Source organism: Gossypium arboreum, chromosome 8 (genome assembly GCF_025698485.1).
Source record: "Gossypium arboreum isolate Shixiya-1 chromosome 8, ASM2569848v2, whole genome shotgun sequence".
Classification (NCBI taxonomy): domain Eukaryota; kingdom Viridiplantae; phylum Streptophyta; class Magnoliopsida; order Malvales; family Malvaceae; genus Gossypium; species Gossypium arboreum.
In genome coordinates this window covers 39,934,882-40,006,970 of record NC_069077.1, presented here as the reverse complement: position 1 = coordinate 40,006,970, position 72,089 = coordinate 39,934,882, and the positions used below count along the sequence as shown (strand labels likewise).

Here is a 72,089-nt window from a genome sequence, read left to right as displayed (position 1 = left end):
TATCTATAAATTATATTATATTATATATTTTATTTTATATATTTCTTTACATATTTTTATAAAATTGTATTACTATTTACTAAATTTGTAAATACCAAATAAATTTTAAAAATTATTAATAAATAATAGTATTTATTATCCTTATTTATAATAGTATTCATATTCCATTTATATATATTACACATTTTCTTTATTTATATATTTTATATATGTACATTATTTATTTTATAAAATTCTTATGAAAATTACTCATATCCTATTTATTTTATAATATACGTATACCATATTATATTTCATTATAATTATTTATGATTTTTATTACATACTATATTATATTATTTAATATTCCTTATAATATCTATCTTTCTTATATTTTTATATATTATTTATTTTGTTTTTATACTATTTATTTTACTATATTTTATATGCAAATTACTTATTATATTTTTATTATTTTATATTATATTTCCTTATATTTTATTCATATTATATTATTATATATAACTTATTTTAAACATTTTTTAATTTATATTTTAGGTATTTTTATCAATAATTGCTCACTTTATTTTATACTTTAATATATATATTGAACCTTTCTTTATATTATGTCAATACATTAGATGTTGGTCTCATAATTTTATTAAATGTTGAGTGCTTGACATATTATTATTTTTATTGTATTTTATATATATATGTGTCAAATTGTATATCATGCATCATTTTATTATCAATATGTTTAAATGTACGAAGAATTACATGTTTATGTGTTTTACCTATTCTTCTTAAATATATATCGTGTTTTATGTATATTTTACTTATTTAAAATTTGCCATGTTTCTTATATGTATATGTTAGTTAATGTATGATATTTATGCTATTGTGCTTTTATTTACCTATTACTATAACATGTTATCCCGTATGTTATGTTAATATACTCCTTCATGCATCGATCTAAAAAACGAGACTTTAAAGTTTTCAAAAATAAAGGCAATACTTGGTCTTTGGAAATTTCGAGAAAAGTAGTGCCCTAGCTTATTGGGTTGCAACTTTTCTCGTTGAGTTCGAATAGTCAAGCACCCTTCTAAGTTTTTTAAGGTTTTCTAAGTGCAAGCAACTGTCTCGGAACTTCAAGGCGTTGTGTCCTAACTTACTGGATATGGCGTTTCGTTGTTTCGAGATAGGGATTTCCAACAAAGCTAACTTAGTGTCAGATATCTTAAAAATATTATGTCCTAACTTATTGGATGTAATATTTTGATTTATTTGATACAAGTGAACCCTAATTTTCAAAATCAAAAATATTAAAAGAGGATTGCATCTTAAAATTTTTAAATTTCCGATATTAAAGACACTTGATAATCAATTAGGTACCAATTTTGGGCGTTACGAGGGTGCTAACCCTTCCTTGTACGTAACCGACTCCCGAATCCGTTTTCTCGATTTTCATAGACCAAAATTAATGTTTTAAAACAAAACATTTTATAAGGTGATCCAATCACACCTAAAAAGATTGGTGGTGACTCCCGTTTTCGTTTTTTTAAAGTCGATTCCCATTTTCCAAAACTCGATTAAAAATGTTTTTGACGGCTTGGCGACTCCACTGGGGACTAATAAGAGAGTCAAGCCGTATAATTGATTACCTTTTGTCTTAATGTCAAAAATTTGAAAAATTTAAAAATTCGATCCTTTTTGCATTACATGTGTCTGCATTATTGCATATGTTATATATTTTGATACGCATTGCATTTGCATGACCGTTGTGGTCACACCCTTAAGTGGGAGTGAGAGACTACGCCTTCGTGAGGTTTTCGCCTCCGTGCAGGATAGTGGATCACTTTCGGGATACATCCGTACCTATGGTTTCGTGAGATTTTCATCTCCATGTAGCCATAGGGAAATGTATTCCCCTAAACTGAACTCGTTTCAAATGAGCCTATAATGGGTGAAAATCGAGGAATCTGCTGGTTCGGGTACCTTAAACTTTAGAACTAACCTCATATAGAAAAACCGTAAGAGCCCAACTTAGTTAGAGCTATACTTTAGATATTACCCTTACAAATTATCGTTGAGATTTATTGATATCATGTGATACTGACTATTTCTTTTCTTTTGTTTGCATGTCATTTTGCATTTACAAAGGTATCGATTCACGGTCAGTTTCTAAGTTAGGAAGTTTTATTATGGAGAACGGACTTCTTGATAGAGTGGAGGGCAACGCCGATGTTCATAGATGGTCAGAGCAAACTTAGCTAGAAAAGGGAGACAGTATAACTATGGGATATGTGTCAGAGCTATCAGATTATACTCGTATTAGTGCCACACAGAATAATCTCCAAGAGCTTAAGGAAATTTGGGATTAGTGGGGCAATGAGACCAAGCAGTTATTCTACGATAATTACGGAGATTTACCTTACTTGCTTGATATTCAGTTAGATGAGCACTTGTTCCGAGCCCTTGCTCAGTTTTGGAACTTGGCGTACAGTTGTTTCACTTTTGGGGAAGTAGATTTGGTACCTAACGTGGAGGAGTACACTGCCTTACTTCGTTGCCCTAGGTTTCAGAGTGGTAGGATCTATTCTCGAGCTGCTTGTGTCCCTACCTTTTGGAAGAAATTAATGACCATTACGGGAAGGAGCGAGCAGTGGATCACGGCCAGAATTAAAGAAAAGGGTGAGTGCAAGTGCATTTTGTGGGACGCTTTGAAATATCTGATTTTGACACACCCCGATGAGACGAAGAAGGTAGACGTTTTTGCCTTAAGTTTGTATGGACTAATGGTTTTCCCTAGGGCTTTGGGATATGTGGACGAGGCAACCACGGATCTTTTTCATCGACTCAGTAAAAAGGTCATTTCCGTCCCTACAATTTTGGCAGAGACATTCTGGTCCTTAGGTGCATGTAGGAGGGCTGGTGCAGGCAGGTTTATAGGGTGTGCTCAGTTACTTTTGGCTTGGTTCTACAGTCACTTCTGATTGTTTGATGGGATTGTTTGTTGGGTTTTCTTTGAGAACTACTCCCCGTTGAAAGATATAGTAGCCTCATCTAGAAAAGTGGATGTGCCGGAAGAGAATTGGATAGCTTTACTTCGGAATCTTCAGTCGAAGGATGTTGAGTGGAGAGTTCCATGGATGGTTTCTGGTGAGATACTTTATCGATGCGGCAGCTTTGATTGGGTTCCCCTGTTGGGAATTTGGGGTGCTATTGGTTATGCCCCTTTGCTCGTGCTAAGGCAGCGTGGATTGAGACAGTTTGTAACATCGACTCATGGGTTGGCTCAAAGTGAGTTTGTATACAGAGGAGCCGATTACAAGAGGAAGGTTAGCAAGGTTTCTAGTGCTTGGAACAAGACTTGTTGGTTAAAGAGAGTGGTCATTAATCCTGCTACGACACTGGAATATGTTGAGTGGAGGAGTAGAAGGATTAACAATAATGCCCCTATGACAAAAATGGAGGAAGTTCGACCAATGGAGGAATATTTGCAGATGATACCCTCGGAGCTTGATATCATAAAGCAAGAATTTAAGAGAAAGAATTTTGAACTCGAAAAGAAGATAGAAAAGCTTGAGGAGGAGAAGATGTACCTAAGTCTAGATGTTGACCTTTAAAAGAAGGAAGTTGAAAAAGTTAGGAAGGAAAAAAAGAAGGTTGAGGAAGACCAAGATGATTGAAAAGATGAGTATAAAAAGATAAAAGTATTTTTAAAGCGGGTGGGGTTAGGAAGGTCTTTGGAACAGTGGCAGAAAGAAGTTCATGAGGAAAAAGTTAGAGCCGAGTATTGGGAGAGGAAGTTCCAAGAGATGCGGTCACAGAATTTGGCATTAGAGAAAGAGAATAAAGGGTTGAAGACTAAGGTAACTGAACCTTGGAAGATCCCTTCGTTGGCATCGAAACCATGATCCTACGGTCGAGTTAAAGGAGCTAAAAAGTAAGGTTGAAGATTTGGAAATGGCATTGCATGATGGTGAACTTCGGATTGAGCAGCTTGAGGCGCAAGAAGATTGTATAAAAGGAGAGCTCCATCAAGTTAAAGGTCAAGTCAGAGATAGGGATTACATTATTGGGGAGGCTATAGCCCAGATCCGAGAGATTGCTGAATATGTTCGAGACTTAGCAGTACGAGCTGACGCGTTGAGTATAATGTATGAGTCAGCGTCTAATAAAGGTCGAGAGTTAGCCCTTTTATTAGATAAAGTTAGAACTTTGGGCATTAGGGCAAAGGCGTATATGTAATCCATTTATATGTAAAGATATTCTTTTTCTAAATAAAGTTTGCTAAATGAGATTGAATCGAGATCGATGCCTTTTTGCATTCATGCATTTGCATTACATCACATCATATGCATTCAAAGTTATAGAAAGACCCTAATTAGTTAAAGTTTACTTCCAGAGAGGTAGAAAAAAATCTGGAAATCACACATCCTTACGGCACTCACACTAAAACTAAGAGTATGGATCAAAAGTTTGAACAATTGCAAAAGGATATGCAAGACCAATTGCAAGAGCAGTTGGCCAAAATGCAGAATGACATGAGGGAGCAAATGCTAGAGGTTCAGAGGAATATGATGGCTGAAATGGCTCAGCTGCTAAGAGCCACTGATAAAGGGAAAGCCCCCGTGGCTATCACTGGTGAGGATCCTCCTCCGGGTTTTACTCCGCCTCATATGCCACTGCAAATCGAGGCACCTCCTAGAAGGCCATCTGTCACTGTAAGGCCTCAACATGGGTTGGTTGATGCTGGAATCCCCGTGAATTTCCCATCTGGGTTGGGAAATAATTTGGGTGATAGCCCGATCAACCCTATCACTCCTGATCTGGATATGACAGAGAGGGAAAGAATGGCAACTGAATCCTCAAAACAGTTAGAGGATCGTTGCAAGTGGTTGGAGGAAAATTTTAGGGTTTTGGAAGGCGCTGGCAATCATCATATTGATGCCAAAGACTTAAGTTTGGTCCCAGACTTGGTGCTTCCTCACAAATTTAAGATGCCAGAGTTTGAAAAGTACAACGGGACTACTTGCCCAGAGGCACACATAACAATGTTTTGTAGCAGAATGACTGGGTATGTGAATAATGATCAACTATTGATCCATTGTTTTCAGGATAGCTTAGTAGGAGCAGGGACTAGGTGGTACAATCAGTTGAGCCGTGCAAGAATCGGTTCATGGAGAGATCTTGCATAAGCCTTCATGCAACAGTATAGCCATGTGACTGATATGACGCCAGACAGGATCATACTTCAAAACATGGAGAAAAAGCCTAATGAAAGTTTTAGGCAATACACAAAACGATGGAGGGAGGTGGCAATGCAAGTACAACCACCACTGTTAGAAAAAGATACCACCATGTTATTTATCAACACTTTGAAGGCGCCGTTCATCACTCACATGATTGGAAGCACCACGAAAAGTTTCGCGAATATAGTTATGGCAGGAGAGATGATTGAGAACGCCATAAGGGGCGGTAAAATTGAGGGGGAAATGGATAAAAGATTGGCCCCAAGGAGAAAGGACAACGAGGTGAATAACATGAATAGTTTCAACTCGAGGGCAATCACAGTTGGTCAACCCAAAGCAGCCACAGTCGAGCAACAAAGTACTCAAAGATAGGAATCGGACACAAGACAGAATTCAGAAAGGATGCAATTCACGCCAATTCCTGTGACGTATCGTGAGCTTTATCAAAGCTTATACGATGCACATCCTATTGCTCTATTTCACTTAAAACTGCTATAGCCACCGTACCTCAAATGGTATGATGCAAATGCTAAATGCAAATATCATGCGGAAATACTGGGGCATTCGATTGAAAATTGCACCGGATTCAAGAAGGCCATGGAGTGGCTTATCAAGATGGGGGTTGTGAAATTCGACAATACCCCTAATGCTGAAAATCCGTTACCAGATCATGGCAGTCAAGGAGTGAATGCCATTGATGAAACTAGGGAAGAAAGCATCAAGGAAGATATTGCTAAAGTGAATACACCCATGAAAGTAATATGGGAGGAGATGGTGAAGAGAGGTATGTTGACCTCCGGAAAAGGTAGAGAAAAAATGGGGAACTATTCTGAATTCCATGGAGAGGTGGGTCATATGATCCAAAATTGTGAAGAGTTCAAGGCCATGGTGCAAGGCTTTATAGTTAACAAAGAGCTACAGATTTTTGAGGGGAGTTCTTGCAAAAGGAAAATATGTGTGCTGGAAAATGAACGACAAGGAACCATCCGACCAAGAATTATTATTTCCTTGCCGAGGAATAATGAACTGGGGGCATAAATCGGGCCCAAGGTCGTCATCCATAAACCCAATCTTTTCCCTTACAAGGATGCCAAGAGGGTGCCATGGAGCTATGACTGCAGTGTAACAGAACCTGAGGGGGAGAGTATAGCCAGTGTGTCTAGGGGCGTACAAAATGAAGGTTCCCATACATGAAGTGGGAAGCGTTATGATGAAGGGGGCATTAAAGTGGAGTCCACGAGAACAAATGATGCTGATGTTAAGAAGAGGAAAGAGGTTGAAGTGCCTGTCAAGGAGTCAGTAAAGGAAGAAGAGGCTAAGGAGTTTCTAAAGTTCCTTAAGCATAGTGAGTATAGTGTGGTCGAGCAATTGCGTAGGCAGCCAGTGCCTATATCAGTATTAGCCCTACTTCTGAGTTCTGAGGTGCATCGGGATTCATTGTTGAAGGTACTTAACAAAACATATGTCACCCACGACATATCCATTAACAAGTCGGACCGGTTGGTGAATAACATCAGTGCTGACAATTTCATCTACTTCAATGATGATGAAATTCCACCCGGGGGCATAGGGTCAACCAAGGCCTTGCACATCACTACTCGGTGCAAGGGATACACGCTTCCAAGTGTACTCATTGATAACGGGTCTGCTTTAAACGTCCTTCCATTGTCCACATTGAACAGATTACCCATTGACAGTTCGCATATGAAAACATGTCACAATGTGGTAAGAGCCTTCGATGGAACTGAAAGGAAAGTGATGGGACGAATTGACATCCTTTTGGAAATTGGGCCAAATACATATGAAGTTGATTTCTTGGTGATGGATATCAACCCCTCCTATAATTTTTTATTGGGGAGACCATGGATACACTTAGCAGAAGTGGTGCCCTCCTCATTGCACGTAAAATTGAAGTTAGTGACAGATGGATGGTTAATAACCATCAATGTGGAGGAAGACATTATAGCAGCAGTCACTAGCAAGGCCCCTTATGTTGATGTGAATGAAGAGGCTATTGAGTGTTCTTTCCACTCTCTAGAAATCATCAATGCAACCTTCATTTTGGAAGGAAGTGAGGTGTTGGTACCCAAAATGTCTAGAGCCACAAGGATGGCCCTGCAAATGATGATGGGGAAGGGAGCATTGCCAGGAAAGGGACTAGGAAGACGTTGCAAGGAGGGGTTCAAATCCCAAAACTGATTGAGAAGAAAGATCGCTTTGGTTTGGGCTTCAAGCCAGACCATAAACACTGGAGGCAAGAGATTGAGAAGCGCCAAGTGAGAAGAAAAGTGCATTTGAACGGAGGAGAAGTGGAGTGGGAACCGATGACATTCCCATCTATATCCAAATCCTTTAAGTCAGGAGGGTTACTGGTAGAAGAAAGTCATCAGATTAATGATGTACACAATGAGGGATTGAAGCAAGGAAGCCTCGAGGGCATTCGCCCTTACGAACCGGGGAGCTCTCTGAACAATTGGACTGCGAAGGACATTCCTGTAGTTTTTAGGAATTTTTTAGAGTAATTCTCGAAACATGTCTATTGCTCTAGGGCTTAGGAGTAGTAAGATTACATTTGTGAAAAAGGCTTATGATCATCTATTATTATTTTAATAAAACATAACTTTATTATCAAATTAGACGAATATGGTTTCTTTTTATCAATCAATATTTCGTTAAACTTTTGCAATTCTCATTCTTTCATTCATAGCATATAAACAATCATTCTTAGATTCATTCATTCTTTGTATATTCTTTCATACCCCTACAGGTCCCTAGATATCAATGATATGAGCACTAATACTGCAACTCCTGATTTCTCTTGCGAGCAAGACATGTGTTTAGAGGAATCTCAGGATTTTGAAGATGTTCAAGATTGTGATGTGTCTCCTGATCTGTTAAGAATGGTAAAACAAGAGGAAAAACAAATTATGCCGCATGAGAAAGAGGTAATAGAAAATGTAGCCCTAGAGAAAGGGAAGGAGTTGAAAATTGGAACACTGATAATCGAGGACACAAGACATAGTCTGGTTGAATTATTTTGGGAGGTTAAGGATATCTTCGCATGGTCATATCAGGATATGCCCGGATTGAGTACCGACATTGTAGTACATTGTCTTCTGATAAGACAAGATTGCAAACCAGTCCAACAGAAGTTACGGAGAATGCGGCCTGACATTTTTCTAAAAATAAAAGATAAGGTTAAGAAGCAGTTCGATGCAGGATACTTACAAGAGGTCAAGTACTCCGAATGGGTAGCTAATATTGTGCCAGTCCCTGATAAGGACGAGAAGGTACGAATGTGTGTTGATTGCAGAAATCTAAATAAAGCTAGCCCAAAAGACAACTTTCCTTTGCCGCACATCGACACTTTGGTAGACAACACGGCGGGACATTCATTGTTTTCCTTTATGGATGGTTTCTAGGGGTACAATCAGATAAAGATGCATCCAGAGGACATGGATAAAACCACATTCATAAACCTTGTGGGGCACCTTTTGCTACAAAGTAATGCCGTTTGGATTGAAGAACGCAGGGGCAACCTACCAGCGGGCCATGGTGAATTTGTTCCACGACATGATGCATAAGGACATTGAGGTGTATGTTGATGACATGATTGCCAAGTCACGTATAGAAAAAGAGCACATTGAGGTTTTGAGAAGATTGTTTTTGAGATTGAGAAAGTTTCAGTTGAAGCTCAATCCGGCAAAGTGCACCTTCGGAGCTAGATCAGGAAAGCTATTGGGTTTCGTAGTAAGTGAAAAGGGAATAGAAGTTGATTCAGACAAAGTCAGAGCAATACAAGAATTGCCTCCACCACAAACTCAAAAAGAAGTTCAAGGATTCCTAGGAAGGTTGAATTACATTGCTCGGTTCATTTCACAACTAACCGAGAAATGTGATCCTATCTTTCGCCTCCTCAGAAAGCACAATCAAGGTACTTGGGATGAGGAGTGCCAGAATGCTTTTGAAAAGGTCAAGCAGTATTTGTTGAATGCTCCAGTATTATCTCCACCTAGCCTAGATAAACCGTTAATACTGTACTTGTCAGTGTTCAGTAATTCTATGGGATGTGTGCTTGGTCAGCATGACAAATCAGGGAAAAAAGAGAAAGCAATTTATTATCTCAGTAAGAAATTCACTGACTGTGAAATGAGATATCCACCAATTGAAAAGTTGTGCTGTGTGCTGATTTGGACAACTCGGAGATTAAGACAGTACATGCTATACCATACCACTTGGCGCATCTTAAAGCTTGATCCATTGAAATACATGATGGAGTCAACGACTCTAAATGGGAGAATGGCGAGATGGCAAATTTTGCTTTTAGAGTTTGATATAGTCTACATAAGTCAGAAGGTTATAAAAAGAAGTGCGGTAGCAGACTTCTTGGCCAGTAGGGCTCTAGAGGATTATGAGCCATTGAACTTTGATTTTCCAATTGAGGAGTTAATGTGTATAGCAATGACTGAAGATTCTCCTTGGAAGCTAAATTTTGATGGGGCTTCTAATGCAGTCGGTAATGGAATTGGGGCAGTCTTGGTATCCCCGAATGACGATCATTACCCATTTACGTGCAAGTTGGACTTTAATTGCACGAATAATATGGCTGAGTATGAAACATGCATCATGGGACTTCAAGCAGCTATAGAGTGAGGTATAAAAACCCTAGAAGTATATGGAGATTCTGCGTTGGTAATTTATCAACTTAGAGGTGAATAGGAGACAAGGGACCCTAAATTGATCAATTATCAAAAGATAGTTTTGGGGTTACTTGACTAGTTCGATGACATCACCTTCAATTATCTCCCACGAGACGAAAATCAGATGGCAAATGCTTTGGCAACCTTGGCCTCAATGATTAAGGCAAATAAAGAGGAAGAGATGAGACTAATTCAAATGAGTGTCTACGAGGCTCCAGCTCATTGTTGTAACATTGAGAAGGAAGAAAAGGATGATATGTCACAACCCGAATTAGGGCCTAATCGGAATAGTGGTTTCGTGACCACAAATCCGAGATAGAAATAATTGTTTTATAATTATTTTGGGGTTTATGATATGATTGCATGATTGTGTGAAAATTTCGTGATGAAACTCTATGCCTAAAGTGCTTAAATTGAAAGTAGGGACTAAATCGAATAAGTTGCAAAATTTGCATCCCGAAAGTTTTTAGTATGAAATTGTTTTGGAATATTAATTAGGAGGTATTAAATAGAAATTTGACCAATTTTAAGTTCATGGACAAAATTAGGACATGGAAGGAATTTTTGAAAGTTTAGTAAGGAGGGGCATTTTGGTCATTTGGATATTAAATGAAATAAAATGGGAAAAATAACACAAAATTGATCATCATCCTCCTTAGTTGCTGCCGAATTCTCCCTCTCTCCATAGCTAGGGTTTCTTCAATTTTCAAGCTCCATAGTAAGTGATTTCAAGCCCCGTTTTTAATGTTCTTTACGTTTTTGGAATCCCTAAGCTCGATTAAGCTTATGCTAGTAATAATTTAACCTAGGGTTCATATTGGGAAAAATACCCATAGGTGAAATTTGTGTATTTTGATGTTTTATGATAGAATATGAGGTTTTAAATTATGTTAAATAACTTGTGCTACTCGGTTTTAAGTGAAAACGAGTAAAACAGCATAATCGGTAAAAATACCTATTGTTCATAACTATATGATAGAGTGAGAATTTGATGTTGTTGTAGAAGAGAAAAATGTTCAGCATATCATAAAATATAAGAATAAGGACTGAAATTAAATTCCGAGCCTAGGGAAAAATTGTAATTTTGTAAAGTTAGGGGCAAAATGTAATTTTTCCATGATGTGATTTTTGGATTGAAATAAATAGTATGAGTATTAAATGAGCTAAATGTGTTATTATAGATCAAGAAAGACGCGAATTGATCTCGAACGGGGAAGGAAAAAGTTTTGGACTAAATTGCAAAATTCCACATTTTGCACCAAGGTAAGTTTGTATGTAAATATTACAATAATTTCATGTACATTCTTATAGTTCAGCCTATTATATAAATATACTAGCTGATGTTAAAATATAAATCGACTATTGGTAGAATGGAAATAAATATAGAGAGAGATCCGGTTGAACATTCGGAGAGATCGAATGAATTAGAGGGCGTAGCTAGGTCACATGTATGATGCTGAGTGCACATCATGTGTACAAGAAAGCTACGAGACACCTCAGTAGTAGCTAGGTCACATGTGTGATACGAGATGTATCCCATGTAGACAAGAGAGCTACGTGAAAGATAAATGTAGCTAGGTCGCATGCGTGATTCCAAGTGAAGGACACCATGTAGACAAGAGAGCTACGTGAAAGATAAATGTAGCTAGGTCGCATGCGTGATTCCAAGTGAAGGACACCATGTAGACAAGAGAGCTACGAGACAAATCGGTTAGGTCGCATGAGTGGTACTAAGTGTTCACCATGTGTACAAGAGAGCCGAACTAAACGAAGTATGATGGTGAAATGTGTCTTGAAACCATTAAATATCGAGGATTGATCCGAATTGTTCAACGGGATGGTTTTGTGGTGATATTGTGGTTTGGACCTACACTTATGGTGAATGAAATGTGGTGAAAATGATTTGTGGTATATACATATATAAGATAAAATGAGGTTAGCATAAAGAATGTGTGAAAGAGTGAAATTAGCATTAAAACGGTTTTTAGATGGTAGCAGTGACGTGATTTTGAAAAATCACCAAAAATAGGAGGAATATAATTAGAATTTGAATGAGATGTGAAATTAAAGTTCAATGAGTCTACTTTCATGTAAAAGAAACAGAGCAAGCAAAGGAATTCTATATTTTGAGATATTTACAATTGTATGTGACTTGCTCAGGATGAATACGTGATCCCCTGTTCCAACTTTGAAAAATCATTAAAAATTGTACAAAGCAAATTAAGAAATATAGTTTACATGCCTAAATTCCTTATTGAGACTAGTTTTAAATGAAACATACTTCAGGGTTGTTTGAATTGTGTACTGAGAGAAATTCAATTCGTAGTGAACAGAGGTCAGATCAGTCGAGCTGTGTAATAGGGGAAACTTTAACTAATAAACTGTACTAATCGGCTGAACCAAAAATTATAGAAAAAAATTAGCAAAAAGCTTTATGAGTCTAGATTCAGGAAAATTTTACGGATTTGAATTTCGAGTTTTGTAACTCGAGTTATGATTTATTTAGTGAATATGACGCAACAGAGACAGCTTAATCAAAGTGGAATAAATAGTGAAGTTAAAGTAGATATACTTGAATTGTTGTGTAAACATGTTAGATTCTTTAATTAGTATTTACATACTTACTTACTAAGCTATAAGCTTACTTTGTTTCTCTCTTTTGTCTTATAGTGTCCTCCGCTTGCTCGGGAGTTAAGGATCGTGAAGATCTACCGCACTATCATACTTTAGGGTATTTGAACTAAACGTTTTGAATTATGGCATGTATAGTAGGCTTAATTATTTTGTTACATGTCATATTTGTCTAGGTTTAAAATATTAGTTACAAGATACTCGACCAGCTACTTTGTACAAGCCATTAAAGTTGGCTAATATTGTTCAAGACATATGTTATACGATGCACTATCAAATTGGATGACATATTTATATCTGGTTATGTTTAATGGTATGTGTTATGTTCGTAATACCTTGTATCTGCTCCTACGACAGTAGCAGGTAAGGGTGTTACATTTAGTGGTATCAAAGCTATGGTTTAGTCGGTTCTCGGACTAATAAAGTGTGTGTAAAAGTCTAGCTATACATGCCATAAAAATATTGTGATAGTGTGGTGACTCTCGATTATTCTAAAGCGTGTTTTGTTTTAATATAGTAATGGATCCTGAAGGAACTGCTGGTGATGATGTTGCTAGTAATGCGCCTGGCTCCGCACAAGGGACCGTGCTGTGGAAAGTAGACTGAGACATTGAGACAAGGAGATGAGGCTCGGATGCCTTTCTCCAAATGATGAACAATTGGTATACTGAATTTATTTGAGCAAATCCAAATGCTCAACCTCCTCCACCCCTCCTATACCTCGGACGATTCTCAGAGTGCTCAAGGTATAGATTTGGTAAGAATGAACAAGCCTCCGGTTGATAAGATTCAAAACAAGGGCGAAGAGTTTAGAGCAAAGGTCGATGATGATCCCGAGAAAGCGGAATTCGGCTTGAAAATTCTACCGTGTATTTGATGAGCTCTCATGTACACCCGAGGAATGCTTAAAGTGTGTCAGATCACTTTTGAGAGATTGACTTACCACCGGTGGAAGACTTTGGTTGCAGTGGTGCCAAAAGAAAAGTTACTTGGGATTTCTTCCAAGAAGAATTTAGAAAGAAATACATAAGTCAGCGATTTATTGATCAAAAACGGAAGGAGTTCCTTGAATTGAAGCAGGGGAAAATGTCTGTAGCAGAGTATGAACGCGAACTTGTAAGACTCAGCAAGTATGCCCAGGAATGTGTGTCCACCGAGGCTATTATGTGTAGAAGATTTGAAGATGGGCTGAATGAGGATATTAAAGTGCTTGTAGGAATTTTAGAGTTGAAAGAATTTGTAGTATTGGTTGATCGAGCTCTTAAAGCCGAAGAATTGAACAAAGAAAGAAGAAAAGTTGCTATTGAGGCTCGAGATGTCAGAAAAAGACAGATAAGCAAGCCATTTCAATCTCAACCAAAGAGGTCCAAAGAGACAAACCCTCGAATGACAGTTTCAATTGGGGATTCACAGAGATCGTGGTAGAGCATATTCGGGTCTAAAGCTCAAGCTACTTGGTGGCAAGTGTGGGTAATGTGCGACCTAGAAAGCCCGAGTGTCGAATGTGGCGAGCAACATTATGGTGAGTGTTGGGGACCGAGCGAGCTTGTTTCAAAGTGTTCTCGCGAGCATTTTATTAGAGATTGTCCGGAGAAAGTTAAAGAAGAAAGATTTCAGAGTGCTAGATGAATACCACCGCTAGTAGAGGTAGACCACCGAGAAATATTGGAGGTGGGACTAGTAGTAAACTGTGATGAAAGATTTAACGGCAAGATCGAAGCTAGAGCACTGCTAGAGCTTATGCTATACGTGTTCGAGAAGATGCATCATCTCCGATGTCATTAATGGTACATTTTCTCTATGATACTATTATTATTGCATTGATTGATCCCGGTCCACTCATTCCTATATTTGCATGAATTTAGTATCCAATAAAAAGTTGCTGTTGAATTTCTTGAGTTTACGATTAAAGTGTCGAACCCTTAGGCCAATATGTGCTAGTTGACAAGGTTTGCAAGAATTGCCCATTAATGATTCAAGGTCACTTTTCCGCCAACTTGATGTGTTACCATTTGGTGAGTTTGACGTTATCTTGGGAATGGACCGTTAACATTGTATGATGCTAAGGTAGATTGTAAACAAAAGACACTAGAGTTGAAATGTGAAAATGGAGAAATTCGTGGGTTGAAACAGATGAATCAAATAAATTGCCTATGGTGATTTCGCACATGTCTACGAAATACATGAGAAAAGGGTGTGAAGCTTATCCGCTTATGTAATGAATATTGAGTTGCCTCAACTGAAATTTGAATCAATCATCGATAGTCTGTGAGTTTCTAGATGTATTTCGGAGGAATTGCCAGGTTGCCTCGAACAGAGATAGATTTTGCCATTGATTTGTTGCCTGCATCGCACCGATCTCGATTGCTCCATATAGAATGGCTCAATGAATTAAAAGAATTGAAGGCTCGATTCAGTGGAGTTAATGACAAGGGATTTGTGAGACCGAAGTTTCTCTCCCTGGGTGCTCTGTATTATTCGTAAAGAAGAAGGATGGTTCAATGAGACTTTGCATTGATTACCGTCGACTTAATAAGGTGACTATAAAGAACAAGTACCCATTACCGAGGATTGATGATTTATTCGATCGCTTAAAGGGGCCACAAGTGTTTTCAAAGATTGATTTGAGGTCCGGTTACTACCAAATTGAGAGTTAAGGAGTCGATGTGCCGAAAACCGCCTTTAGGATAAGGTATGGACATTATGAGTTTCTTGTGATGCCTTTCGCTTAACAAATGCTCCAACTATATTTATGGACTTAATGAATCGGATCTTCCGCCATATTTGGATAAGTTTGTAGTAGTGTTTATAGATGACATTTTAATTTATTCTCGAGATGAGTCTGAACATGCCGAACACTTGAGAACTATATTGCAGATCTTGAGAGAAAAGAAACTGCTTGCCAAGTTTAGTAAAAGTGAGTTCGGCTTCGTGAAGTCGGATTTTTGGGGCATATAGTCTCGGTGATGGTATTCGGTGGATCCAAGCAAGATTTCGCGATCGTTGATTGGAAACCGCCAAGAATGTATCCGAGGTTATAAGCTTTTAGGCTTAGCCGTATTATAGACGTTTTGTTGAAGGATTTTCGATGATTGCCTCTCCTATGACTAAGTTATTGCAAAAGAATGTTAAGTTTGAATGGACTGATAAATGTCAACAAAGTTTTGAAAAGTTGAAAGCACGATTGACTGAAGCACCAATTTTAGTACAGCCCGAGTCAGGAAAGGAGTTCGTAATTTATAGTGATGCATCGTTGACAGGCCTTGGATGTGTGTTGATGCAAGAGGGTAAAGTGGTAGCTTATGCTTCGAGATAGTTAAAACCGCATGAGAAGAACTATCCTACACATGATTTGGAACTGGCCACTGTTGTTTTTGCCTTGAAAATTTGGCGACATTATTTGTACGGTGAAAATGTCGAATTCTTACCGATCACAAAAGTTTGAAGTACTTGATGAATCAAAAGGATCTGAATCATGACAATAAGATGGCTTCAATTATTAAAGGATTATGATCTAGTGATTGATTATCATCCGGAAAAGCAAATGTAGTTCTTGACGCCTTGAGCGAAAATTTCTTTTTACTTTGAGAGCCATGAACACGGGTTAGCATTGTCGATGATGGGTCAATCTTAGCGAGATGAGAGCTAAACCATTATTTCTCCGTTGATTTGTGATGCTCAAAAGAATGATAGTGAGTTGCGATCAAGAGAACTCAATGCGAATCGATTCGACTCGATTTTCGAGTTGGACCGGATGACTGCTTGATGTTTCGAGACAGGATATGTGTGCGAAAAACGATAAATTGATTCGTAAAATATTACATGAGGCGCACAATGGTCATTTATCGTTCATCCGGTAGCACAAAATGTATAATGATTTAAAGAAGTTGTATTGGTGGCGGTATGAAAAGGACATTTCTGAATTTGTAACCAAGTGTTTGATCTGTCAACAAGTAAAAGTTGAACATCAAGTGCCTTCGGATTACTTCAACGGTAATGGTGCCCGAGTGGAAATGGGACAAGATTACCATGGATTTTGTAACCGGTTTGCCTTTAACTCCTAAAAGAAGGATGTTGTTTGGGTAGTGGTTGATAGATTAACAAAGTCAGCCCACTTTATACCAAGACGTCTCGATTACTCACTTGATAAATTAGCGAATTATATATTGCTGAAATTGTGAAGTTGCACGAGTACTTATATCTATAATATCAGATAGAGATCCAAGATTTACCTCGAGATTTTGGAAAAAGTTACAAGAAGCTTTGGGTACAAAATTGAACTTTAGTACCGCATTTCATCCACAAACAGATGGTCAAACGGAAAGAGTAATCCGGTACTCAAGATATGCTTAGATGTGTGTTTTAGAATTTGGAGGTAGTTGGGAGAAATATCTATCTTTGATTGAGTTTGCCTACAATAATGCTTATCAATCAAATATACAAATGGCACCGTCTGAAGCCTTGTATGGTCGTAAGTGTCGGACTCCTTTATATTGGACCGAGCTTAGTGAGAAGCAGATTCACGGAGTTGATCTAGTTAAAGAAACCGAAGAGAAAATAAAAGTAATTCGGGATTGCTTGAAAGTCGCTTCAGATCGACAAAAGTCATATGCGATTTAAAAGAAAAGAGATTGAATTTCGGTGGGTGATAAAGTGTTCTTGAAGGTGTCACCATGGAAAAAGATTCGAGATTTAGTCGAAAAGGCAAGTTGAGTCCGCGTTTTATTGGGCCGCACGAGATTCCGAGAGAATTGGACCGATGGCATATCGGTTGGCCTTACCGGCAGAGTTAGAAAGAATTCATAACGTGTTTCATGTGTCAATGTTGCGACGTTATCGTTCTGATCCTTCACATGTAATTTCCTCAACAGAAATTGAGATTCGATCGGATATGACCTATGAGGAGGAACCAATAAAGATTTTGGCTCGAGAAGTTAAATAGTTAAGAAATAAAAGTATAGCCTTAGTGAAAGTATTGTGGCACAGACATGGGATAGAAGAGGCTACGTGGGAACCTGAGGAAGCTATGAGGAAACAGTACCCAAACCTCTTTACGGTAAGATTTTCGGGACGAAAATCTCAAAAGGGGGGAGAATTGTGACAACCCGAATTAGGGCCTAATCGGAATAGTGGTTTTGTGACCACAAATCCGAGATAGAAATAATTGTTTTATAATTATTTTGGGGTTTATGATATGATTGCATGATTGTGTGAAAATTTCGTGATGAAACTCTATGCCTAAAGTGCTTAAATTGAAAGTAGGGACTAAATCGAATAAGTTGCAAAATTTGCATCCCGTAAGTTTTAGTATGAAATTGTTTTGGAATATTAATTAGGAGGTCTTAAATAGCAATTTGACCAATTTTAAGTTCATGGACAAAATTAGGACATGGAAGGAATTTTGAAAGTTTAGTAAGGAGGGCATTTTGGTCATTTGGATATTAAATGAAATAAAATGGGAAAAATAACACAAAATTGATCATCATCCTCCTTAGTTGCTGCCGAATTCTCCTCTCTCCATAGCTAGGGTTTCTTCAATTTTCAAGCTCCATAGTAAGTGATTTCAAGCCCGCTTTTAATGTTCTTTACGTTTTGGAATCTCGAAGCTCGATTAAGCTTATGCTAGTAATAATTTAACCTAGGGTTCATATTGGGAAAAATACCCATAGGTGAAATTTGTGTATTTTGATGTTTTATGATAGAATATGAGGTTTTAAATTATGTTAAATAACTTGTGCTACTCGGTTTTAAGTGAAAACGAGTAAAAGCAAGCATAATCAGTAAAAATACCTATTGTTCATAACTATATGATAGAGTGAGAATTTGATGTTGTTGTAGAAGAGAAAATGTTCAGCATATCATAAAATATAAGAATAAGGGCTGAAATTAAATTCCGAGCCTAGGGAAAAATTGTAATTTTGTAAAGTTAGGGGCAAAATGTAATTTTTCCATGATGTGATTTTTGGATTGAAATAAATAGTATGAGTATTAAATGAGCTAAATGTGTTATTATAGATCAAGAAAGACGCGAATTGATCTCGAACAGGGAAGGAAAAAGTTTTGGACTAAATTGCAAAATTCCCACATTTTGCACCAAGGTAAGTTTGTATGTAAATATTACAATAATTTCATGTACATTCTTATATTTCAGCCTATTATATAAATATACTAGCTGATGTTAAAATATAAATCGACTATTGGAAGAATGGAAATAAATATAGAGAGAGATCCGGTTGAACATTCGGAGAGATCGAATGAATTAGAGGAGCGTAGCTAGGTCACATGTATGATGCTGAGTGCACATCATGTGTACAAGAAAGCTACGAGACACCCTGTAGTAGCTAGGTCACATGTGTGATACGAGATGTATCCCATGTAGACAAGAGAGCTACGTGAAAGATAAATGTAGCTAGGTCGCATGCGTGATTCCAAGTGAAGGACACCATGTAGACAAGAGAGCTACGTGAAAGATAAATGTAGCTAGGTCGCATGCGTGATTCCAAGTGAAGGACACCATGTAGACAAGAGAGCTACGAGACAAATCGGTTAGGTCGCATGAGTGGTACTAAGTGTTCACCATGTGTACAAGAGAGCCGAACTAAACGAAGTATGATGGTGAAATGTGTAGTGAAACCATTAAATATCGAGGATTGATCCGAATTGTTCAACGGGATGGTTTTGTGGTGATATTGTGGTTTGGACCTACACTTATGGTGAATGAAATGTGGTGAAAATGATTTGTGGTATATACATATATAAGATAAAATGAGGTTAGCATAAAGAATGTGTGAAAGAGTGAAATTAGCATTAAAACTGTTTCTAGATGGTAGCAGTGACGTGATTTTGAAAAATCACCAAAAATAGGAGGAATATGATTAGAAGTTGAATGAGATGTGAAATTAAAGTTTAATGAGTCTACTTTCATGTAAAATAAACAGAGCAAGCAAAGGAATTCTATATTTTGAGATATTTACAATTGTATGTGACTTGCTCAGGATGAATACGTGATCCCCTGTTCCAACTTTGAAAAATCATTAAAAATTGTACAAAGCAAATTAAGAAATATAGTTTACATGCATAAATTCCTTATTGAGACTAGTTTTAAATGAAACATACTTCAGGGTTGTTTGAATTGTGTACTGAGATAAATTCAATTCGTAGTGAACAGAGGTCAGATCAGTCGAGCTGTGTAACAGGGGAAACTTTAACTAATAAACTGTACTAATCGGCTGAACCAAAATTATAGAAAAAATTAGCAAAAATCTTTATGAGTCTAGATTCAGGAAATTTTACGGATTTGAATTTTGAGTTTTGTAACTCGAGTTATGATTTATTTAGTGAATATGACACAACAGAGACAGCTTAATCAAAGTGGAATGAATAGTGAAGTTAAAGTAGATATACTTGAATTGTTGTGTAAACATGTTAGATTCTTTAATTAGTATTTACATACTTACTTACTAAGCTATAAGCTTACTTTGTTTCTCTCTTTTGTCTTATAGTGTCCTCCGCTTGCTCGGGAGTTAAGGATCGTGAAGATCTACCGCACTATCATACTTTAGGGTATTTGAACTAAACGTTTTGAATTATGGCATGTATAGTAGGCTTAATTATTTTGTTACGTGTCATATTTGTCTAGGTTTAAAATATTAGTTACAGTACTCGACCAGCTACTTTGTACAAGCCATTAAAGTTGTCTAATATTGTTCAAGACATATGTTATACGATGCACTATCAAATTGGATGACATATTTATATCTCGGTTATGTTTAATGGTATGTGTTATGTTCTGGTAATACCTTGTATCCTGTTCCGGCGATGGTAACGGGTAAGGGGTGTTACATGATAACCCTTGGTATCTGAATATATTGTAATATGTGAAAGATCGTAAATACCCTGAACAGGCCAATGAAAATGAACTTTGAGAAGGTTAGCTTGCGACTATGTCTTGGACGGGGATATCCTGTACAAGAGAAGGAAAGACCAAGTACTTTTGAGATACGTCGATGCTGTGGAAGCTAAGCTAATTTTAGAAGAAGTTCATGAAGGTGTATGTGGGACGCATGCAAATGGGTTCACGATGGCAAGGAAAATCATGAGGTTTGACTATTATTGGGCCACTATGGAAGGGGATTGTATCAACTATACCAAGAAATGCCATAAGTGTCAGATTTATGGGGACAAAATTCATATACCACCTTCACCTTTGCATGTCATGACTTCTCCATGGCCCTTCTCCATGTGGGGCATAGATGTCATTGGACCAATATCACCGAAAGCTTTGAATGGACATCGGTTTATCTTCGTGGTAATTGACTACTTTACAAAATGGGTAGAGGCCACTTCTTATGCGAATGTTACTAAGTCAACAGTGAGTCAATTCTTGAAGACGGAGATCATTTATCGGTATGGAATGCCTGAGAAGGTCATATCCGACAATGCATTAAACTTGAACAACAAAATGATAGTAGAGGTTTACGACTAGTTCAAGATCAAGCATCACAATTCTTCTCCCTATCGTCCAAAAATGAATGGGGCGGTGGAGGCCGCCAAGAAGAACATTAAGAAAATAGTGGGGAAGATGACTGAGACCTATAGAGATGGGCATGAGAAGTTACCGTTTGCACTCTTGGCCTATCGAACATCTGTCAGAACCTCTACTAGGGCAACCCCATTCTCGTTAGTTTATGGGATGGAAGCAGTGTTACCTATTGAAGTAGAAATACCTTCTCTTCGAATTTTGACGGAGATAAGGTTAGATGAAGCTGAATGGGTTCAATCCCGATATGACCAGTTGAACTTGATTGAGGAAAAGAGTCTAAGAGCCATTCGACATGGTCAGATGTATCAAAAGCGAATGATGCGAGCTTATGACAAGAAAGTTCGACCAAGAGAGTTCCGCGAGGGAGACCTTGTACTGAAAAAGATCCTTCCTATTCAAAAGGACTTTAAAGGGAAATAGATGCCGAATTGGGAGGGGCCATATGTCGTGAAGAAAGCTTTCTGTGGCGGTGCATTGATCTTAATGGAAATGGATGGGAAAAGTTTACCCAACCCAGTGAACTCAGACTCAGTTAAAAAATACTTTGTCTAAAGGAGAAGAGAATCCAAGGTGAAAACCCGCAAAGGCCGCCTTGTGACCAAAAGGGTTTTGAGTTGAAAACCCAAAAGGGCACTCAAATTTTGAAGCATCCGGCAATCTTGCTCAACAAAGAACGAAGAACGTTGCATACTGGGGCATCGACAAAGTACTTTGAATCTTCTAAACACATGCCTTCATGAAGTTGATGTATAAGCGCTCAAGCGACAATATCTAGGGCATCTAATTTTTGGCCTATTTGCTATCTTTAGATTTTTTTCTCTCTCTTCTCAAAGATAGGCTTTCAGATTAATTTCCTTTGTAACTTTTTCGATAATTCATTCAAATCCAATTATTCTTAGAGATTTATTTATCTTCCATTATTCTTTAAGTATGTTGCATTGAAATAATGATAGATGAACTAAATATGTTCACAAACGAAGTTTTACGCATTACTCTAGAATTTCTAGATAATACAAGAAACTAAAACAGGACAATTATTCAAGAAATTCACATAAGTAAGGGATGAAGGAACTCGAGGAATTTCTTTCTTCCAGTCCAAAAGGAAAATGGACAAAACCAACAATTCAATTCTAAGGAAAGATTTGAGGAAGGTTACAGGCCTACAGACTGAGCAAGAATAATACTTTGAGAAAAGAAAAGACAAATGAAGGAATGAGTGGTAACGTTTAGGGTAGGGGTCATGTTCACAACATTTTGCATCATAACATGCTTAATTAGGAACATTCGACTCACTTTGATCATAGCATCCTAATCATCAGGCATAATCATGTTACAGGTTATTAAAGACGACGCGCCTAAATCCTCTAAGCAGTAGGGTAATAGGCTGTAGCATAGCAGATCTGGCTGAAGCGAGATCCAAGATGGTTTGGCATCCTTGTGTTTACAAGGAACAAATCGAAGACATAGCTGATTTGGCTTTCACGTGTTTACCATGAAGCAAATCTAAGATAATTTGGCATCTCTGTATTGTCAGAGAACAAATCAAAGTTTGGCGTCTCCATATTTGACGGAGAGCAGACACATAGCAGATCTGGCCTTCAGATGTTTATACTGAAGCAGATCCAAGATGATTTGGCATCCTTGTGTTTACAAGGAACAAATCGAAAACATAGCTGATTTGGCTTTCACGTGCTTACGATGAAGCAAATCTAAGATGATGTGGCATCTCTGTATTGTCAGAGAACAAATCGAAGTTTGGCATCTCCATATTCGATGGAGGGCAGACACATAGCAGATCTAACCTTCAGATGATTAGACTGAAGCAGATCCAAGATGGTTTGGTATCCTTGTGCTTACAAGGAGAAAATCAAAGACATAGCTGATTTGGTTTTCGTGTGCTTACGCTGAAGCAAATCTAAGATGATTTGGCATCTCTGTATTGTCAGAGAACAAATCGAAGAAGCAGATTTGGCGTCTCTGTGTTCGGTGGAGAGCAAATCGAAGATATCAACATGACAGTCATAAGTTTACAGGAAGCAGATTGAAGACCATGATTTGATAAGAACGGTCAAATTTGGTCTTTCTAAATCTTTGCTCGATTCCCGTCACACAGCAATGAGCAAAGAGGGGCAGCTGTAGTAGCCCAAATTTGACCGGGCTGAAAACAGAATAAAAGAATTAAATAAATAAGTATTTATTTATTTAAAATGTCCATTAAAAAGTCCTTTGACAAAGTCCAAACCGAAAGCTCATATACATAGCCCAAACTGAGTATTGTTTATGGCCCATTTACAAGAAATACTGGTAGCCCACATGCAAAACTGTTAACCCAATACCCAAAATCCCCAGCAAACCCATTACACCCTCAGCCTAAACCTACCCTTGACCCAACTCGATAAAGCCCAAGGGGCCCAAATGATTAACTGGATTAGGAAACCCTAGAGTTTCCAGGAACCTTAGGCGCCGCAATGAAATTCTGGAAGCTGCGGGCACTCTAAGCGACGCGACCTTTCATCTCGTGCAAATTCAATAGCCCAATCGTCACCACCATGTGCATCGTGATCAGACGTCGCGCCACCATCGACGAGCAAGTCACGCCAGAATTCGGCGTTTGCTCCATCAGTGCGCAGACATCAGTGATCGAGCGAGATTCTCGTGGATTACCTGCGAACAAAATAGGAAACAATGACAGAAAACCAAGGCAAACATGGAAAGAAATCGTTGATTTGTTTCCTAAACCATAACAGTCTAAGGCTATAAAGCCTTTCTTCAAATCTGTAAAAAGGAACTTACGATACACACATAAAAATACCACAAAGATATTGTACATCAAATATTTTGCAATAATATATCAGAGATATTTCACAAGAAACGAATGTGATTTTTATCTCATATTTCGTTTCTTTTCTCTTTTCTTAGACGAATATACAAACTGTTTTTAAAAAAAAATAGTAACATTCAAAAGAAAAGGAGTTAACTGTGGAAGGACAAAGGTTTTTAAACCCTCAGACCACCGCGTACGATGGTGCATGAGGCGCATGTGCAGGCACTACATTGTAGTCGGAGACCGAAGGCCGGACTACCCCTTCTCTCCTTTTTAGAGAATTTTCAAGTTTTTTTTTAAAAGTGGGGTACTAAGGTTTTAACATTTATAGTCCTACGAAAACGGTGTCATTTTGGCTTAGCTTGATAAGCACTAAAACGACATCATTTCAACAGAGAGGATCCGCGTGTTGACCCGATTACCCGGGGAGGATCCGCGTGTTTTTGTGAATTGGGTAAATTGCCCAATTGATCCTTCCTCCTTTTTAATATTTACAATTTCATTTTATGTTTATTCAAATTGGCCTTAACTTCTTACAGTTAATTCAATTTAGTCCCAATGGCCAGTAGAATTTATTCTGGGAAACGACGTCGTTTTTTAGGATTAGGGCTAATTGCCCAGTGAGTCCTCTGAATTTAACACGCATTCGGAACCAGGACCGAAATTTTTACTATTTTGCAGATTAACCTTAGATTTTCTAATTAAATTCAATTTTAATCCTTTATATTTTAATTTACTTTAAATACTTTATATATTTTTATAAATATTAGTTATATATTATTGTTATTATCCAATACATTATTTAATCATATATTTTATCTATAAATTATATTATATTATATATTTTATTTTATATATTTCTTTATATATTTTTATAAAATTGTATTACTATTTACTAAATTTGTAAATACCAAATAAATTTTAAAAATTATTAATAAATAATAGTATATATTATCCTTATTTATAATAGTATCCATATTCCATTTATATATATTACACCTTTTCTTTATTTATATATTTTATATATGTACATTATTTATTTTATAAAATTCTTATGAAAATTACTCATATCCTATTTATTTTATAATATACGTATACCATATTATATTTCATTATAATTATTTATGATTTTTTATTACATACGATATTATATTATTTAATATTCCTTATAATATCTATCTTTCTTATATTTTTATATATTATTTATTTTGTTTTTTTATACTATTTATTTTACTATATTTTATATGCAAATTACTTATTATATTTTTATTATTTTATATTATATTTCCTTATATTTTATTCATATTATATTATTATATATAACTTATTTTAAACATTTTTTAAATTTATATTTTAGGTATTTTTATCAATAATTGCTCACTTTATTTTATATTTTAATATATATATTGAACCTTTCTTTATATTATGTCAATACATTAGATGTTGGTCTCATAATTTTATTAAATGTTGAGTCCTTGACATATTATTATTTTTATTGTATTTTTTATATATATGTGTCAAATTGTATATCATGCATCATTTTTATTATCAATATGTTTAAATGTACGATGAATTACATGTTAATGTATTTTTACCTATTCTTCTTAAATATATATCGTGTTTTATGTATATTTTACTTATTTAAAATTTGCCATGTTTCTTATATGTATATGTTAGTTAATGTATGATATTTATGCTATTGTGCTTTTATTTACCCATTACTATAACATGTTATCCCGTATGTTATGTTAATATGCTCCTTCATGCATCGATCTAAAAAACGAGACTTTAAAGTTTTCAAAAATAAAGGCAATACTTGGTCTTTGGAAATTTCGAGAAAAGTAATGCCCTAGCTTATTGGGTTGCAACTTTTCTCGTTGAGTTCGAATAGTCAAGCACCCTTCTAAGTTTTTTAAGGTTTTCTAAGTGCAAGCAACTGTCTCGGAACTTCAAGGCGTTGTGTCCTAACTTACTAGATATGGCGTTTCGTTGTTTCGAGATAGGGATTTCCAACAAGGCTAACTTAGTGTCAGATATCTTAAAAATATTATGTCCTAACTTATAGGATGTAATATTTTGATTTATTTGATACAAGTGAACCCTAATTTTCAAAATCAAAAATATTAAAAAAGGATTGCATCTTAAAATTTTTAAATTTCCGACATTAAAGACACTTGATAATCAATTAGGTACCAATTTTGGGCGTTACGAGGGTGCTAACCCTTCCTCGTACGTAACTAACTCCCGAATCCATTTTCTCGATTTTCGTAGACCAAAATTAATGTTTTAAAACAAAACATTTTATAAGGTGATCCAATCACACCTAAAAAGATTGGTGGCGACTCCCGTTTTCATTTTTTTAAAGTGGATTCCCATTTTCCAAAACCCGATTAAAAATGGTCTCGACAACAGAAAAATAAAAAGTAGTCTTAAATTAAAATTAAAGTAAAAACATAAAATAATAAATAAAGGTTTTTAAACATCTTCATCGCTAGATGGTTCGCGAGGTGGGGGTGGCGATGAGATGTGGAGGTGCTGACAAATCTATTGTAGAGTAGCATCAATGTGATCGAAGTGCTGAAAACATTGCTGCTCGAATGGAGTTAGGCGCTCAGAGATGTCAGCGTATGAAGTAGCCGCATAAACTGGACAAGAGGGTGGTGGTGGCTGAGATGGTGGGTCCTCGTGACGTGGAGGGACATCATCAGTAATGTCCTCGGTGGCCTCCTCCTTGGTGGATTGGGTGAGATGGTACTGAGGAGGGAAGGTGCCACGTCGTTTCTCGATCATCCTTATACTTAGCATGCTCGAGATGCCCTGTGGGGACATTTGGCCCATGAGAGTGAGGGAGGATGATTGGGCTGCTGTGTTGAGGAGCTCGAAGTGCCGAGCCAACCGCGTCACATATGGCCCAATGGAGATGGCCCCCTTCCTATGCCGCTCCGTCTGATGTTGAATGGCGAGGACAATGAAATAAGCAAGGTCGATGACGTGCCCGTGCGACATACACCATAGAAAGTAAGCATCGTTGTAACACACCAAACCCAGCCCAGACATTATGGCCAAGTCTGGCGTGTCACATTGAATTGTTTTTCGAAAACCATGTTTTCACTGAAAAACCCTTCTTGATGTTTAGAAACTTTTACCGTTTAAACTTGTAAACCTTTGTAGTGGTAGAAACAGGTTATTTTAAAAATAGTTAAGTATCGAAAAAAAAATCAAACCTTCTTTGTCATGGCTTAAAGTGAATGGATACTACGCACCAGGTAAGATTCAAGTAAGGAGGAGGTGAGTCAATTAGACTGCTTAAGTATCTAGCTCTTCCATGATCCAATCCTAGACATGCACACATCCATTCCCACACTTTAAGCTTATTACTTGTCCACGAACAACAAATTAAGTTGAAGTCTATTTAAAATATTTATTTCCTTTGAAAACATTTACTTTGCGGAAGCTTTGCTCGGTTATCGTGATATTTTGAAAATAAGTAACTTTTATAAAAACGCGCCCTAGAGCTATCCAATTTTAAGGAATCAATTTAAGTGATGTGAATGTCAAGTTGAAAACGATTTAAGTAATTTAAAAACCCAAAATAAAAATAATAGAGCGGCCTTATTACAACTTTAACCAACATAGAAATAATAAAAAATAAATGCTAGATTTAAAAGGAAGCTAATTGAAACTTATTTAAAAAAAAAACCAGAAATTTAATCTTCGTGGCCACTCTGAATCCCACCCAGCTCCAAGTCCACCAACTAGGGCTCACCTGCAAGGATGGAAGAGAAAGGGGGTGAGTTTGGAAAACTCAGAGTGTATGGAAAACCCATCCAAAGCCCAAGTCAGCTCAAGCCCATTGGGCATAAACCCTGTTCAGATAACGGTGGTCTTGGGTTGAAGCCCTTTTCGAATCTGATAAAGCGGGCCTTAGCCCCTTTTAGATAACAAGATGGCCCATAGGCCCATTCCGCAAACGTAAGACATATTCGTGTATGCAAGCCCAAACCAGCCTATAACCAACCACTACACTCCACCCGCACCACCCTACACTCCATGTGGGAATAGCTCAACCCACTCATTTTACACTCCACAGCTTGCGGCATTCTTTGCTCAGTATCGAGAAGTTGAGGCAAAGCCTCCAAGACGTGGACAAGCCACTTCAAGATTTCCTCCATCAATAACCCAGTCCCATGCATCAGATGATAATAACATGGCATACAGTAAATAGTAACAGCCAAACATGCATTCAGGTCAACCTTAACCCTAGGGGTACATTAGTAATTTTGCTCCTAGGGGTAAATTTGTAAATTTTCCACCTATAAAGGTATTTCAGTAATTTTATCAGTTTTAAGGGTTCTCATGAATGTTACGATCCTTACTAGCCCCTTTGTCATCCCAATAATTTATTTATCTCAATTTCACAATTTTAACCATTAGGCCCTAAAACCCCTAATGGGCCCTACAGTGTCCACTAGCAATTTAAGCCCATTTAATTCAAGTTTTATGACTAGTTTACCAGTTTAAGCAGTTTTGATTCCACAGTCTAATAGAACATACTTATTGCCTATTTTATTATTATTTTACCCGTATGGGCTCGCAAGCCTATTGGGCCCAATTTTAGCCTATTGAGGCCCAATTACCGAAGTGCACGACATTTCACATACGACTAACTTACCACTTTTCGATTTCAGATCTAATGATTTCTAAACATCTTGTGAGCACTCGCACACTCACAAGCCCACGGAATGCCGAATTTTTGGCATTTCGGCTTTTTCCGATTTGAACTATGAGAGGGTGTTCGATACACACCTGATTTAGAACGGTACGTTGGTGAGATCCTCACACGAACTGCCTTTTGCTGAAATATGGGTTAGATCTGATTAGCCAACCAAATTAGTCTTCAAGCCCTTTGCTATACGTCCCCTTGTCCACGCTAACGCTTACACAGCCAAACAGAAAGAGGCACAAAACCTTTAGTCCAAAACGCTAGCCACCTATGAGGGTTTCGGCTTTTCTTAACTCCCGAAATAAAGAAATAGTTCTGAAAACTTACCACCAATTCCTTCAGCCAACGATTCCACTTTAGTTCTTATTCGATTCTGATGTAGATCTAACCTTCAAACCCTTGCAGAAGTTGGCCCTTTTCTGATCTAAAGGTTCGGCTATGCCTTTAAACAATGGGGTTTTCGGCTTTTTGAAACAGTGAAGAAGATGAGATATGAGAGTTTTGTAGTGGCTTTGTCGATAGAACTATAGGGTTTAGAAGAAGAAAGAATCAGCCACAAGATGGAGAAGAATCAGAGGGTTTGGCTAGGAGAAATCAACACAGAAGAAATATAGGGTTTTGGGATTTTGGCTTTTGTGTATAAAGCTTAGGAACAAATGATTAGAAAGTGGAGATGAGTAAAATAGTAGAAGGATTTGGCTATGGGGGAAAAGAAGAAGAGAAAGTAGATGAAGAGAAAATAAAAGAAAATAAAAGAAGGGAAAGAAGAAAAAGAAAGGAAGTAGATGAAGAGAGGAGAAAAGAAAAGAAAATAGAAGAAGAAAAAACTGAATCCTAAAGGCCAAAATATACGACACTTATTAGCTATGGCCGAGTGAGTGTATTTCAGCATAGGAATTCTTTCTAAATTCCAATTCCCCGAATTGCTTCTTGATATTTGGCCACATTCAATGTTTGAATTCCATTCAAACTCTTGACCGATCAGCTCACCGTTTGTACTGCCTCAGCATGCTGCCAAGGGTCCTGATCAAACCCCAACTCCTTCCCCATGCATGCAGTAAAAATCCCAACCTTGCGTGCGCGAGATGAAGCTCGAACCCCAGACCCCCGTCTGCCTTGTGCCCTTGCGCCTTCGCCTGAGCTATTGACCACTACACCACATTTTCTCCTTTACTAATATATGGTTACAATTAATTATAAACCTTACCTGCTGAAGCTTTGGTCCGCTTTAAAATAAAAGGGGAATTTCGCCTTCCACACAACTCGAACCTGTGCCTTTGTGGAACTCTTAGCGCCCTACTGCCACTGCGCCACAAGCGTCCTTGTAGCATAACTCAGTCACAACTATTCTTCAACCTTACTTTACTGCGACCTGGCTTCTAAAATAAAAACAAGCCTTTGTGTGCACCAACCCTCGAACCTAGGCACTATACCACACTCTCAGAACCTCTGCCACTAGACCGAACTTCCCTTTGTGTTACCTTTTAACCCCAACTATATATAAGGCTTCCCTGTGTCGTTCCCTGATATAAAGAAAATAAAACACTTTTGCACATGCCGGGAGTCGAACCCCAGCTCTCCTTCCCACTACCTAGCATGCTAACCACTGGGCCAGGTACGCTTCTTCATGCCTAGTCTTGCCCAATTTATTTTATAAGCCTTATGCCCAGATTCCCTCTATGAGGCAAAAATTAAAACAATTTTTTCCTAGAGTTTAAACACCAAAACAACAATATTTTTATAAATATATCTAATAATAAAATTTCAAATATCAATAATACAAGATAAGTAATAATAATAATTTTCATAAAATTTTCAAACATACATACAAGAATATTTTTCTAATAATAATAATTTTATCTCATAATACTAATTAACTTTTCATAAAAATTTAAAATATCGTAATAATAAATACAAGAAAATTTTCTAATAGTAATTTAATTCAAAATTTTTCTTAAACGATAATATTTAAAACTTCTTAATTATTCAGGTTTTCTTCTATCCGAATCCCAAACTCAAAGCCCACTCTTCTAGGCCCCAAATTCAGGGTGTTACAGTAGTGAGTGTTGACGACGCCAGTGCTCTCTCTCCTTCCTATTAACGTGTGAGCCAAAATGGCGTGTAAGTACCTCAGAGATGGAGGGAGAGCCGATGCCTTGGAACGGCTAGGATTGTAGGAGGTAGCGCAGGGGGTGAGGGCGTCCCAGCACTTCAAGGGAGAGTATTAGATGTGGCGGTGGAGAGTGTCAAGGTCGTTCTCATCCCTAAACTCCTCTGTATATAGACCCAAAGCGGTTCCGAACTCTGGGACGTTCAATTGGCGGACTAGATCGCTGAGGCGAAATTGGATTGTTCTCTGGTCATCAAAACGGGCCATCACGGTCTGAAGATGAAACGTTGAGCAGAGTTCCATAGTGAGTTCGAGATATGTCGGCTTGACAATCTCAAAGAAAAGCCCCAAGGGTCGGTGGTGAGGAGGGCCCGAATTGCATTCGCGAGTTGGGCTTGTTCTAGAGCGGCCCAGTCTATACAGCAGCCCACTTCCAAGGGTCGGGCCTGTAGAATCTGGAAAAGTTATTATTGGGGCCTGATGGGGAACTGCAGGAAAGGGTGACAAATTTCTGCGGTAGGACTCGAGAAAGATGACGCTCCCTTCCTTTTCTTCGAAGTAGGGACGACGGGTTTCTTTCCTCGTGAAGATGACATGGTGTACCTGTAATGGAAATTAAAGTGGAATGTGAATACTTTCCATGGGGCTTAGATATTAACCTATACTACAATAGCTAAAGTAAATGTGCCAAATAACCCTATAAGAATAAGTAAAGAATGAATTTGTGTGGGGTTAATAGTATGAAACCCCATAGAAACAATTACCATGAATGAATGTAGCCTAATATACTGACTAGAAAATATAAAAATTACCAAAACAAAGCTTAAAAATATACATTTATCTACTTAACTATGAATGTGCAAGTAAAATAGTCAAATGGAGCATAGAAATCATGAAATGAGTAAGAACTTCAACATGAAAAGGATGATAACTACTCTAGATACGAAGTTTGAGTGATAGAAAGATGAAAAGAACATGAAAAGTGAAGATTACTATGATAAATAGCATTAGAAATCAGTAAAATGAAAGAGAAAAGAGTAAACAAATGCTAGAAAGAAGAGAATGAGCATAAAAAATGGGGTTAGAAGTGGTGCACGGGCATGTTAGGGAGGTCGTGTTGACTTGCAGCGGCTAGGGTTAGGGATTTTGGGTGAGGGAGATGATGAATAGTGAAGGGTATTTATAGATTTGGGGACACACGGCTAGAGAACACGCCCGTGTTCCCTAATTTTTTCCTGTGTGATTCGCGAATTTTGAATTTGGGCGTGTTTGACAATTTCCCTATGCCCGTGTACCTTGGGCATGTTAGTGCGCACGGACATGTCGCACGGCCTTGTCTGTCTTTGTTTGCTTCTCCCATGCCCGTGTATGAAGGGTCACGACCGTTTTGTTTTGGCAGGTTCGGCCATGGTTTCTTGGCACGGGCGTGGCATATGCCCGTGTTAATTTGACAGGTTTGGCCACAGTTTCAAGGCACGAGTGTGTCGCACGCCCGTGTTGTTTTGGCAGGTTTGCCCATGGCCATGTCGCACAGTCGTAGAGATTTATCGTAGCTCATGCTGGGGAAAATCTTTGCCCTATTTCTACACGGTCCTAAGCACGCCCGTGTTCTTGGCTGTGTGTACTTTCGAAAGCCTGCATTCCATGAGTCGGTTAGTATGTTAGATGTTAAAACTAAAATTTAAAGAAATTAATATTGTTAGTGCTCGGGTTGCCTCCCAAGAAGCGCTAATTTATAGTCTAAGCTCGACTTACCTTTCCATTGAATGGTCATGGTGGTTCGAGGAGTTTATACTCCTCATTCCTACTGTGAATCTCATCAAAATAAGGTTTTAAATAGGTATTGTTTACCTTAAAAGTGTCGAATTTGGGATGACTTACGTCGACTGTACCAAATGGGAAAATGCTAAGTACCGTAAGAGGAATTTCTTCATTCGGTTTGGCAGTGTCAATGTAAGGATCTGCGGCATCTAATGAAACTTTAGCTCCAACCATAAGTTGATTTGGTAAGGTATTGAGCTCGTTCTGGCGTAGTTTTGGTTTATCGTGTGTTCTCAGTTTATGTGTCCACCATTCATCTAGCTCCTCGATTTGTAGCCTTCATTCTTCATGAATAGGTCCTCTATTATTGCTTAAAAATGACTCATGTACTTCCTTCAAACTCATTTCTTGCAAAGTAGGTTGCACCATATTGTCAGTTTTAGTAAAATGGTTTAGACAATCACCTTCAATTTTCGATGTGTTGCCGAAATTGCGAGCTTGAAAGGTGATTGTTTTGTCTCCCACACGAAGTGTGAGCACACCTGTGCCAACATCAATAATCGTTCTAGCAGTTGCTAAAAAGGGCCTTCCTAAAATCAAAGGGGTGTTTCTATCCTCCTCTATGTCTAGAACAACGAAGTCAACGGGAAATATAAATTTATTGATTTTAACTAGCACATCTTCAATAATACCCCTAGGAAACCTTATAGTTTTATCTGCTAATTGAATGCTTATCCTAGTCTGTTTGGGTTTCCCAAAACCTAATTGTTTAAACATCTTGTAAAGCATGACGTTAATACTAGCCCCTAAACCAGCTAATACATTATTAACACCTAAACTACCAATTAAACAGGGAATTGTAAAACTCCCTGGATCTTTCAATTTGTTGGGTAGATTATTCTGTAGAATAGCTGAGCAAACTGCGTTTAGCTTCACATGTGAAGCCTCATCCAACTTTCGTTTATTTGCTAAAAGCTCTAAAAATTTCATTACGTTTGGCATCTGCGATAGAGCTTCGATAAACGGTAAGTTAATATGTAATTTTTTAAGAGTTTAAGGAATATACCAAATTGTTCATCTGAGCAGTCTTTCCTTGTCGCATTAGCTTATGGCACACAAGGTTTGTATTTTGTACTTACCCGGTTCTACTCATTGTGGTCTACCTCACCTTTACCTTTGCTTATCTCAGTTTCTTGCCTTGGTTTTGGTTCAAGTGTGACTAACCATTCCTCATCTTGACTAGTAATCGCGTTGAGTTGCTCCCTTGGGTTAGATTCTGTATTGCTTGGCAAGCTGCCTTGTGGTCGTTCAGAAATTAACTTGGCAAGCTATCCAATCTGAGTTTCGAGCCCTTGGATTGATGCTTGTTGATTTTTAAGTGCTGTCTTGGTATTCTGAAAACAAGTTTCTGACACCGATATAAACTTTGAGAGCATCTCTTCAAGGTTCAGCTTCTTTTCTTGTTGGTAGGGTGGTTGTTGAAAATCCAGAGGATGTTGTGGCCATTGATTTCCTTGACCGCCCCACGAGAAATTGGGATGGTTCCTCCAACCTGCATTATAAGTGTTACTATATGGGTTATTTCGGGGTCTAGAGTTATTGTTACCCATATATTGGACTTGTTCCTCCTCGATGCTAGGGTTGAAGGGTTGATATTCTGTACATGCTCCTGCTCCATTCGAATTGCACCTCATCACTGGATGTACCTGAGTAGAACCACACAAATCGTCAATCTTTTTATTTAAGAGTTCTACTTGGTTAGATAGTATAGTAACAGCGTCGAGGTTGAAGACACCGGCTGCTTTCGTCGGCTTTGTTCTTATAACTTGCCACTGATAGTTTTTTAGTGACATCTCTTCAATAAATTCGTAAGCCACCTCAGGTGTCTTATTATTGATAGTTCCTCCAGTGGCTGCATCAATCATCTGCCGAGTTGAAGGATTCAGGCCATTATGGAATGTTTGAACCTATAGCCAAAGCGGTAACCCATGGTGAGGACACCTTCTCAAAAGGTCCTTGTATCTCTCCCACGCATCGTAGAGTGTTTCTAAATCCATCTGCACAAAAGAAGAGATATCATTACGTAATTTGGCTATTTTAGCCGGTGGAAAATATTTTAATAAACTTTTTTTGATCATTTGTTCCCAAGTAGTGATTGACCCTCGTGGTAACGAGTTCAACCACTGTTTAGCCTTATTCCTTAACAAAAAGGGAAACAATCGAAGACGTATGGCATCATTAGAAACGCCATTAATTTTAAATGTATCACAAAATTCTAGGAAATTTGCCAAGTGAGCGTTGGGATCCTCGTCCTGTAAACCATCAAACTGAATAAAATGTTGTATCATTTGAATTGTGTTAAATTTCAGTTCAAAATTATTTGCAGCAATAGCAGGACTAATTATACTTGACTCAGTTCCTGTTAAATTAGGTTTAGCATAATCATACATAGTGCACGGAGCAGGATTCTGATTAGCAGCAACCGCAGGAGGTAGCGGATTTTTTTGGTTTTCAACCATCTTCTTGGTTGTAGTTTGAATATCGTCCTCTTCCTTGTTCTCTATGTATCTTAAGCTTCGCCTTATTTCTCTTTGGTTTCTGCGAACTATACGATCAATCTCACTGTCAAAAAGTAATGGTCCTGATGGGTTTCTTCTAGTCATAAACTATAAAAAACCTGGCAGAACAAAAAGTAAATGAAGAATTAGAAAAGAAATAAAAATTTAAATTGCAATAAAAGTAAAATGGCTAAAGTAATAAAAATCGAGTGTTCCTAATATCTTAGTTCCCCAGCAACGGCACCAAAAACTTGGTACGTGATATTCGTGACAGGTTTTAAATATTTATAATGAATCATTCTTGAAACTAACTATTATCACGATGAAGGCAAGTGTACCTATCAAACAGTAGTATAGCTTTAGCAAGACCGGATTATCGAACCCAAAGAACTAAAAGTACTAGTAATGACTGTCTTTTTATTATCTAGCCTAAGAATAATGGGGCTTGTTTTTTAACTAACTAATTAACTAAACTAAGAATTCATAGAAAATAGAATTGAGAATTACTTTTGGAAAAACGATTGAATTAAGACTATACCTAAGGAAAAATCCACCTAGACTTCATTTGTCTAAATCGGACGATTTATTCATTTGACTTGATCCGTAGAAATCCCTAAGTTATACTATTATCCCTCTCGAGACTAACAACGTCTAACCCTAGGTTGAATAATTGAAATCTCTTTCTAATTAAATCCCTAGGGTTGTATTAACTCGATCTATGGATCCCCTTATTAGGTTTCACCCTAATCCGAAAAAATCTTGTCACCCTATCTCTAAGCGCGCAACCAACTCCGCTTAATTATGACAAATGTACTCTTAGACAGGGTCTATTCCTCCTTTGAATAAGAGCTTAACTTGAATCAATATCCTGGAATATCAAAACAAGAATTAAGAACACATAATTAAGAACAAGTCAAATATTTATCATACAATTTAGATAATAATAACAAGATCTGTCTTAGGTTTCATTCCCTTTAGGTATTGAGGGGTTTTAGTTCATAACTAAAAAGGTAAACATTACAGAAGAATAATGAATGCAAAACATAAAGAAAAACCCAAAACTCCTGAAGGGAAATTAATGGGAGATCTTCAGTCTTGATGATGAATCCGGCTTCTGAGATGGATCAATCGGCTTTCCTTGAGCAGTTCCCTGCTTCCCTCTGTGTGTGTCCTTTTTCCTCCTCCTCTAGGGTGTGTTTATAGGCTTTAGAATGCCTAAGAACCCTAAAAATTGACCTTTTCCAAATTGGACTCAATTTAGGCTCGATAGGGACACGCCCGTGTGCGATTGCTTAAGGCCGTGGTCAAGCCTGTTAAATAGGAACGGGTGTGTGGTCCACCCGTGTGAGTCGTACCTCGATTCTGCCAAATTGACACGGCCGTGTGCTCTATCCATGTGAGGAGGTCCAGACCATGTTGATTTCGTACGTTGGCCCATTTTCTCTATTTTTGGCCCGTTTCTCGTTCCTTTCACTCTCCTATGCTCACCTAAGTATAAAACATGAAATTAAGGCATTAGAAGCATCAAATTCACCAATTTTAAGGAAAAATCATCCATAAAATATGCTAAGCATGGGATAAAAATATGTATGAATCACGGTTTATCAAATCTAGATGGAATACCCATTATCCATCAATTCTTACGAATGATCATTTCACATATAAGCATTCTCGGGAACCTCACATCCTTTGGCGAGATTACCAGTCCAGGCTAAATCGCCTATATCATGAACTCATAAGGTGATGTCAGGATTACCAGTCCAGGCTAAATCCCTTATAGACATACACCCTTACTGAGCTCGGATCTGAATTACCAGTCTAGACTAAATTCAGACCCTAATCGGATTACCCGTCCGGGCTGAATCCATAATGCACACATATTCTTCTGGAGGCTCGACCATTTAAGGAACACCCATCCGGGCTAGATCCTTTTCATAATTGAGATCAATGGATTACCCGTCCGGGCTAAATCCTTACTGCAACACATGTAGGATCTCAAATCAAATGTAATTACGGGTTACCATCGAATTCCCTTTGTCAACCTCAACCGAGACATTTTTCACATGTTACCATCAAATATGCATTTCTATGATTTTTCATGCCAATAAGAAATGCAATCATCATGCATTCAAAAACCATACAATTATGTATATTAGGGGTTTACTTTAAGTTATCCGAATTACCTGGTATTCGGTGCGGAGTTGTGTTTCAGTTATTCTGAAACCTTGCGTTTTTCTCGATCGACCTCCAGAAATTGTTTTTCGGGGTCCATAACAATAAAAATAGATCATTAACACTCCAAATTACACATTTCAAGTCCAAATTCCACCCCCGGTCCAAATGACCATTTTGCCCCTAACCTTTCACATTTTTACGATTTAGTCCCTAGGCTCGTATAATGAAACACATGCAATTTCTATCTTACCCAAGACTAGCCGAACACTTTTCCTTTTCATGGTAGCCCTCATTTTCTATTATTTTCACACTTCTACCACACATTTTACAACTTTTGCAAAATGGTCCCTACAAGGGTTTTTCATGAAAATCACCTAGGAAAAGATGTTTAACACATATTCAACTTTCATATTCCTCCATAATCCATCAAAATACAGGCAATTCTTGCACGGGTAACTTTTTAAACATGAACCCTAGCATGAAATATGGGTAGAAATGAAGAGAACAAGCTACCGGGATTCTAAAAATACAATGAATATTAAAAACGGGGCTTGGGAGCACTTGCTATTGAGCTTGAAATGTTTGGAAACCCTAGCTATGGTGACAAGAGAATTTCGGCAGCATGGAGAAGAAGAATGGCTGATTTTGGCTTGAGTTTTCCCATTTTATTTCATTAAAAAGCCAAATGACCAAAATGCCCTCATGCCCTTTCTTTAAAATTTCATCCATGCAAGCCTATTTTTGTCCAAAAATTTAGAAATTGGGAAAATTACTCTCCAAGACCTCCTAATTCATAACCCAAAGCAATTTCATACAAATTGCTTCTAGAATTCAAGTTTTGCAATTTTTTCAATTTAGTCTCAAATTTTCCAATTGGGCACTTACTCAAAGAATTCCTTCATGAAACTTTAACACATGCATATTTTCATATTGTAAGCCTCGTAATAATCATAAAATAAATATTTTGATGTTAGATTTGTGATCCCAAAACCACTATTCTAGCTAGGCCCTATTTTGGGATGTTACATTTCTCCCCTTGAGGGACTTTTGTCGTTGAAAGTCTTACCAGTAAATAGATTCGAATATTGGCTTCTCATGGTTTCTTCTGGTTCCCATGTAGCCTCTTCTACACCATGTCGATGCCATAAAAGTTTTACTAAGGCTACATCTTTATTATTCAACTGTTTAACCTCACGAGCCAATATCTTAACTAGTTCCTCTCCATAGGTCATGTCCAGTCAAATTTCAATCTCAGTCGGCGAAATCACGTGAGAGGTGTTTGATCGGTATCGCCTTAACATAGATGCATAGAACACATCGTAAATCCTTTCCAGTTCAGGTGGCAATGCCAAGTGATAGGCTAACGGTCTATTTTTTTCAATGATCTCGTACGGTCCGATAAATTGCAAACTCAGTTTGCCTTTCCGGCAAAATCTCAATACCTTTTTCCATGGAGACACTTTCAAGAATACTCTATCTCCAACTTGAAACTGAATTTCCTTTCTTTTCAGATTAGCATATGAATTTTGCCTATCCGATGCTGCTTTTAAACAGTCTCGTGTCACTTTAACTTTATCTTCAGTTTCTTTAATCAAATCAACTTTTCCTTGAGTTCTGTCCAGTATAATGGATTTTGGAACTTCTTGCCATATAAGGCCTCATAAGGCGCCATCTTCAAACTTGTTTGAAAACTGTTGTTGTAGGCAAATTCTACCAACGACAAGTATTTTTCCCAGCTACCCTGAAATTCGAGGATACAACATTGCAACATATCCTCAAGAATCTGAATGATCAGTCTGAGGGTGAAAAGCAGTGCTAAAGATCAACTTCGTACCCAATGCTTCTTATAACTTCTTCCAGAATCTTGAAGTGAACCTCAGGTCTCTGTCTAAAATAATCGATAGTGGTACTCCATGTAAACTTACTATCTTAGAAATGTACAAGTCAGCCAATCTATCGAGGGAATAATCTATCCTTACTGGAATGAAATGAGCCGACTTTGTCAATTTGTCCACTATAACCCATATGGCATCTTTCTTTTTTGTAGTCAAAGGTAATCCTGTCACGAAGTCCATGGTAGCTCATCCCACTTCCATTCAGGGACCATTACTGGCTGTAACAGACCTGAAGGCAGTTGATGTTCAGCTTTAACTTGCTGACATACCAGGCATTTCGATACAAATTCAGAAATATCTCCTTTCATGCCATCCCACCAGTACATCTTTAAATCATTGTACATCTTGGTACTTCCCGGGTGAATAGACATACGACTGTTATGTGCTTCTTGCAAAATATTTTGAATAAGCTCATTGTCCTTGGGTACACAAACCCTATCTCTGAACATCAAACATCCATCAGAACCAATCCAAAAATCTAATTCAATACCTGACTCACATTAAGTTCTTTTAGCTTGCAAGTCATCATCATTAGTTTGAGCATCATAGATTTCCTGAAGGAATGTCAGCCTAGCCTCTAGCTCAGCCAAGATTAAACCATCATCAAGCAATGCAAAACGAGCATCCATGGTCCTTAATGCAAACAAGGATTTTCTGCTCAACGCGTCAGCGACCACATTCACCTTTCCTGGGTGATAGTCAATAATCAATTCGTAATCCTTGATTAACTCTAGCCACCTCCACTACCTCAAATTTAATTCTTTTTGAGTCATCAAATACTTCAAACTTTTGTGGTTAGTGAATATGCGACAAGTCTTACCATATAAATAATGCCTCCAAATTTTCAAAGCAAAAACGATGGCGGCAGGTTCTAGGTCGTGTGTAGGGTAATTCTTCTCGTGAGGCTTCAATTGCCGTGAAGCATAGGCTATCTCCTTACCATCTTACATAAGCACACAACCCAATCCATTTAAGAATGCATCACTGTAGACCACAAACTCTTTTCCCGGTTCAGGTAGCACTAAAATAGGAGCTTCGATCAGCAGTGTCTTTAACTTCTCAAAACTTTATTGACACTTTTCCGTCAATTCAAACTTAACGCTTTTCTATAACAATCTCGTCATCGGAGTTGCTATCATGGAGAATCCTTACACAAATCTTCGATAGGAACCGGCTAAGCCCAAAAAGATTCTAACCTTGGTTACATTCTTAGATGGTTTCCATTCGACAATAGTAGAGATCTTACTTGGATCAACTCGGATGCCTTCACCAGAAACAATAAGACCCAAAAATCTGACTTCCTGGAGCCAAAATTCACTCTTGCTAAACTTAGCATACAGTTGGTTTTCCTGCAAAGTCTGCAATACAATTCTCAGGTGCTTCACATGCTCTGTCTCATCTTTGGAATAAATTATGATGTCGTCAATGAACACAACGACAAACTTATCCAAATATGGCTGAAAGATCCTATTCATTAAGTCTATAAACACAGTTGGTGCATTCGTCAGCCCAAACGGCATGACAAGAAATTCATAATGGCCATACCTCATTCTAAAAGCTGTCTTGGGTACATTCGAGTCTTTAACTCACAGTTGATAATAACCAGATCTCAAGTCTATCTTAGAGAACACGGTGGCTCCTCTTAACTGGTCAAACAAATCATCGATCCTTGGCAAAGGGTACTTATTCTTGATAGTTACCTTGCTCAATTGCCGATAATCGATACATAACCTTATTGAACCATCTTTCTTCTTTACAAACAATACGGGGGCACCTTAGGTTGAAAAACTTGGCCTAGTGAATCCTTTATCTATTAGCTATTGCAACTGCGCTTTCAACTTCTTTAGCTCGATAGGTGCCATTCTATACGGAGCAATAGAAATGGGAGTTGTCCCTGACACCAATTTAATATCGAACTCTATCTCCCTTTCAGAAGGTAATCCGGGTAATTCCTCTGGAAACACATCTGGGTACTCACATACTATCGGCACGGACTCGATCTTTAGCTCTATTTCTTTAGTGTTCAGTACAAATGCAAGGTAGGCTTCATATTCTTTCCTCATATATCTCTGAGCAACCATTGTCGTGATTACAATTGGCAGCAAACCTAATTTTCTTAATTTGACCCATAGAATCTTACCATCCGGCCATTTTAACTTAATATACTTACTACAAAAATTCACAGTTACATCATGGAGGACTAAGCAATCCATACCAAGTATTACATCAAATTCATCAAATGGTAACAACATAAGGTTAGTCGGGAAACAATGACCTTGAATCGTCAAAGGACAATTCTTACAGATTTTATCAACTAGGACCGACTTGCCTAATGGGTTTGACACTCTAATAATATCTTCCATATGTTCAATAGGTATATTCATACTAGATGCCAATCTCATGCAGATGTATGAATGCGTCGACCCCGGGGCAATTAAAGCAACAACACTTGTATTTAAAAGAGAGAAAGTACCCGTAATAACATCAGGAGCAGCGGCTTCCTCTCGAGCACGTATTGCATATATTCTTGCCGGGGCTCGAAACTCTGATTTTGCAGCGTCTTTAGTCACGACTCGACTGCCACTAGCACTCCCAGGGTATCTCAGAGGTCTACCTCATAGAATGGAAGCACTTAACTTCAGAGCTATTTTCACTTCTTTTTCAGCTCGTTCCGAGCAGTCTCTAAGAAAGTGATCAAGAGAACCACATCTGAAACACGCGCCGCTCTATATTCGGCACTTTACGAAGTGAAATTTGTTGCAACTCTTACACTTCGACTTCTGATCATCTACACTCCCCACACTAGTCACCATCAGGGAGGAAGACTTCTGACTTCGTTGTTTAGAGCTTTTTCCCTACTCAAATATCCTAGCGATGAAGTAGAGCGCTCATGCTGGCTCCTTGCTTTCTTTGTGGAAAACAAGAGTGTTTTACCGCTAAACCTCCTACTTGTAGCTCAAGCCTCTCTTTTAGCTTGTTTTCTTTTATTATTAAGCTCCTCGGCCTTCTTGGCCCGATCAACTAATGTGACAAACTCCCGTATTTCAAGGATTCCAATCAACAACTTGATTTCCTCATTCAGACCTTCCTCGAAGTGTTTACACATTTCCGACTCAGTTTGGACCTATTTAGTTGTATACTGACTTAGCCTCACAAACTCTTGTTCGTATTCTGCTACAGTCTTGTTCCCTTGTTTGAGTTCCAGGAACTCCTTTCACTTTGAGTCTAGAATCCGTTAGCTAATTTATTTCTTCCTAAACTATGTTTGGAAGAAATCCTAAGTAATATTTTCCTTCAGCACTACCGAGGATACGGTCTTCCACCAATGGTATGCAGTGTCCTTCAAAAGGGACACAACACACTTCAAACATTCCTCCAGTGTGCATGACAAATCATCTAGCACTCGTGTAGTGTTCTCGAGCCAAAATTCAGCTCTTTCAGCATCATCATCAACTTTACCTCTGAATTCCTCATCCCCATACTTTCTAAGCTTATCTATAGGGGCCTTGCTAATTCTTACTAGTGCCCTACCTCATGGCACATCCTCATCAGGTTGGTTAGGGGGCGGAGGAGGTCTTGGTATGTTGGGTGATTCCTCAGGTAATCCCCAAACCATTCATCCTTCATATCAAAGAAGGCAGCTCGGGCTTCTTCCCAGCCTTTAGACATAAGTCTTCTACTACTACTAGATACAGCTTGTTGTACGGAAGCTGGAGCATGGCTCTCGGCTCCGTCGGACTCATCTTGTGCTTGATTGGAAGATATTTACTATATTCAAAACAATTTGAACAGTCAGGAGATGTCACACTATCAATATTTGAATAATGGCATGTATAGAAAACCTTAATACTCTCTACGGTAGTTGTAGAACCGACTAAACTATAGCTCTGATACCACTAAATGTAACACCCCTCGCCCATATCTGACGCTGGGATAGGGTTCGGGGCATTATCGAGATTTCATATTCATAAACATATTAAATCAAGTCACCAAGTTACTCTTAAATTAAATTTTTTTTCAAATATGTACATCTTGTCCCTTAAACAGGTCTTCGAGACCTAAAACATACCTAGAGGCAGCGTGGGACAAAACTGAGAACATTTGATAAACTTTGGGCACCTTGGAAAATTTCCCTTACTTTTAAGTGTCAAACGCCCATGTGACCTACCCGTGTCCTATACTAACTTAAAATTTTAAGTGCATGGGACACACGGCCATAGCACACACCCATGGGAGGGATCCGTGTGTCACACACGGCCTAGACACACGCTCGTGTGTCTAACCTTGTGGACCCTAATAGGCTATCTTCCAAGCCTTTGGTCATCCCTTTCTACTACTTAGGCTTAGTGGTTACCAAATTCAAAGTAAAACATAGTTATACACTTGTAGATGGTCTTGATAAATCTTGTTGTACAGAAACCACATATCATTGGTTTCATACGTGAAAGATTATTTCCCATTTTATACTTATGAGCTTCCATGTTATCGTAACACATTCGAAATTTGGCTCGTTTTGGTAACTCGTTGCCAATTATGCAACCTTTCATATAAGAGTATAAATATGCATAGATTTGTAGGTCATGGCCTACTTCAATTAAGCCAAATCCAATGGCCATATACAAAAAGATAGATACATTTTTACATGCCTTCATTTGGCAAATCAGATGACACATATAACAAAATACTCAAAAATCCTATACATGCCATTGAACAAAATAAAAAAAAATGTTTGTATACCAAAGCTTGACTAGTTGATAGTGTGTTGACTCTCCAATCATCTTCCAGTCCTTATGAGTCCTCGAGCTCTGTGAGACAGGGAAAAAGAGAGGGGTAAGCATTTTCATGCTTAGTAAGCTCGAATAACCAGAAGGTAAACTTACCGAGTAATTAGCATACATCCATATTTAAAACATGAAATCATCAATTTTGAAATGATTCCCTATCACATGCACTCAATCAATGAGTTAATCACATAGCAAAGCATCATGTAATTTATGTAGATGAGCTTATCATTCATCATCTTATTGACATACATCAAATTAATCTCGTTGAGTTTCTAGGAAATCTCGATGGAATACCCATTATCTGTCAATTCTTTCAAATGATCATTTCACATATATGCACTCCCGTGAACCTCACATCCTATGGCGAGATTACCAGTCCAGGCTAAATCCCCCATATCATGAACTCATAAGGTGATGATAGGATTACCAGTCCAGGCTAAATCCCTTACAAACATACACCCTTACTGAGCTCGGATCTGAATTACCAGTCTAGGCTAAATTCAGACCCTAATCAGATTACCTATCCTAACTGAATCCATAATGCACACATATTCTTTGGGAGGCTCGATCATTCAAGGAACACCCGTATGGGCTAGATCCTTTTCATAATTGAGATCAACGGATTACCCTTCCGGGCTAAATCCTTACTGCAAAACATGCAGGATCTCAAATCACATGTAATTACAGGTTACCATCGAATTCCCTTTGTCAACCTCAACCGAGACATTTTTCACATGTTACCATCAAATATACATTTCTATGATATTTCATACCAATAATAAATGCAATCACCATGCATTCAAAAATCATACAATTATGTATATTATGGGTTTACTTTAAGTTATCCGAACTTACCTAGTATTTGTTTCGGAGTTGTGTTTCAGTTATTTTGAAACCTCGCGATTTCCTCGATCGACCTCCGAAATTTATTTTTCAGGGTCTATAACAATAAAAATAGATCATTAACACTCTAAATTACACATTTCAAGTCTAAATTCCACCCCGATCCAAATAACCGTTTTGCCCCTAACCTTTCACATTTTTACAATTTAGTCCCTAGGCTCGTATAATGAAACACATGCAATTTCTACCTTACCCAAGCCTAGCCGAACACTTTTCCATCTCATGGTAGCCCTCATTTTCCATTATTTTCACACTTCTACCACACATTTTACAACTTTTGCAAAATGGTCCCTACAAGGGTTTTTCATGAAAATCACCTAGGAAAAAATGTTTAACACACATTCAACTTTCATATTCCTCCATAATCCATCAAAATACAAGCAAATCATGCATGGGTAAATTTTTAAACATGAACACTAGCATGAAATATGGGTAGAAATGAAGAGAACAAGCTACCGGGATTCTAAAAATACAAAGAATATTAAAAATGAGGCTTAGGAGCATTTACTATTGAGCTTGAAATGTTTGGAAATCCTAGCTTTGGTGACAAGAGAATTTCGGCAACATGGAGAAGAAGAATGGTTGATTTTGGCTTGATTTTTCCCATTTTATTTCATTAAAAAGCCAAATGACCAAAATGCCTTCATGCCCTTTCTTTAAAATTTCATCCATGCAAGCTCGTTTTTGTCCAAAAATTTAGAAAGTGGGAAAATTACTCTCCAAGACCTTATAATTCATAATCGAAAGCAATTTCATACAAATTGCTTCTAGAATTCAAGTTTGCAATTTATTCAATTTAGTCCCAAATTTTCCATTTGGGCACTTACTCAAAGAATTCCTTCATGAAACTTTAACACATGCATATTTTCATATTCTAAGCCTCGTAATAATCATAAAATAAATATTTTGATGTCAAATTTTTGGGATGTTACAGATAGGATCCTTACAAACCTTTGAGTTGAACTTGGATGAATCCAAGAAGGTTAAGTCTAAGTGAGAAAGAAGCTTTGAACTCCAAGTCGCTAATGAAGCATCAATTCCCAATGCCTCTACCATAGAAGAGTTTCAATAGCATATTGGACTACTTACTGAAAACTTTAATAAAGCCTTTAAGAAGCAAGCTAGGAGATTCAAAAAGTTTAAGACATAAAAGAATACTCCTAAGAATAAGAGAAAAAGTGTTGTTTTCAAAGAGAAGGCAAAAAAAAAAAAGGAGGAGGGCATCCAACTTCATGAATGCCTTAGCCATGGTCATATTCAAGCTAATTTTGTTAATATTCTTAAGAAGAAAACAAAGGCATTGTGTGCTTCTACAATGACCTGAAAGTTAGTGGTGTTGAAATACTGATTTTGGGACCTTGTTTCTGTAAACCAAGACTGTGAATATTTTTATTAAATATTTATGGAGTTATAGTAGAAATGAATTAAATTTTGGGTAGGAAATTTTATCGAATTATTGATTAATTAAGGTATAGAGACTAAATTGTAAAAGTGGTAAAAATTAAATTACAATCAATTTTTTAATTTGAAACCTAGATTTGGGACCATTGTGGTAATTGTACCACATTGTAAGTATTGTGGATGGCATGGGAGCATAAAATGTATATAGGTAAGTAATAAAATAATAAAATCAAAGTTAAATATTAAAAACAAGATAGTGGAAAGGTTGGTAGAAAAACAAAGCATTCTCTTCCATTTTTGTTCATACAACCGAGAGAAATGAAGGGAGAAAGAAACATTTGGCCTTCTAGGGTTTGATTTTCAATCACTAAATTGGTTAGTTCAATTTAGTCGTTTTCTTGTAATTTTTATGTTTTCGAAATCTCAGGAGCTTAATCTATCTGACTCGTGTGTTATTTTTTGGAATTGTTAAAGATTTAAGAAGTTTCCATTGATGAATCTTTGAAGTTTTAGGTATTAGATGGATATATTTTAAGCCTAAAAGTGAAAATGACTAAATTATAAACTTAATTTGTAGTTTTGTACAATAGGGGCTAAAATTCATAAATTTCAAACTTTTTGGTATAATGAGAAATAAGAGGTCCTAAAAGGACTATAGTGGAATTGACTTGAAAATTTGAGTTCTAAATTGAAAATTATGGCAATTTAGGTTTTAGGGATTAAATTGGATAAATGTCAAAATATGTAAGACTTTACAGTTGATAGCAAACTGAGTTAGAAAATAATGTTATGCATTATCGTATTAATGTTTGTAGCTAAATACAACACGGAAGCATCAAAAGGAACGAGGAAGATGAAAATCAACGAGGAGTAGTTCAAGTTTCTGTAAGTGTTCCTATGGTTTAAAACTTATTTAGATTATATATTCCTACAACAATATACATATTTTACTATTACAATAAACTGTTGGCAGTGAGTTGAAAGGATTTGGGATAGTTTAAATTGAATACTATACTAAGTACCAAAATGAATATATGTATAATTATGAGGTTGAATTATATTTGCTATTGAGTATGATTTGGACAAAAGCATTTTCGGTATAGAAATCAAGAGACAAAGATGTATATATTTAGCTATATGATAAGGGATGGAGGTGATCGATGTGCTAGCGGACTAGACTTGATAAGAAGCCATCATCATTGGCAATCTGAGGTAGCAGGTCATCGTTGCCTGGCAATCTATGATGACATAAATGAAATAAGAAGTTACCATCATCGGGCAATTCGAGGAGGCAAGTCATCATTTCTGGACAATCCTAGATGACATAAATGAAATAAGAAACCATAATTTTCGGGCAATCTAAAATGGTAAGCCATTGTTGCTGGGCAAATCCAGGGTGGCAAATCATTTTTGTTGGGCAATCTGGGATGACAAATTGAATTGAGTTAAAATGAATTCATGAGTTCAGAATTTCAGTGGCAGTATAATACAGACTAATGTTTCTAAATATGAAAGGGAATAATAGGTGACAAATGAATCATGTTGAAACTTAGTAGTATGAGTTTTAAACCTTAATTCAAGTTAATGTTCTCCATATTTTCTCGATTTAAAAAGAAGTATGTTCAATTAGTTTCTCAATGTGTAATTCACTTTTTGTATGTAGGATAGGTTTTAGATACGTTTGATTTTCACGTCAAGATCTAGCTGAGATCCTACGCTCCTTAAAGTTGGTGTTCCTTTTTCTATATAATTTGGCATGTACCTAAGGATGCCATTTTGACATCTATGTTGTCTATGTATGTTTGAATTTGTTAGTATGTGTTCTTCTAAATGGTTAACACTTAGTTATGTAGTTTTATGTTTAGTTGAAAGATGTAAATGAAATGGTGAATGTTTAATATTCATTATATGTTATTATGGAATTGTATATTCATACCTTGAGAAATGACATTCGCTATGTTTTGGTTATGAATTGGTGCCAAGTTTTGGCATATTGGTTAGATGATTAGGGATGTGTCAAATGGTATGATTTTTAACATGATATTGGCATGTTTTTGGGTAGGATTTCAATGGTAAAAAATGCATTTTAGGTCACTTTTAAGGATTGAATTGTATCATTCATCAAATGACTTATTTTGTGCCACACGGGTTGACACATGACCGTGTTTCTCCCAAAGGACAGGTGGCACGGTCGTGTGAACATTGGAAATTATGAACCATTTGTACCATTGATCAATTGTAATTTTTTTGTAGAAAATTAAACTAATTTTTGTACTTAATAAGCTTGTTAGAAAGCAGTTTCACTTTTTATTTAGTTTTTACTTTCAGTACTTAGGTAATAGAATGATCAATTTCAATATTTTATATAACCTTGTGGGATAAAGTAGGCCTAAAGGTAGACTAATATGTTCAGTGAGCGTGCAGGACATTACTTGAGGGTAGAAAGACAGTGGACTGCTCTTGATGTTGCAAAACGGACCTGGGATGTCAAAACAAAATAAATAGAATATCCAAGAAGCAATCTGCCAAGGATGTCGTGAAATAGGCTATATGGTGTCGCGACAGAGCCCTGAAGACACGCCCAAAGAAGTATATTTCCATTAGTGTCATGACACAGACCATAGTATGTCGCAACATGGACGCTACATGACCACTTAATGAATTAGGGTGTTTTCATCCACATAACTTTCACTAAGGATGTAATAGTCCAGTTTTGACCCTAGTCGGAATAGTGGTTTTGGGAATACATATCTAACTCAGAAAAATATTTTAATATTATTTTTCGTGCCTATTATAAGTGAATTGACATGTGTGAAAGTCTCGTGTGAAAATTTAACTGTTTGTGTGCTTAATTTGCAAAATGGACCTAATTGAGTAAAATGTAAAAGCTGTGTGCTAGATGTTAAAGTGCTTATTTGAGTTGGCTTTCTAAATCAAGGGTCCTTATGTTGTTATTTGTCCATTGAGAATGTTAATGGACTAAAATAACCATCCATTAAATGGTTTTATAATTGTTTATAAAAGGACAAAATAGGAAATTAGTATTAAAGTCATATTAATTAAAAGAAAAACAATCAAATTCATTTTATTTCTTTATGTTCATCAACCAAAATTGGCAAGAAAAAGAAAAGAAAAAGAGTTTTAGGGTTCGGCTAGGTTGAAGCTTGATTAAGGTACGAGTTTTGTTCGATTTTTGATAATTTCTACTTTTTTGTAATCGTTGCTTCATATACTATCAAACCCATGCTTTAATTTCTAATTTTGGTGATGATTTTGGAATGTGCCATTGATGAAACTATGAGTTTTGTGATGTTAGTTGATGAATTATGAAAGCTTGATGTTGGGTTTAAATGGGTTGTCTTTGAATTTTTGATGAAATTGAGTAATTTGGGATAAATTGTAAAAATGTTATTTTGAGGGACTAAAATGTGAAATAAATGAAATGTATGGACTTGTATGAGAGTCATGAAAATTCGACTAAGCTTGTGTACAAGCAAATTTGGTGTATTTTGTGATTTTGTGAATTAGGGACTAAAGTGTCGAAATGTGAAAATGTGAGGGCTATTTTGCAAAGTACCCTAATTGTGTGTATATATATTGTTTTGAATGATTTGGTGAATAAAAGGGTTAATTTTGAATACATATAGATCAAGAAAAGAGGAATTCCGATTTATAAATAGTCCAAGTCGACAAATTCCGAGTACGAGGTAAGTTCGTACTTAAAATATGATGTTAAGTAGGTTTTGATGCCTTTATTATACATGTATTGTATATAATTGATTTGGATGAATATGATGATGAATCGAAAGTATTTGACACTAAGTGTGCGGTTTAAATTACCTTCAGCTACAAAAGGCACTAAGTATGCGATATCGACTTAGCTTCAGTTAGTTGAGATGGCACTAAGTGTGCAGAATCGTTCTAGCTTCAGCTAATCTTTAAGCACTAAGTGTGCGGATAATTAAAGTATTTGAGATCATCGAAAAGTCTTAAAGTATTTGAACAAGAGGTGAGATTGTAAACGAATGAACATGAAAATGTTTCAGTAAGTATAATACTTATGTGGTAGGTGGTAAAATGTATAAAAGTTTATTGAATTTGTATAAACATATAGTTGTTATTAGTATGGACTTGATGGATGAATTGAGAAATTATAATTACTTATGTATTGATGTTTCATATTTTATATTGTTGATGTTTTGGTACGAGCTTACTAAGCTTTTGAAAGCTTACTTTGTGTGTGTTTACATTGTTTTATAGATATCGAAGCTACTGCAAGCTCGAGGATCGTCCAGGATCGTCACCACACTATCGAACCTCATTTTGGTACTTTTGAAAATGCATATTTATGAAGTATGGCATGCATAGGCTATTAGTGTGAGACGTATGTTTTGTGATGTATATGCTTAGCCTTGTGACTTGGCTAATTTGTGCTTGAACTCATGGCTGATAATGGTTCATGGTATGTAATGATAATATGAAATTATGGTATGTTTTAGTTGGTAAGGCTTGGTAAGATTAACTTGAGATTGAATGATGTATGGAAGAAAATGCTTTGGTATGATATTACCTTATGTTTGGTATGAATTGGTAAGGTTTATGGGTATGAATTTTGGTGACTATTATATGATATGAAAAGGGTTATGTTTTGGTGCTGAATTTGGCTGAAATGGTGATATAAATATGTTAGTTACCTTTGCTTGAAGGATGACCAAATTGGGGTGGCAAATTGGCTATTTAAATGGCCTATCTTTGTCCACATAAGCAGAGACATGGGCGTGTGTCTCAGTTGTGTGCGACACACGGCCATGTTGCATGGTCGTGTGTCCCCTGTGGTACCCTACAATTGTAAGTCAGGCTCAAACACGGCCAAGACACACAGGCGTGTGTTCTGGCTGTGTGATCTTAATTAGTATGCTGACGTCACAAATAGAATACCCCCTATTTTTGGCATGGCCTAGTACACGGCCTGGACACGGGCGTGTGCATAGCACACGGGCTAGACAGACGGACTTGTGTCTGGCCGTGTGGGCAAGTCAGTAGCTATGCCCTGTTTTTGCCATCGCTTTGGCACACGGGCGTGTCTAGACCGTGTGAGGCACACGGCCTGTTAACATGGGAGTATGACCTTTTAAAAGGTGAAAATTTTTTATAAGTTCTGAAACTTCATATGTTGTCCATTTGGTCCCGAACGCATTTTTAAGTACTGTATACTCGCTTTTACGATCTTAATGAATGTGAATGAATTAGATTTACTGCAATGAGATAATATTTGATATTCAATTATTCTAGTTTGTGTTATTGATGTGCGTGATAAGTTTTATATTTATGATTGATCGTACTTGAAAACTAACTATTATCATGATAAAGGCAAGTGCACCTATTGAACAGTAGTATAGCTTATAGCAAGACTGGAATGTCGAACCCACAGGAGCTAAAAGTACTAGTATTAACCTTCTTTTTATTATATAGCCTAAAATAAGAGGATTTGTTTTATCTAAACTAATTAAATAAACTAAGAATGCACAGGAAGTAAATTGAGGAAATACTTTTGGAAAAATTGATTGTATTTAGACAATACCCAAGGGAAAATCCACCTAGACTTTACTTGTTATTTGACTCTGAATTAGACTATTTATTCACTTGACTTGATTCGTAGAAATCCCTAATTTATATTATTATCTCTCTCGAGACTAATAACGTCTAACCCTAGGCTGATTAATTAAAATCTCTTTCTAATTAAAACCTCTAGTGTTGCATTAACTCGATCTATGGATTCCATTATTAGGTTTGACCCTAATCTAGCAGATTTATGTCACCCTACGTCTAGGGGTGCAATCAACTCTGCTTCATTTTGCTAGATCTACTCTTAGACAGGGACTTTTGCTCCTCTGAATAAGCACATCAATACTTAAATCAATATCCTGGAATATTAAAGTAAGAATTAAGAACACATAATTAAGAACAAATCAAGTATTTATCATATAATTCAGGAAATAATAACAAGATCCATCTTAGGTTCCATCCCCTTTAGGTATTTAGGGGATTTAGTTCATATGTGTAAAAGAAAACATCTCAGAAGAATAATGATAACAAAATATAAAGAAAACATAAAAACCCCTGAAGGAAATTGAAGGGAGATCTTTAGTCTTGAAGAAGAATCTAGCTTCTGAGATGGATCAATCAGCTTTCCTCGAGTAATTCCATGCCTCCTACTCCGTGTGTCCTCTAGGTGCCCTTTTAGGGTGTTTATATAGGCTTTAGAATGCTTCCAAATCCTCAAAAGTGGCCTTTTTCGAGTAGAACTAGACTTGGGCTCGACAGGGACACGCCCGTATGGGGTGGTTAGGCTGTGTTGGAGTCTGCTAAATAGACACGGGCGTGTGGTCTACCCGTGTGAGGAAGTCCAGGCCGTGTTGATTTCCCACGTTGACCCATTTTCTCCATTTTTGGCCCGTTTCTCGCTCCATTTACTCTCCTATGCTCACCTAAGTATAAAACATGAAATTAAAGGATTAGGAGCATCAAATTCCACAAATCTAATGATAATTCATCCAAAAATGTGCTTAAGCATGAGATAAAAATATGTATAAATTACGACTTATCAAATACCCCCACACTTAAGCGTTTGCTTGTCCTCAAGCAAAATCCTCAATTCAAAATTAAGAATTCATTTTTCTCAACTTATAATTCCTATCAGAATATCTCAAAATAATGCATAAGTAATGATACATTGATAATTCAACTAAAAGAACATCAAAGTTTCAAACATTCCAAGTTGAGCATTTTATCATGAAAGCATAGGTGTTTCCCCTCATCTAAGTAATCATCTTTCATTCAAAATATCACAGAATTCAACATCCTCACTAAAGATTCATCAAATCACTCGAGGTGTTTAAGGACAACAAATTTAGCACTCATAGTCAATATGAAAAGTTATTACCATAGGCTTGCGTGAAAATCAAATCTCCACCACTATATATTGATATGATGCATCAATCAAAAGGTCTTTAGAGGGTTGTAATGTGGCTTTGGTTAGGGGGTGTGGTCACAAACTGAAAGAGAAGGTTAGAATAGAGATTGAATTGAAAAATTACATAACTAGAAAAATACTAAAGCTGACAAATTACATTCCTATTTAGATGATCCTAGAATTGAGCTTTTCTTCATGGTTAACATCGTTTTAAACCAAGTGTTACATAGTTTCGTAATATGCTAGACCATCTCAATTGCAGCAACTTTGTTTTTTTTAAAGAACAAATCAAGTATCATAGAATTTTATTAACTATCAAAAATAAAACATAGCTAAGCAATTTATTCAAATCAAATCTCGACAAAAATAGGGATCAAATTAATTGAGGGGATTTCAACAATAATGGGTTATGGGTTAATATTGAAGGGAAATCAATGAATGGCTTGTTAGGCTCAAGGAGGTTCACTAAGGGTTAAATTTGAACGTAGACTTTTATGGGGTGAGTGGGTTAAACCTAAGTGCCTTTATCATCTCGACATATCAAATCAATGGTGTGGTCTTGACATGCATAATCAAAGCAAGTTCTAGAATAAAAAATCAATATTGACTCACTCCTAGCAACAATAAAAGTGAGCATGAAAGAAATAATATATGCTCTAAAGGCTCAAGATCTCACAAAAATTATGGCTTTTTGATGTTAATCCTGTGAATTTCAACTTCAGGATAATACCTAAACTTGGGGAAGTAACCTAGCAATTTTTAGGTCTTAAAAAATCAACTTATCATGCTTGATTCTCTAATGTCTTAAAGTTTAAACAATCAATGCATAAATGCCTATGTTTTAATTCAAGACGTATCAATAAAAATCATAAATTAATCAAAATTCATTCTAACAGTAATATGAGTGAGTCACGTGAGAATAAGACACAATTCAGGGATTTTTCAGATAATGATATAAATAACCCCCCATACTTAAGATGTACATTGTTCTCAATGTACAAAGATAGATTTACTGAAAAATATAGATATAAGATCATAAGATAAGGAGAGAAGTGAAACTTCCTGAATATTAAATGGAATCCTTGAATTGGAGTCATGGAAAGTAATCTGCTAAGGCAAGGGTGAGATTGGGGGAGGATACTCTGGTGGTGGTAGAGGTTGTTAGTCCACAAGTGCTGCGCCAAAAGAATATTATAACTAGTGGTAGCTATGGTCGTGGTCGAGCAGGGCATGGCAGTCGTGGAGGACCTTTTCTAGTTAAGTTGCAAATTCCTAAGTAATAACTGCAATAACTCTTAACGAAATGGCCGAAAACATAAATTGCTTAATATAAATTGTAGAACCTAAAGATGAAGTAAAAATAGTATTAAAGAGAAATAGGATAAAAAGTAAGTTAAAAGGATAAATAAAGGTAAAAATAAAAATAAATAAAAGATGAATAGTAGGGGTTTATAAAGATATTGGTGCACACGGCCGTGGGGCACGCCCGTGTGCCCTTATTTTAGCCCTTGTGTTTCGTGGTTTTCAAATTTGAGCGCATCTGGAATTTGGCCCACGCCCGTGTACTTTGGGCATATTGGTGCACACGGCCGTGTCGCACGGCCGTGTCCTGCTTCGTTCGCTTCTCCCACGCCCGTGTATATATGTGTACGCCTATGTTATTTTGACAGCTTTGACCACGGGTGGTGGGCACGAGCGTGTCGTACGCCCGTGTTGATTTCTCAATTTCTACCACAGCTTATAGACACGGGTGTGTCCCACGCCCGTGTTGAATTGACAAGATTGCCCACGGCTATGTCGCACGGCTGTGGCAACATATCGAGTCCCGTGTTTGGGGAAAAATTTTGCTCTATTTTTACACGGCCATATCGCACGGCCATATCGCACGGCCATGTCGCCGCCCGTGGTATGGGCACTGCCTAAGGCACGCTCGTGTGCCTGGCCATGTGGATTTGGAAAACCTGTGTTCAAGGATTGAGTTAATGATTTAGATGTTAAAAACTAAAATTTAAAGAACTCAACACTGTTAGTGCTCGGGTTGCCTCCCGAGAAGCGCTTATTTAGAGTCTAAGCTCAACTTACCTCTCTATTGTGTGGTCATGGTGGTGCGAGGAGTTTACACTCCTCATTCCTGCTATCAATTTTATCAAAATAACGTTTTAGATGAGTACTGTTTACTTTAAAAGTGTCGAATTTGAGATGAGTTACCTCGACTGTACCGTATGGGAAAATGTTAAGTACCGTAAAAGGAATTACTCCATTGGGTTCAGAAGTGGTAATATGAGGGTCTGCCGCATCTAATAGTACTTTGTCTCCAACCTTAAGTTGATTTGATAAAAACATTAAGTCCGTCATGGCATGGTTTTGGTTTATCGTGTGTTCTCAGTTTCTGTGTCCGCCATTCATCTAGTTCCTCAATCTGTAGCCTTTGCTCTTTATAAATGAGTGTTTTGTTGTTACTTGAACATGGCTCATGTATGCTCTTCGAACGTGTTTCCTGGAAAGAAAGTTGCACCACATGACTAGTATTAGTAGCATGATTTATACAATCATCCTCAATACTCGATGTGTTACTCAAATTATGAGCTTGAAGAGTGATTGTTTCATCACCCACACAAAGTGTGAGTTCACCTGTACCAACATCAATAATAGTTCTAGCAGTTGCTAAAAGGGGTCGTCCTAAAATCAAAGGTACGTCATTATCCTCTTCCATGTCTAGAACAACAAAATCAATTAGGAATATAAATTTATCGATTTTGACAAGAACGTTTTCAATGATACCCCTAGGAAATCTAATGGTTTTATCTGCTAACTAAATGCTCATCCTAGTTTGTTTGGGTTTCCCAATACCTACTTGTTTAAACATTTTATAGGGCATGACGTTAATGCTCGGCCCTAAATTAGCCAATGCATTATTAACATCTAAGCTACCAATTAAACAAAGAATTGTAAAACTCCCTGGATCTTTCAATTTGTTGCCTTGTTTATTTTGCAGAATGGCTGAGCAAACTGCATCCAACTCCACATACGACGCTCATCCAACTTTCATTTATTTACTAAAAGCTTCTTTAAAAATTTAACTGCATTTGGCATCTGCGAAAGAGCTTCAATAAACGGTAAGTTAATATGTAATTTCTTTAATAATTTAAGGAATTTACCAAATTGTTCATTCGTGTGGTCTTTTCTTGTCGCACTGGGATATGGCACGCGAGGTTTGTACTCTTTACTTACCGATTTTCATTTACTATGGTCCACCTCACCTTTACCTTTACCTACCACAATTCTTTGCCTCGGTTCTGGTTCAAGTTCAACTAACCCTTATTCATCTCAAACGATAATTGCATTAAGTTGTTCCCTTGGGTTAGATTTAGTATTACTTGGCAAGCTGCCTTGTGGTCATTCAGAAATTAGTTTGGTAAGTTGGCCTATCTAAGTTTCGAGCCGTTGGATCGATGCTTGTTGATTCTTAAGTGCTGTCTCGGTATTCTAAAAATGAGTTTCTGACACTGAGATAAATTTCGTTAGCATCTCTTCAAGGTTCGGCTTCTTTTCTTGCTGGTTAGGTGGTTGTTGAAAACTTGGGGGATGTTGTGGCCTTTTATTTCTTTGGCCACCCCATGAGAAGTTGGGATGGTTCCTCCAACCTACATTATAAGTGTTACTATAAGGATTATTTTGAGGTTGAGAATTATTACCCATATAATTCAATTGCTCGTTTTCCATGTTGTGGCCATAGGGTGGGTATTTTGAATTGCTTGTTCCACCTCCATTTGCATCGTACTGCATTATTGGATGAGCCTATGAAGTACCAAGTAAACCATCAATTTTTCTATTCAAAAGTTCTACCTGATTAGAGAGCATAGTGACCGAATTGACGTTAAAAACGCCAACCGCTTTCGTCAGCTTTATCCTCATGACTTGCGGCTGATAATTATTCAGTGACATCTCTTCTATAAATTCATAAGCCTCTTCAGGTGTCTTATTATTGATAGTCCCACCAGTAGCTGCGTCAATCATCTGTCTAGTCGAAGGATTCAGGCCATTGTGAAAAGTTTGAACCTGTAGCCAAAGTGGTAACCCATGGTGAGGGCACTTTCCCAATAGATCCTTGTATCTCTTCAATGCATCATAAAGAGTTTCTAGATCCATCTGCACAAAAGAAGAGATATCATTCCTCAATTTAGTCGTTTTAGCCGGCGAAAAATATTTAAGTAAAAATTTTTCGGTCATTTGTTCCCAAGTAGTGATCGACCCTCTTGGTAACGAGTTCAACCACTGTTTAGCCTTATTCCTTAACGAAAAGGGAAACAAATGAAGGTAAATGGCATCATCAGAAACTCCATTGATTTTAAAAGTGTCACAAAGTTCTAGAAAATTCGCTAAATGAGTGTTTGGATCCTCATCCTACAAACCATCAAACTGAACAAACTGTTGTATCATTTGAATCGTGTTAGGTTTCAGTTCAAAATTATTTGCAACAATAGCAGGCCTAACTATACTCGATTCAGTTCCTGTTAAATTAGGTTTAGCATAATCATACATAGTACAAGGAGCAGGATTCTGATTTATTGGATCTGCGACAACCACAGAAGGTAGCTGATTATTCTGATTTCAGCCATCCCCTCGGTTGTAGTTTGACTATCGTCCTCTTGCCCTTCCTCTATGTATCGTTGGCTTCGCATTATTTCTCTTCAGTTTTTTCGAGCTGTGCTTTCGATCTCACTATAAAAAAGTAGAGGTCCTGACAGATTTCTTCTAGTCATAAACTATAAAAACCTGCCAAAAAAAATAAAGAAAATTTAGTAAAATTAAAATAGAATTTAAATTGCAATAAAATAAATGGCTAAAGTAATAAAAATTAAGCGTTCCTAATATCTTAGCTCCCCGGCAACGGCGCCAAAAACTTGATGTGCATGATAAGTTTTATATTTATGATTGATCGTACTTGAAAACTAACTATTATCACGATAAAGGCAAGTGCACCTATCGAACAGTAGTATAGCTTATAGCAAGACCTGAATGTCGAACCCACAAGAACTAAAAGTACTAGTATTAACCTTCTTTTTATTATCTAGCCTAAAAATAAGATGATTTGTTTTATCTAAAGTAATTAACTAAACTAAGAATGCACAGGAAGTAAATTGGGGAAATACTTTTGGAAAAACTGATTATATTTAGACAATACCCAAGGGAAAATCCACCTAGACTTCACTTGTTATTTGACTCTGAATTAGACAATTTATTCACTTGACTCGATCTGTAGAAATCCCTAATTTATATTATTATCTCTCTCGAGACTAATAGCGTCTAACCCTAGGTTGATCAATTGAAATCTCTTTCTAACTAAAACCCCTAGTGTTGTATTAACTCGATCTATGGATTCCTTTATTAGGTTTGACCCTAATCCGACAAATTTATGTTGCCCGATATCTAGGTGTGCAATCAACTCCGCTTAATTATGCTAGATCTACTCTTAGACAAGGACTTAAATCAATATCCTGGAATATTAAAGCAAGAATTAAGAACACATAATTAAGAACAAATCAAGCGTTTATCATATAATTCAGAAAATAATAACAAGATCCGTCTTAGGTTTCATCTCCCTTAGGTATTTAGGGGATTTAGTTCATATGTGTAAAAGAAAACATCTTAGAAGAATAATGATAACAAAACATAAAGAAAACCCAAAAACCCCTGAAGGAAATTGAAGGGAGATCTTCAGTCTTGAAGAAAAATCTGGCTTCTAAGATGGATCAATCAGCTTTCCTCGAGTAATTCCTTACCTCCTACTCCGTGTGTCCTCTTGGTGCCTTTCTAGGGTGTTTATATAGGCTTAAGAATGCTTTCAAACCCTTAAAAGTGGCCTTTCCCCAGTAGAACTAGACTTGGGCTTAACAGGGACATGCCCGTGTGACACGCCCGTGTGGGGTGGCTTAGGCCGTGTTAGAGTCTGCTAAATAGACATGGGCATATGGTTTACCCCTGTGAGGAAGTCCAGGCCGTGTTGATTTCCCACGTTGACCTATTTTCTCCATTTTTGGCCCGTTTCTCACTATTTTTACTCTTTTATGCTCACCTATGTATAAAACATGAAATTAAAGGATTAGGAGCATCAAATTCCACAAATCTAATGATAATTCATCTAAAAATATGCTTAAGCATGAGATAAAAATATGTATAAATTACAACTTATCAATTATGAGTTTAGTAATGCCTCTTAACCTATACCAGCGACGGTTACGGGTTAGGGGTGTTATATTTTATTGGTATTAGAGCTATAGTTTAGTTAGTTTTAGGACTACTATAGCGTATGTGAGTCTAGCTATACATGCCATATTTATGAACTACGATAGTGTAATGAATCCTGACATTGAAATGTGCTTTTATATAACAAATGGATCCTGATAGAGCTGTAGCAGATGATGTTGAAAACAATGTGCCTGCTCCCACGCAAGGGACGGTGCAAGCTAATTCTCGACCGGCTACGAGTAATTGTGATGGTGAGGCTAAACAAGCCTTCTATCAGATGATGAATGACTGGTTCACTCAATATATTAGAACCAATCCGGTTGTGCAACAACCTCTGTGACAGCCCAAAATTGACCCTAGTCGGAAGGTGGTCTCGGGACCACAAAACCGAGGCATAAAAATAATTAAAAATTTATTTTGATGCCTATAATATGTGTGTGCTCATGTATGACATTTTATGATGATTGATTTAGTGTTATAAGGGTGAATTCCACAAGAAAGGACTTAGTAATGAACTTTGAAAGTATGATAGGGAAATGTGTGATGACTAATTAAAGCATGCATGCAAAATAATGGACTTGCATGTCAAATTCCCCCTTTATAGGTGGTGGCCGGCCATGACAAGGAGGATGGGCTAAACATGTCATGAAACATGTTTTGTTGGTGCATTAGGGTGAAATAATAAACAAAGGTGTATGGGTGATAAAAAATGAAAAAAAAAATGTGTGTGAGTGTGGTAATCCCCCCATTGCCGTGAGTTGTAGAGAAGGAAAGAAAAAATTTTGTTCATCCTTTCTTTGAGCCAAAACTAAGGAAGAAGGAGGATTTTTGCTTCATGCTTGGTTTGGAAGAGATCTAGAAGGAGATTTGGCCAAGTTTGCATCAAGATTAAGGTATGTATGAGGTTGTGTTAGGAGTTTCATGCATGTTTTGGTTGCTAACTTGATGTGCATGTTAGCCATGGCTCAAATCTTTGTTAAGCCATGGAAATGGTATTTGGCCAAAGTTGTTATGGTGATAAAGCCATTGCATGCTAAGTGTGAAGCTTGATGATGATGCATGCAATGATGGATTGTCTACTCTTGAGCAAGATTTTGAGCCTTCTTTTGATTTATCATGATTGAAGTTGAAAAGGAGCATGATTGTCATATTCGCCATTCATGAGCATGGTTCATGCTTCTTGCATGTTAGTTAAAATTTGTATTTTGGATGGCTATGGACACCTTGAAAATTCGCCATGCTCATATTGTATATATATGTTTGCACATGATGTTTTGGCTATGAAGTAAGTGATGAATAAGTTGGTTTAAAGAAGAAGATGTTGAAGAATAATTGTGAAATTTCAAGCACAATTGGCCTAGCACACATATAAGTGCTTGATGCTATATTATAAGTTTTGAGCCACAATATGCAAAGCATTAACTAGTAAAATGCATGCTGTTTTTGTGAGGTATTAAGTGCATAATTGGCCTCAACATGTACATGAATATTCGACCTTGGGTAGCCTATTGAAGGCCTTAGCATTTCCTTGATGCTCAAATAAATTGTATTGAATTGCTTGATGTAGTATAAAATGTGCATGACCATTGTGTATTCAAGCTAAAGAGTGGCCATATGACCATTTAAAATCCTTGTCATATTCGGCCATAAGCAAGCACAATGAGGTTTTAATAAATTGAATTTGTTTGAATTAGCTCAAGAGCTAAGAGGGCCACAATTGGACAAGGGGAAGGAAAAGGTGATCGAATAGCCGAAAAAGCCGTTCGACAACATCCGAGGTAAGTCCTCAAGAAGTGACCTTACTTGAATTATGTGAGATGAAATATGGATGTGTATGATTATTGATTATGTGTGTATGAGTATTTGAATTCCACCGGGCTAAGTCCCGGCGAATATGCTAATGATTATAATTGTGTTTGAGCCTTAGTAAGGAAAATGAAATATGTATGTCCAATGATTATTGATGTATGTGTGCATGAGAAATTGAATGATATCCGGGCTAAGCCCCGAAGACAATTATGCTGAAAATTATATCCGGGTTAAGACCCGAAGGCAATTGTGCTAGTAGCTATATCCGGGCTAAGACCCGAAGGCATTCGTGCAAGTTGTTAAATCCGGGCTAAGACCCGAAGGCATTTGTGCAAATCGTGATATCCGGGTTAAGTCCGTGAGGCCTTGGTGCGGGTTACCATAACCGGGCTATGTCCCGGCGATTGAGCAATACCGACATCCGGATAAACTCGAAGGTATGTGATTTGAAAATTATGAGCTTGCTGGAAAATTTCAGCTAATGCACTTGTGAAATTTCCCAATGATAAGGTAAGTGCGGTGTGTGCTTTTTGCGCTAGGAGTAAGAGCGTATGAATATCCGCTCCTATGATGGAGCGAGTTATCGGCCTTAATGAAGCCGTTATTTGTGTATGAACATAAGAGTTGGGATGGTAAAGTAAGTATGATTATGTGAATGCGCATTAATGAAATGATGCATTTAACTATGTGAATGTATTGCTGTAATTAGAGTTGATTATATTCCTTGAGACTTACTAAGCATAAAAATGCTTACTCATTGCTTTGGCTCTCGGTTTTCTAGATTTCGCTCGATAGCAATCGGATTCGGGATCGTTGAAGTCGAAGTCATCCACACTATCAAGCCCCCATTTTGGTATAAATTCTTGGTTGAACTTGAAATGGCATGTATAGGACTACCCTTGTTTGTTAAATATGTGGTGATGTAAGTATATACGGCCATGCGAAAATGGCTCGAAAAGGAACATGAACTTAGAATAATTGTGGTTTGTATGTATATATTTGGTGTCATGATGTGGCTATGGCTTGGAAATGGGAATGTTGGTCATATGATCAGCCATTGGCATGGTTAAAATGATCATATATGAACCTATGTATGGCAAAGACTAGTTGGTTCATGGAGACTACCAAATAGGTAAGACCTACCTTAAAACAGATGCTGCCAGCTGCAGTGACGTGAATGTGAAAAATCACCAAAATTAGTAGAAATGGAATTAAATAGTGAATAAGCTATGTAAATGAACCTTGATGAGTCTATTTTCATATGGAAGAAACGAAATGGTCATAGGAGTTACATGTTAAGAGATATTAATGCTATTGTGAGACAGGGCCAGAACGGTTTCTGGGTTCCCTGTCGCAACTTTAAAAATTTACTATAAATTATCCAGAAAGAATTAGGTGACATACCTTATATGTACAGATTCAATTTTGAGTCTAGTTTCATTAGAAACAAACGACACCAGCATTAAAGCCCTGTACAGAGAGATATTCAAGTTATACCGCGCGAAGGTCAGAGCAGTCGATCCCTGTAACATGGGTGACTTTAACTAATAAACTGTACCAATTGGCCCATCCAAAAATTCTAGAAATAAATCCATGGTTGGATATATGAGTCTAAATTCAGGGAAAATTTACAAAACCAGTTTCCGAGTTTTGAAACTCGAGATATGATTTTTAAGGCGACGGTGATGCAGTCTTCCAGCCTGACTGGAAATGTCAAATTGGTGGGCAAACCATGTGAACTTGGCTTGTTAATCCCTCGTGTCCGACACCGGCAATGGTCTCGGGTTCGGGGTGTTACAATTTTATGGTATCAGAGCCACGGTTTAGTCGATTCTAGGACTACCGTGAGGTGTTTGGGGTCTAGCTATACATGCCATTAAATGATGAATCGATAGTGTGGTGATTTCTGACAATTTGACTTTGAGTTTGTTTATAGCAATGGGTCCCGATCCCAACCGAGCAATAGCTGATGATGTGGAGAGTGTGGCGCTGCTCCCGCACAAGGGACAGCGCCGGCGGACTCTCAACCTATGGCCAGCAATCCGAATGATGAGGCTAGGCAAGCCTTTTATAGTGTGATGAGCGAATGGTTTAATCAATACATTCGAACTAACACGGCTGTCCCACGACCTCCATTCCCGACAAATGCAACCCCGCACCTACAATACCTCCCGTGAATCGACCAAATAAGGTCAAGTAAGCCCCGATCGATAGGATTGAAAACATGGGGCCACTGAATTTAAAGCTACGGATGATGATGATGCGAGAACGAGCTGAATTTCGGTTGGACAACACTATCCGGGTGCTTGATGAGCTATCTTGTACACCGATGAATGCTTAAAGTGTACCATCTCCTTGCTACGTGATTCCACCTACTATTGGTGGAGTACTCTGACTTCTGTGGTACCAAGAGAGCAAGTGACTTGGGAATTTCTTGATCTTAAGCAAGGTTCTATGTCGGTTACCGACTATGAACGAAAATTTGTGAGGCTTAGCCGATACACGCGAGAATGCATTTCGTCAGAAGCTATTATGTGTAAATTCTTGAGGATGGGCTGAATGATGATATAAGGATGTTCGTTGGCATTCTCGAAATACGAGAGATCGTAGTACTTGTTGAGCGAGCTTGTAAAGTCGAAGAGCTTAGAAAGGAGAAACAAAAAGTGATGTGGGCTTTGGAGAATTCGAAGAGGTCCTCGGAAAGTCTCTTCAACAGCAATCAAGAGATTTGAGATGATGTGAACCGGTCTAGAGGCGCTTTGGGCTTTTTTAGCGAGGACGCGATCGACCCCTGTGACCACACGAGTCACTTGATCGCCATGATGGTGGAAATGATCGTAGAGAGAGGCGGAGTGTCAACATTGTGGCAAATGGCATTCGGGGGAGCTGTTGGTTTCGTGATCACTCCTGCTATAAGTGTGGATCGGCCGACCACTTTAGGAAGGATTGCGAGGAAGCTTGAGCAGAATGTGAGTCGAGTGGAAACTCGGGTGCTACCATTGCTCGAGGTAGGCCACCTAGAAATATGGGCAATGTCGGTGGCGGTCGAGAGAGGATCTAGAGATGCTACCATCGGATCGAGGCTCGTGCTCTGCGAGGACTTATGCCATCTGCGCGCGCGAGGATCTGCCTCTCGGATGTCATTACGGTGCTTTCACCCTTTTCAATACTAAAGTGATTACGTTGATTGACCCTGGTTCTACTCAATCTTATATATGTGAAACCTTAGCATCCAGTAAGACTTTTCCTATTGAGTCTACTGAGTTTGTAATTCGGGTGTCAAACCCCTTGGGTCATTACGTGCTTGTCAACAAAGTGTGCAAGAAAAGTCTCCTAGTGTTCCGAGGTTCTTGTTTCCGCGGACTTGATGCTTTTGCCGTTCGATGAATTGACGTTATTCTTGGTTTGGATGGGTTGACCATGCACGATGCGGTCGTAAATTGCAAAAGCAAGACTATCGATTTGAGGTGCGCGAATAACGAGATAATTCGGGTTAAGTCTACGGACTTAAAGGGGTTGCCGGTGTAATATCGCAATGTTGGCCGAAAATATGTAAGAAAAGAGTGCGAAGCGTACGGCGACGTGCTCGATGACAAGGAATCGAAAAGAAACCCGAATCTGTGTGCGTGGTTTGTGAATACCGGATGTTTTCCACGAAGAATTGCGGGTTTACCACTGTTCGGAAATAGAATTTGGCATCGAATTGGTACTGGTACCACTCCAATTTCGATAGCTCCGTATCGTATGGCACCAACGGAATTAAAGGAGTTGGAAGCTCGATTGCAAGAATTGGTGGATAGAGGTTTTGCTCGCTTGAGAGTTTTTCGCCTTAGGGTGCGCCGGTGTTGTTCGTGAAAAGAAGGATGGAACCATGCGGTTGTGCATCGACTATCGTCGACTTAATAAAGCGACGATAAAGAACAAATATCCGTTGCCACGTATTGACGACTTGTTCGATCAAGCTGAAGGAGCCTCGGTGTTCTCGAAAATAGATTTAAGATCGGGCTACTATCAATTGCGAATCCGAGATTCGGACGTGCCCAAGACCGCCTTGAGCGAGATATGGTCACTATGAGTTCCTAGTGATGCCGTTTGGGCTCACTAATGCCCTACGGTATTTATGGATTTAATGAATCGGATCTTTAGACCATATTTGGATCGATTAAGTAGTCGTGTTCATTGATGACATCTTGGTCTATTCAAGAAATGAGACCGAACATCTTTGAACACTGCGGTTAGTCTTTGCAAATTTTACGGGACAAGCAATTATATGCTAAGTTCAGCAAGTGTGAGTTACGGTTAAGAGAGGTTAGCTTCTTGGGTCATGTGGTATCTGCATCGGGTATTCGAGTCGACCGAATAAAATTTCAGCCATACTTAATTGGAAGCCTCAGAAATATTCTTGAGGTTGAGACTTTTTGGGGCTTTAGGTTATTACCGACGATTTGTAAAGGCTTCTCAACGATAGCCACGCCGATGACGGCTACTCCAAAAGGACGTTAAGTTGAATGGACGGAGAAATGCCAAAAAGTTTCGATCAACTGAAAACTTATTTGTGAAGCCCCAATTCTAGTGCAACCCGAGTCCGCAAGGAGTTTGTCATCTATAGCGACGCCTCTCTACTTGGGTTAGGTTGCGTATTAATGCAAGAAGGTCGAGTTGTGGCCTATCGTCGAGGCAATTAAAGCCACATGAGAAAAATTATCCGACTCATGATCTCGAGTGACCGCCATCGTATTCGCCTTAAAGATTTGGCGACATTACTTATTTGGTGAAAGGTGCCATGTATACTCGGATCACAAAAGTCTCAAATATTTGATGACCCAAAGAGACTTAAATCTGCGACAAAGACGTTGGCTCGAGCTGTTAAAGGATTATGAGTGATCATTGACTATCACGGGAAAGGCGAATATGGTTGCAGATGCCTTGAGTCGTAAATCGTTATTCACTTTACGAGCGATGAATGTGCACTTATCCGTCCGATCCGATAGTGTGTTAGTGGCTGAATTGAAAGCCAAACCATTATTGACACACCAAATTCGAGAAGCTCGAGAAAGTCGACGACGAGTTGGTTGCAAAGCGGCTGCGTGTGTTCGAACAAGGACTCGGAGTTTCAAATCGACGATGACGATTGTTTGAGGTTCAAAAGTCGTCGGTGTGTCCCAAAGAATTGAACTCATTTCGATAATTCGAATGAAGCCCATTGTAGCCGAATGGCAATCCACCCGGGAGTACGAAGATGTACAATGATTTGAAACGTCGGTTTTGGTGGCATGGTATGAAGCGAGACATCTCGACTTTGTTTCAAGATGTTTAATATGTCAACAAGTGAAAGCGGAACATCGGTGCCTTGAGATTACTTGACCAATCACGATACCCGAGTGGAAATGGGATCGAGTCACAATGGACTTTGTATCCGGACCGCCATTGTCGACAAGTAAGAAGGATGCGGTTTGGGTCGTGGTAGATCGATTGACTAAGTCGGCCCACTTTGTCCCCGTCGTCGGATTTTCAATGGACAAATTAGCGGAATTGTACGTTTCTCGTTGTGAGATTACATGGGGTGCCTATTTCCATCGTGTCGGATAGAGATCCGAGATTTACCTCGCGATTTTGGAAAAAGTTGCAAGAAGCTTTGGGTACCAAGTTGCATTTCAGACCGCCTTTCACCCCCAAACCGATGGTCAATCCGGCGGATAATTCAGATACTTGAGGATATGTTAAGATGTTGCGTCCTCGAGTTTAGTGGTTCATGGGAGCGGTATTTGCCGTTGATTGAATTCGCTTACAACAACGACTTTCAATCAAGTATTAAAATGGCACCCTACGAGGCCTTGTACGATCGTAAATGCCGTACACCATTGTTTTGGTGAGCTCGGTGAAAGCAAGATTTTCGGGTGGATTTGATTAGGGATCTTTGAGCAGAAGTGAAAGTAATCCGTGAAAGTCTGAAGATAACCTCCGATCGTTAGAAGTCGTGCGCGGATCTGAAGCGTAAGGATATCGAGTATCGGTGGGTGATAAAGTGTTCCTCAAGGTATCGCCTTGGAAAAAGATACTCGATTCTACCGTAAGGGCAAGTTGAGCCGAGGTTCGTTGGGCCATATGAGATATCCGGCGAGTCGATCCGGTGGCATATCGTTTGACTTTGCCCCGAACTCGAAAAGGTTCACGATGTCTTTCACGTTTCGATGCTTGACGCTATAGATCCGATCCATCGCACGTGATTAGTCCATCAGAAATTGAAATTCAAGCTAATATGAGTTATGAGGAAGAACCGATTCGTATCCTATCACGAGAAGTGAAAGAGTTGTGAAACAAGCGGGTTCCGCTAGTAAAAGTGTTATGGCTCAAGCACGGGATAGAAGAAGCTACTTGGGAGACCGAGAACTCTATGAAAGAGCGATATCCAAACCTATTTACGGTAAGATTTTCGGGACGAAAATTTCTTAAGTGGGGGAGAGTTGTGACAGCCCAAAATTGACCCTAGTCGGAAGGTGGTCTCGGGACCACAAAACCGAGGCATAAAAATAATTAAAAATTTATTTTGATGCCTATAATATGTGTGTGCTCATGTATGACATTTTATGATGATTGATTTAGTGTTATAAGGGTGAATTCCACAAGAAAGGACTTAGTAATGAACTTTGAAAGTATGATAGGAAATGTGTGATGACTAATTAAAGCATGCATGCAAAATAATGGACTTGCATGTCAAATTCCCCTTTATAGGTGGTGGCCGGCCATGACAAGGAGGATGGGCTAAACATGTCATGAAACATGTTTTGTTGGTGCATTAGGGTGAAATAATAAACAAAGGTGTATGGGTGATAAAAAAATGAAAAAAAAAAAATGTGTGTGAGTGTGGTAATCCCCCCCCATTGCCGTGAGTTGTAGAGAAGGAAAGAAAAAATTTTGTTCATCCTTTCTTTGAGCCAAAACTAAGGAAGAAGGAGGATTTTTGCTTCATGCTTGGTTTGGAAGAGATCTAGAAGGAGATTTGGCCAAGTTTGCATCAAGATTAAGGTATGTATGAGGTTGTGTTAGGAGTTTCATGCATGTTTTGGTTGCTAACTTGATGTGCATGTTAGCCATGGCTCAAATCTTTGTTAAGCCATGGAAATGGTATTTGGCCAAAGTTGTTATGGTGATAAAGCCATTGCATGCTAAGTGTGAAGCTTGATGATGATGCATGCAATGATGGATTGTCTACTCTTGAGCAAGATTTTGAGCCTTCTTTTGATTTATCATGATTGAAGTTGAAAAGGAGCATGATTGTCATATTCGGCCATTCATGAGCATGGTTCATGCTTCTTGCATGTTAGTTAAAATTTGTATTTTGGATGGCTATGGACACCTTGAAAATTGGCCATGCTCATATTGTATATATATGTTTGCACATGATGTTTTGGCTATGAAGTAAGTGATGAATAAGTTGGTTTAAAGAAGAAGATGTTGAAGAATAATTGTGAAATTTCAAGCACAATTGACCTAGCACACATATAAGTGCTTGATGCTATATTATAAGTTTTGAGCCACAATATGCAAAGCATTAACTAGTAAAATGCATGCTGTTTTTGTGAGGTATTAAGTGCATAATTGGCCTCAACATGTACATGAATATTCGGCCTTGGGTAGCCTATTGAAGGCCTTAGCATTTCCTTGATGCTCAAATAAATTGTATTGAATTGCTTGATGTAGTATAAAATGTGCATGACCATTGTGTATTCAAGCTAAAGAGTGGCCATATGACCATTTAAAATCCTTGTCATATTCGGCCATAAGCAAGCACAATGAGGTTTTAATAAATTGAATTTGTTTGAATTAGCTCAAGAGCTAAGAGGGCCACAATTGGACAAGGGAAGGAAAAGGTGATCGAATAGCCGAAAAAGCCGTTCGACAACATCCGAGGTAAGTCCTCAAGAAGTGACCTTACTTGAATTATGTGAGATGAAATATGGATGTGTATGATTATTGATTATGTGTGTATGAGTATTTGAATTCCACCGGGCTAAGTCCCGGCGAATATGCTAATGATTATAATTGTGTTTGAGCCTTAGTAAGGAAAATGAAATATGTATGTCCAATGATTATTGATGTATGTGTGCATGAGAAATTGAATGATATCCGGGCTAAGCCGAAGACAATTATGCTGAAAATTATATCCGGGTTAAGACCAAGGCAATTGTGCTAGTAGCTATATCCGGGCTAAGACCGAAGGCATTCGTGCAAGTTGTTAAATCCGGGCTAAGACCGAAGGCATTTGTGCAAATCGTGATATCCGGGTTAAGTCCGTAGGCCTTGGTGCGGGTTACCATAACCGGGCTATGTCCGAAGGCGATTGAGCGAGTACCGACATCCGGATAAACTCGAAGGTATGTGATTTGAAAATTATGAGCTTGCTGGAAAATTTCAGCTAATGCACTTGTGAAATTTCCCAATGATAAGGTAAGTGCGGTGTGTGCTTGCTGCGCTAGGAGTAAGAGCGTATGAATATCCGCTCCTATGATGGAAGCGAGTTATCGGCCTTAATGAAGCCGTTATTTGTGTATGAACATAAGAGTTGGGATGGTAAAGTAAGTATGATTATGTGAATGCGCATTAATGAAATGATGCATTTAACTATGTGAATGTATTGCTGTAATTAGAGTTGATTATATTCCTTGAGACTTACTAAGCATAAAAATGCTTACTCATTGCTTTGGCTCTCGGTTTTCTAGATTTCGCTCGATAGCAATCGGATTCGGGATCGTTGAAGTCGAAGTCATCCACACTATCAAGCCCCCATTTTGGTATAAATTCTTGGTTGAACTTGAAATGGCATGTATAGGACTACCCTTGTTTGTTAAATATGTGGTGATGTAAGTATGTACGGCCATGCGAAAATGGCTCGAAAAGGAACATGAACTTAGAATAATTGTGGTTTGTATGTATATATTTGGTGTCATGATGTGGCTATGGCTTGGAAATGGGAATGTTGGTCATATGATCAGCCATTGGCATGGTTAAAATGATCATATATGAACCTATGTATGGCAAAGACTAGTTGGTTCATGGAGACTACCAAATAGGTAAGACCTACCTTAAAACAGATGCTGCCAGCTGCAGTGACGTGAATGTGAAAAATCACCAAAATTAGTAGAAATGGAATTAAATAGTGAATAAGCTATGTAAATGAACCTTGATGAGTCTATTTTCATATGGAAGAAACGAAATGGTCATAGGAGTTACATGTTAAGAGATATTAATGCTATTGTGAGACAGGGCCAGAACGGTTTCTGGGTTCCCTGTCGCAACTTTAAAATTTACTATAAATTATCCAGAAAGAATTAGGTGACATACCTTATATGTACAGATTCAATTTTGAGTCTAGTTTCATTAGAAACAAACGACACCAGCATTAAAGCCCTGTACAGAGAGATATTCAAGTTATACCGCGCGAAGGTCAGAGCAGTCGATCCCTGTAACATGGGTGACTTTAACTAATAAACTGTACCAATTGGCCCATCCAAAATTCTAGAAATAAATCCATGGTTGGATATATGAGTCTAAATTCAGGGAAAATTTACAAAACCAGTTTCCGAGTTTTGAAACTCGAGATATGATTTTTAAGGCGACGGTGATGCAGTCTTCCAGCCTGACTGGAAATGTCAAATTGGTGGGCAAACCATGTGAACTTGGCTTGTTAATCCCTCGTGTCCGACACCGGCAATGGTCTCGGGTTCGGGGTGTTACAACCTCCACCCCCACTTAATTCTCCTTAAACTCCTATTATGCCACCAGTGAATCTGGTACAGTTGAGTAGACCACCAGTTGATAAGAATAGAAAATATGGGGCTGAAGAGTTTCGAGCTGCAAGAAATGATAATGCTAAAAAAGCCGAGTTCTGTTTAGAGAACACAATAAGATTGTTTGATGAGTTGTCCTTGAGTCCAGAGGAATGTATAAAATGTGCCGTTTCACTTCTGAGAGACACGACATATCACTGGTGGAAAACTTTGACATCTGTAGTTTCGAGTGAATGAGTTACATGGGATTTTTTCTAAGCTAAATTTCGAAAGAAATACATTGTCAGAGATTCATTGATTAGAAGTTCAAAGAGTTTCTAGAGCTTAAACAAGGCCGTATGTCTGTCATAGAATACGAGCATGAATTTGTAAGGTTGAGTCAATATGCCCGATAATGTATATCTTCGGAAGCAATAATGTGCAAGAGATCTGAAGACGATTTGAATGAAGATATTCATTTGCTAGTTGGGGTCCTGGAAATAAAAAAATTCATGGTGCTTGTTGAACGACCTTGTAAAGCTAAAGATCTTAGGAAAGAGAAAAGAAAGGATGATTTTGAAGCTAGAGAGGTACGAAAGAGATCATCGGGCAAATCATTTCAATTTGGATCCAAGAAGTTTAGAAATGATAGTAGTCGTTCAATGGCTAGTGTGGGATATTCGAACAGAGATCGTGCTAGATTGCAATCAAATTTCAAATCTTCAGCGATGTCTGTTGCTAGTGTTGATAATGAAAGGAATGAAAAGCCTGAGTGTGATCAATGTGGAAGACGACACTTTTGTGAATGCTGGGAAAAAGTAATAATCGAGTTTGTTATAGTTGTGGTTCCAGATATCATTTTATTAAAGATTGCCCTGATTTAGTTGAAAAAGATAATGTTTAGAATCCGAGGCAGAGTGGTAATGTTTCTCGTGGTAGACCACCCAGAAATTCAGGAAATGTAAGCGGTAGTCAGAGAGGAACGAAAGAAACAACTGTTAGATCTGAGGCTCGTGCACCTGCCAGAGCCTATGCTATTCGAGCTCGCGG

General features: G+C 37.8%; 2 non-coding genes across 2 annotated transcripts; both read left to right on the top strand.

Moving 5' to 3' along the window:
* Positions 1-34,508: 34,508 nt before the first annotated feature.
* On the top strand, positions 34,509-34,615 carry LOC128279546 (small nucleolar RNA R71). The gene has a single exon (XR_008269748.1). It is a non-coding gene; the product is annotated as a small nucleolar RNA R71 (small nucleolar RNA).
* Positions 34,616-57,289: 22,674 nt separating this feature from the next.
* On the top strand, positions 57,290-57,396 carry LOC128279986 (small nucleolar RNA R71). Its single transcript, XR_008270169.1, has one exon. It is a non-coding gene; the product is annotated as a small nucleolar RNA R71 (small nucleolar RNA).
* The last annotated feature ends 14,693 nt before the right edge of the window (positions 57,397-72,089 follow it).